At 41.5% G+C, this 72089-nt stretch overlaps 1 long non-coding RNA gene across 1 annotated transcript; it reads left to right on the top strand.

Annotated features, from left to right (window-relative positions):
• The first annotated feature begins 24482 nt into the window (after positions 1-24482).
• LOC117000350 lies at positions 24483-44030 on the top strand. Its single transcript, XR_004418751.1, has 3 exons — positions 24483-24577; positions 26031-26166; positions 43918-44030. It is a non-coding gene; the product is annotated as an uncharacterized LOC117000350 (long non-coding RNA).
• The last annotated feature ends 28059 nt before the right edge of the window (positions 44031-72089 follow it).

A 72089-nucleotide genomic window follows, 5' to 3' on the forward strand; every position in this document is an offset into this window, starting at 1 on the left:
GGTCTTTCCCCAGTGTTTAATTTAGGCAAAGACAATTCTCTGGATGTCCTTCTTCACATGTACAATGTATCTGTCTTGCCAATTTCTCACAGAGAGTTAGATACTGATTTTTAAACTTGACTGGATAAGGCAACTACCTAGAAGAAATGAGAGATCAGCTGAGGAGGTTTCTAAACTCGGTTTGCTGGGGAGCCTCAGGCTTATTCTGGCTTTTCAGGATGCAGCAGCAGCCAAGAACATTTATTCCCATTTCCACTTGGCAAAGAAGATTTTTTTTTCTTCTCTTTTCTTTCAGCTAGGAGCTTCCTTGCAATTACTTTTTTTCTGTCTTACCAAAATCCAATTACTGAAATGCTACTTTTTGGATGCCCTTAGTCAGTACCCTGAGTGCCCATTTAAAACAGGTAGACACATATATGATGTATAACAGCTTTTTGGTTCAGTGGCAAAACTGGATCCAACCCAGATGAACCTGAAAGTTCAGGTTAATGACTTTATTAAGTTTCTTACAAAGTTTAAAAAAAAAGTTACTTATATTATATTATATATCCAAAGAAAAAAAACTTAAATATTTGATGATTTCTTTCCCAGTCTTTTTAGTAGGTATTTTTTCAATCATAACACATTTTAATTTCTTAGTGGTAAAGCTATTTTTAGAAAAAAAAAAACAACCCTCACTTTGGAATCTCACTTTTAATATAGTAAAAACCGTTTCAACTTTTAACACATACACACACAAAAAAAAGTCCTTTCTAAGCTCAGTCCCGTACTGAGCACAGTGACAGGAATCCCATTGCTCTGTGCCTCAGTGAGTGAGTGAAGGCAGCCTGGGGCTGCAGAGCCCTGCTCGGGGATGGTGGCTGGAGCCAGACACTGCCCTGAGCAGCACCAGTGCTGCTGTGTCCTGCAGGAGTTCCTGCTGTGCTCCACACACCGCCTCAGTTGTGTTCTGACATTTTACAGGCTCACCTCAGTGTGCTGCATTGTATCCATGAACCTCTTGTGATTACAATCTAGGCAGGGCATGATTACAAAAGACCCAGCCTTCCTGTTGCCCAGCTAAGTTTCATGAACTTTTTGGTAAATTCATAGCCTGGTTATTTTTTTAGTGTGTCTGCTGGGGAGATGGCTTCCTGACACATTTGAGGTCTTTTGTCACTTGGAAAGATTGAGCCAATTTAGTTAACGTTTTAATTTATGTTGGGTTTATAATTGTGGTCATGTGTCAAGAGGTCAGTTTAGACAGCTTGGTAAGCTGGAAAAGCTAGCAACAAATCGAATCAAGTGAATATCCTTTCATTTCAGCGTCTTTTTCTCTCCTTGTTTCAAGCCCAGAAGGAGGCCTTAAAGTTGATGAGAAGATAAATTCAATTATACTTAAAGCTAACTTTGGCTTTTAGCTCTCATACTACCTTTCCCCATCTTTGCCATCCATCCTATTGCAATCGTTTAGATTTGCCCCAATAGTAGTTTGCCTATTAGCTTTGCTAATGAATTTACTACTGCAGAAGACCACTTGCAAGGCTGTCCTAAACATAATGAATGTAATTATTTAGCACAAAACCAGGGCAGCATCTTTTTCTCTCTTGACAAGAATAATTCTTTATTCTCTCATTAGCTATGTGCTTTGGTCTCAGTAAACTAGTTATTGACCTGCTCATTTAAGGAGCTTCACTCTAAATGCTTCTTCCCTTATTTAACTCAGACAAGTTCCTCTAATTTCCCCTCACCACGCAATGCTAGCCTGTAAAATGTAACCATTGTTCATTTGTTGTGAAGAGAGCTGGAAGACAGGAAGCTATTCTTAGATGGATGCTCAGCCTCCTGAGCCCTGCTTGCTTGTCCCTGGTTATAATGGATACAAAACTGTATGGGGCTTAGTAGACATCATGTAAACTCTATAGGAAATCTGAGCCAATGAATCATGGAGACAGACCCCCACTGAGCATTGTGTGTCTGAATAGACTGCAAATAGATAGAAAAGCAGCTTAAGCAAGTGGCTTTCATATGACAAGAATGCATAAATTAGAAATTAATTGGGAGTATCTGTTGTTTTAAGGCAGTTGGATTTTTACTTTCTTTATCATTTTCCTCTTGTAAGAAACCACTAATTACTCAGACTACACTGAAGACTGATGCAGAGATTTTCCATGTGTGTGGGTTTTGTTGCTCTTTAAGCCTTCTCCGCTGGATTGTGCAGGCTCAGCCTGGCAGTGCCACCCCTTGCTGCCTCCCCAGCACCTGTACAGCTATCCCATCCCACCTAGCAGTGTCTGTTGGGGCATCTTGGGAGACTGCCACCTGGAGCATGGCATAGATCCGTGTGGAAATCAGGAATCCAGTGTTGTCAGGTCTACAGAGGTGCGGATCCCCAGCCAGGAGCACAGCACCAGCTGAACTGGGGTTATCCCTTGGCAGAGGTGGCAGCGTCTCATCCCAGCACTGAGCAGCAGTCAGTTACTTCCTGTTCTCCTTGGGCCATTAAGTACTGAGAATTCCCATCAGGTGGGCCCTGACCATCAGTGAATGGAAGCACATGGCATTTCCAGGCAGGTTTCTCCTGAAATCAGCCATTGCCTAACCAATGGGGACATCCCAGGGGCACCAAGCACAGAGCTTGCTTGGTCTGAGTCCTGTCTGGCTATGTCAGAGTGTGGGCTGCAGGTGGAGAGGCTCAGATCCAAGGGGCCTTGTGTGAATGACATGTAAGGAAGGCAAGGATGAGGAGAGTGACCCACCTGCCATCTGGGAAAGGGACATGTCACTTAGAGATAGTGCCACGTGGACTATGGCTGCTCTCACCTCCTGCATGCGGGGAGCTGGTCTCACAGACAGGGTTATGGTGCTCTCAGGTCTCAGAGAGCAGGGCCAGGTGTTTGCAGGAGGAGTGCTGCTGCTGGCACCCACCATGGCCTCAGCAGCAGTAGCAGAAGTCATGTCTCCTCTGAGACAGCTGATGTGCTCCAGGAGCTGGGGGGTTCAAGGGCTGGCAAATGGAGCTCCGTGCAGTGGCTGACTGCAGTTTCGTTGCTTGCTTTTTGATTGTTTTCTGGCTTTTTTCTGTGCCTTTTTGTTAACTTTGCTATTTTCTAAAATGAAATATCCTGTCTCTAATTGTTCACAGATTGTGATAATATACTGCAGGCAGATGGCCTGTAGTTTGTGGTCCAGCAATCATATGAGAGAGACAGCAGCCCTCAGTTGTGTTTATAAATACTGGTGCTGAAGCATGGCTGTTTCTCGTGGCCCAGTGTGGGCTGCATTCCCTCCTGCTGTAATGTTCTGGGTTTCTCACTGTGTCCCTTATGCCAGAAGCCCACACGAGGTCCCTGGCTATCTATAATGTCTGTGGCCTCTGATGGGTCTCCAGATGGGCCCTGGGGGTAGCACCACTTTGTCTAGGGAAGCAAAGAGGTGGGAGGAAGGTGACACCTGAGGGAGCTGACTAAAAACAGAGGGGAGGAGAACAGACAGAACTGCTGAGAGACCCCGCTTGGGGGGCTGACACCCTGCAGCGAGGGCAGGCTGAAACAAAGGGGCTGTGCCTGTGGGCAACCTCTCAGACTCTGTCCCAGGGACACATCTCCTCATCCAGTGCCTTTGCTGACAGTATTCCAAAAGCCAGTGCCAGGAGTGCCCCATCTGAAAGGCAGTTCAGCTTTTTGTGAGGCAGTTGTCCCTGGTGGGCTGGGGCATGAACCACCCTGTGTGTACATTTGGGGCTGTGGTGTGTCCGTGTTGTGACAAATGCAACAAATCTATGGAAATGTGGCTTGCACAGCATAACGCAAAGAAACATCAGATTTTTTTATTAAAAGTGAATATAAATTGCAGCTCACACACTGCAGAAAGTCAGTGCAAGATATTTTACAAGAACATGTAGTGATAGGACAAGGTCTAATTGCTTTAAACTGAAAGAAAGAAGGTTTAGATCAGGTATTGGGAGGAAATTTGTTACTGTGGGGCTGGTGAGACACTGGAACAGGTTGCCCAGAGAAGCTGTGGATGCCTCACCCACGGAAGTGTTCAAGGCCGTGTTGAACAGGACTTTGAGCAATCCAGTCTAGTGCAAGGTTCTCTGCCCATGGCAGGGGCTTTGGAACTTAAAGATCCTTTCCAACTCAAGCCAGTCTATGATTCTATGGTTTATATTTACGAAGGGAAGATTAGGCACTGTGTTTTAGCTGCCTGCCTTTCTCAAAGTTATCCTTAAAATTCTAGTATTTTTAATAATAATGATTTTAGTAAGTATTTGATATGAGGCAGCTTACTTTCAAGATGTTTTTCCATTTCTCCTACATAGATTTAAAAAAAAAGAGAAAGCTTTATTTTAATCCAGCATTTGTCTGTTTGGATGTAATTGTGCTGCAAAAACTTAGCAATAAACACCTTCACCTTAGGGAAAGGTTAACAGTTTCATTGCATTTTTATGTTTAAATAATGATGCTTTAATATATCTTTTTCTTGACTGTAATTCCAGCTGTCTTTATAAGAGTAACTTGTCAGTGCATGAATTCTCAGATAAAAATTAGACAAATTATAAAGAAATCTACTGTCAGTAGAGAGCAGGCAACAGGACAAGGTGGCATGACTAAAAAGTGTTGCTCAGAACAGTCTTAAGCCTGAGATTTAGAAGGCTGTATATCCTAATTCTGTTCAAAACCGTTTAATTAGAGGTTCTGTGGGGCTTACTGGTGTGTATGATTGCAGGACCAGGTCTCAGTTCCCTAGTCATGACTCATGGAGCTGCCCACCCTTGTGTGGCTCTGCAAAAGACAGGAGATGTGCAAATGTAAAAACGGTGTCTGAGGAACTAACTGGTCCCTGATGCCCTGCAGTACCTGAAAAGACTTTTCTTTGGGTCTTGTTGGGGACATTGCAGGGAGTTCTCTTTTTTTCTTGACTTCCTGCACCCTGAAAGGCAGAATTAGTTTTGAACGGCTGAATTTTTCTTTAGACTCCAAGTGTCCCTTGTAATGGCAATAGCTGGCAGGAATGTGAGGTGTATGGAACATGAACCCTTCCCAGTCCTTGGCAGAGGGAGGCATCATGTTTTTCTAACTGGTCAGTACATTCCTAGTTCGGATAGCTGTTCTTTGCAAATCCTCATTAGTTATTTCATGCGAAACATCAGTAAGGAAAAAAACCCAGCATGACTGTAGTCACTTAATTCTACAAAGCTCTTTCTATTTCGTAACAGTCACTGCTTTTCTATGAAAAATGGTTTGGCACTGAAATATTAGACTGTAAATTGCAAGAGGAAGATTAATATATCTTTATCTTGGCAAGTTTTCCCATTATATCACTAGCACTGAGACCTAAAATTTAGCTTGTTTTTAGAGATTTGATATAACTCACAGGAACTTTGATTTGATGCACACAATCCTATTGTCTCTGTTCTACTTCTCAACTGGTCTTTAGTGCAGGCTTGGTTAGATTTATTTAACTGCCTTTTAGCAGAATCAACTGTGTATCAAGTGATTACCTATAATATAGTTACAGCACTTCCACAATTAAGTAATTGCTAAAATAAGCAGGGCAAAACATGATGAGCATGCGTTAGGAAACAGTGCTGTTATGAGTTCTGCCTGTGAAGACAGCAATGCATAAAGGGATTCCCCAAGATTTATATTTGAAAATGTGAACACAAAAGATGAAGGGTTTAGTATCATTTTTACTTTTAGAGGGAATGTCCTTTTGAGGGTTAAGGTGCAAGCTGTTTCTTCATCTCTAGCAGTGGGCTTTGCCTCCCACCCACTAAGAGAAGAAAGTGCCCTACGACACTGTGTGGACCTTTGGTGAAGTTACCTTTTTTAGTTGCTCTTCAGGAAGCCTTTTCTTGTTCCAGCTTGTGAGACTCTCAGGTAGTCTTGTCAGAGCTGTTATTTCCAGCCTCATTGTCCACTTGTGGTGTGTTACCTGAGTTCAGGACCCTCCTGTACCGTGGGGAACACAGGGACACGTGTCCCCCATCACAGACACCTTACTGTTTCACAGAAAGTGGAAGAGGAGACAAAAAGCCCTGTCATCACAAAGCCTTGTGCTGTGTGTGATAACCTTGAATCCATGATTTATTTTTCTACTCTGCAAATACATATTTGTAGCTAAAACCATCCTTTCAGGCTTCTCTCATGGGACTGATAATTTCTTGGCATTCCAAGAGAAGGGGGTCACTAGTGTTCAGAGGAGCAGCTGAAGTAGCAGCATTATACAAAGCATAAACACTTTCAGAGTCAGTAAATGAAAGCGATGTACTTTGCTCCAATACTCATCAAACAGAAAGAAGAATCTGTCTCAGCATGCTGTAGGATGATCATTAATTTTTAATAGTGTTAATGTTTATTAGTGACAGATGATTGACTTTAAGTGCCTTATGAATAATAAATAAATGATGTGGATTTTGGGCATCTGCCTTAGATTTGTATGCAAAGCCAGTGGGACTAACCTTCACAGTTTGAGGGAAGTGTAGCTTCAATTCCTCAATGTATGCTGTAACACAGCCTGTAAGACTTCTTGGGCTTTAGCTCTGATAAACCTGGAAGGCCTTTCTGTCCCCTTTCTTAGGGCACATTGACTGCTTAGCGGCTTCAGGGTGAGAGGGGAGCTCACCACAGCTCTTTTGGCTAGGGCAGAACTGCTGGAAGGTGCATTATTCACTCTGAGGCTCTGCTGGATTTCATAACACTTAAACACCTGTGTCCATCAAACAGAACGCACAGAATCACAGCTAGAGCTGCTCTTGACTTTGTAATTTCATTGACTGACAGTTTAATATCTATTTATTTTCACATCTGACTCTGGTATAGACAGGCTGGCATCCTGAATGTCAGGATATTATGCTGACAACTGTGTTTTTTCATTACTACAGAAAAAAAGGGATTCTTCATAAGTAAAGAGGTTCTTTTCAGGCTCAGCAACTGTAATAAAGACCAAATTATACTTCATATAAATTTGGTAGTAACGAGTGATAGGTTATGTGTACATATTTATATAGGAGCAAGGGCACACAGTTTTCAACTTTCTGGTAATCTGTCTCTTCCATCCTGTGAAATGCCATGTAATCATATTGTTTAAATAGCTGGAACAACTACCTTTACCACAGACTCTCATAAGCAGCACCATCTTTGCTTAAATTAGATATTTTAAATTGCTCTCTTATTTTGATTCAATTTTGTTTGCTTTCTAAACAGAAGGAAGTGGCTTATCCCATCTAAATTCTACAATATTTGAAATTATTTAAGAGAATGTTTTGAGAAAAGAGAAATATGTGTGTTTTGGTGAGGCTATGCTGATGTTTAGAGAAAAAAGGGTACAATTGCTTTCATATTGGGCACTGGCCAAATGGCTGATGACTCTGTAATAATGTTCTCCAGATGTTAGGCAGTTGAACCAGACCAAAATGCTGTTTCTAACTTATTGTTATTCAGCATTTACTATATAAACAGAAAATTTGTATTTAATTCCACTTTAGTTCAATGGATTGTGATTAATATTGTAATTACCCCAATTCAGAGAACTTTTTAGACCAGACTCTTCTGGGTTTTCCCAGAGCATAGTATACTGTACATCAGCCTTAATTATATGGTGTATCTGACTGGGATCTGCCCTGTAATCACATGCCCTAGTGTTCCCTGAACTACTGGGTGTTGTGTCAGCAAGGAGGAGACACAGCAGCATTCTGTAAAACATTTCAAGACACTGAAATTAAATTGCATCTTATCTGGGAAATAGAAAGAATTGCTCTCAATATTCACAGCCATTAACTGGTCATCAGGTGACAGGAAATCATCTGAACTTGTCTGATTTTTCAGCAGTCATGGCATTAATTACTTCCATTAACAAAACACCTTGCTTATGATTTTTGAAGATTTTATATTCTGCCTAAGTGCCTTATCTCTGTTTCAGGGTGTAGTCAGAGCATCAGTATTGCACACGTGTGGCCAGTGGATGTGGCACTCTGCTGACAGGATACTGTGCATCCCAGTCTGGTTTGGGTGTGCAGATACTCCCACAGTAGTGACTCTTACTCCACCACATCTGGCCTCCCTTGCCCAGCCCCAGCTTGCTCCATGCACCCATCTTCAGCCTGGCCTGCTCCCTTGAGCAGGGGTAGAAGTCTAGGCTGGGTTGTCTTTAAGGGTGGAAATCCAGGCTACTCCTGTTGCTGGAGAGGCACATCGGTGCCCACAGTGAGTTGCTGCATTGCACTTCCAGAAACCATAGCGCAGCTTGCACACTCAGAGAGCCTTGGGTGTCACACATCCCTCCAGGAACCCGCTGGAGGTGACAGCACGCCTCGCTTTCCCCCACTCTGCACCTGGGACTGGTCACCTCCCTGCTCTTAGACACTTCAAAATCCTCAAAATCAGTCCTCTGGCACGTGCTGGGTGCTTTGCTGTTGCCACACTGTACAAATACAGATGCACAGAGACCCACCCTGGTGGTCAAAGGTAAAGAGAAAAGAGTGTTTGTACCTTTTGGAGTATATAACCATCAGGGTCACATTTTGCATGACAAAAGCAAAACTGATTTCTGTGCAGCCAATCAAAGGGGCAATATTTTAAGCCCTGGTAAGGGCTTTGTGTTCTGCTTCCATTTACAGCAATGTCAAGAGTATAGCAAGGACAAATGGGAATCATGCATGATCATAATGTTCCTATTTATATACACATAAAATAGAACAGGCTTTTAAAAGCTAATACAATTTTCTATTATAATGATAACCTTAATAACAATATGGTTTCACTGCAAAGGTATAAACAAATATATTAGAAATTGAGATAATGCCATAAAATGGATGTATTATTTTTGGAATTTGAAGGACACCTGCCAGAAAACATTTACCAACTTGTGCAATCCACAGCAAATGAAATACTAACTTACCTTCTGCTGTTGCCTGGTTATAACATATTTACCGTGCAGTTTTCTTATCACTGTGGATTTCTAGATAATTAGTTGTTGTTGTTTAGTGCATAATATCTGACCTAGAATATACCAGGACTCACTAAACAAATACTGAAATAAGAAAAGAGGTAATACTCTTTTTTTAATTCATTGGAAGATGCAAAACTGATAAATAACATGTGTTTCCACAGCAGAGCCCTACATGAGCTAGATATGCTATGATTATCTCAAGCATTTTGTTGAAGTCTTCTGTTGAAATTTTGCACGTACTTTGCTGCTAGCTCAATTGAAATGAACTGCAGTATCAGAGTAAAAATTAGGCTTGTCTCCTTTAATTGCTAATATTAAAAATATTGGGAATGAAGGAAGAGCTCACCAAAATATATCCTATGAATATTGTATCTATGTATCTAGAATGTGCTTTTAGAAAATATTACAGATTTTATTTATGAAATTAGCCTTCTTCCTCTTATGTTGTAATTTGTCCCTTCTATCTTTGCTTCTTTTGCTGAAATCACAGAATGCTAAAATTTCATAAGAGAATTTTTTTTGTAGCTTCCATTTCAGTTCTTTGCTGATAGTGTATGTGTTCCTTTTAATCATTTAGCAGTGTTTTGTCACATTAATGACCAGTCCTTCCTCTTGCATTATGAAATACCATAACCAAGAATGCAAAGTGGATTACTGGATGGTGCTTACTATTGTGTGTTACTTTACCATGTCTTTATTTATCCACATTGTTGGAACACTGGCCATCTGCTGATTTTCCCTCCTCTTGGGCGCTGAAGGATGTCCAGGGGTTAAAGGGCCCATCTTCCACCAGATCCTGAGGTGGCTGAGCTATAGTAGCCAGAGGAAGAAGGTCCCTGGAGTGAAAAATGCAGGTAAAAAAATTGACTAATTTAAAACAAACAAGGATGGTTTATGTCCTTGCTGTTGCTGGGTGACTCCTGCTTTCTGACCAGTTTAAGGGTGTCAAAACTTGAACTTCCTCTTATGGGTGACAGGAGCAAGAAGGAATGAGAAATGTTTGTTGTTTTCTCAAGCATGGTTTATGATGCCCGATATATTTGGAGGTGGGCTTGGAGTATGTGGCAGTGGAGGGAGGACATGAAGGCCAGAACTGTCTCATTGTGTAGGAAAATTGGGAGCAAGTCTCTGTGAAGAGGTGGAAGGGCAGGAGTGCTGAGCTGCTGTGTCTGCTGGGGGTCTGGGGCAGCAGGTGGAGCGTCAGGGCACAAGGCTGCACACGCAGCCCTGGGGCAGCAGCCAGGGCTCCAGCACACCTGGACACAGTGCTGTCCTAAGAAGTGACCTGTGTGTGCAGGACTGTGTCTGAAATGGACCCTGGGAAATGGTTGTAACATAGGCAGAATCAATTCATCTACCTTTACTCGAGTCCACTGCCTTTCCCTCCCAACAAAGTGTGGGTCTCTCTCTGGTGCTCCCAGTTGTCTTGATTTCACAGATTACCAGGGCAATATACCATAGATGCTTTCTTTATTATAGAAAATGCAGTTAGGTATGTAAAATTTCAGTCTGAATGCTTATTTTGCTCATGTGATGGAGGTTTAAATCTTGAGCAGGGCATATGATTTCAACTTGCCTTGAGCGGAATAAGGAAGTAATTAATCAGCTATTGAGAAAGGTCCTAATATCATTACAGATAGCCTGAACGCCTTGGCAATATCTGCCTATTATTTGAAATGGTTTCAAAATACTTGGGAAAAAACCAAAAATCCCCAAACCCTCACATTCAAGTCACATGGGAAGAATACGAGTTATCATAAAAAAGTGTTATGAGATAATTCTAAATGTCAGTTTAGCATATTTTAGCCTATTGGATCTTTATACAGAGTTGAATAACATCTTTCATGAAGTAAATGTCTTTTTGGTAAACTGAAAGGGACAATAATATTTAAAGGTCAGTTAACATGGAGAGTTGGTTCTAGTTATTATTACTAAAGATCCAGCTGTATTACCTTTACACAACATTACCCCACAAATCCTTATTAAAACTGCAAAAGCAAACCACATCTTTCCTTTTTTTCCTCCCCGCCCCTCCTTCCTGCCACGATCCTGAGATCCTTGATTCTGCCTTCTCTTTGTGTGTAACAATTTCTCTAGTGAATAGCACTGGATGATCCTCACCCTGCTTCTGCCACGCTGCATCCGAAAGAGTCATACATTATAGTTGCTGTCAGTGCTGCCAACCAGAAAAAACCCTCTCATTTCTACATTACATTTCAGCCTCCCACGTATGACATGAGCTACCCTGCAAACAGTTGTTTAATAGTTTTCAGCTGCTTAGGAAATGGTAGTTGATTTCAAAGGGGTTTTTATTTGAGAAGAAGTTGCAGTAGTGTGTTGTGTGACTGCTACTGCGTTTAATTGGAAGCAGGCAGGCTGTCTGCCCATCGCACTGCCCACCCAGCCGTGACCAGCTGGTATTAATAGGCTGCACAATGAGATGGTTCGTTTATGCACGAGCACCCCTCCCCAGAAAACTCTCCTGGGAGGGAATCTGTCACAGGGTGCATGTCTCAGGGCTTGGGGGCTGTGCTGCAGGCTGGCAGCACGGGGTGGGCACAGGGCTCTGTGTCCCTGTGTGCCATGGGGTGACTGCCCTGGGGGTGAGGCTGGGGGCTCCTCCCAGCCCTCTGCCTGTGCTCAAGCTGTGCTCTGCTCGGGTAGGTCGGCTCTTGTCTCTGAGCCACTACTCACAGTGGAGAGCTTGGAGGCAGCTCTGGTACCTGGGATGGCAGAGTTTGCTCTGTGTTGGTGTCTGCATCTGGGTGCTTTCCTGGGCTGTGCTCGCAGCCCTTTTGTTACAAGATGACCTTGAACAAAGAGGCAATTAGTTGGTTTTGCTGAGGATCCCCGAGGGGAAGTTGCTGCCAGGGTTTGGTGCTGCAGAGGAGGGTGTTGGCATGAGTGAGGTAGTTGGCCAGAAAGTGAAACAGAAGTGGAAAAGCAATGACCAAAATAAGGAGATAGGAGCATGTTTTCTTTCTTCACAGTGCTGGGTATAGAGAAACCCAAGTGGTTTGAGAGCCCTTTCAGTCAAGGTGGACATAAAGCAGGGCTGTGGCAGGCTGTTACCCTGCTCCTGGGCACACAGAGGATGAGCAGGGACAGATGTGCCAGACTCTGTTCCTGATGGGCAATTCAGATGTAAGCCTCATATTTTAAAATAGAGAGAGAATTTAGGTAAAGACATGTGAAGTGTGCTGTGTCTGATGGTGGCAGTGTGTGGGACAGCCTGGCAGCCCTTTCCTTCAGTAGTGGAGATGTGTGTGCCCAGAAACAACACAGGACAATTGCACAATGTTCAGTTCAGAGTATTTCTCTGTGCTGAACAACTCTACTAAATGCAATATGCAGTTTGTAAAATGGCCTCCATAGAGAGACTGCAAAAGCTGAGTGTCAGATTTTTTTATCCTAAGAAACCTCAGGAAAAAAGCACCACAGTTTCTAATTTGTCAGAAGCAGAAATGTGGTGTTGTGCAACCAGAATGGTTTGCTGCAAGCTGTGGCTTTGAAGAGGCAAACCCAAACCCAGTGCACCCATGACCAGAGACTCCAGGGAGAGCTCTTGGTGAAGGCATGTCATCACTTTGCCTGTAAAAAGTTTGTCCAGAATCAAGACAGGTCCTTGGGTACAAGTTAGTTACCCAAATTATCTGATGATGACAATCAGGAAAATCACCTGCTTGGAAGAGGACTCTGTAGACCTAGTGTGACTGCTTTCTTACTATGTTGTCCAGGACCTGATTGTGGCTTTGGGAGAGGGAGGAGGACTTGAGGGCTTCCGGGGATCTCCTCTACTCCATCGGGTGCCTTGCTTCCCCAAGAGCTGCCTTCACATCAGAGAGCAGTCTGGAAGGCTTGGTCTCCTGGACATATCAGCTTTTGAGTATCAGATGAGCACACACAAAGCTCAGCCACAGGCAGGCCACTATCTGGGCCACACAGGACGTTCAGTGCTTGAGTTGCTAATGCCTGTGCTGTGCCATCTCCAGCCAGCTCTGCTCCTCTCAGCACTGCACAGAGCCAGCTCCAGCCTGAGCACCTGCTGCTGCTAAGGCAGCCAGGTTAGCCACAGCATGCAGGTAACAACAGCACAGCTGGGCAGGGTGGAGGGCAGCTCTGTTGGGAACTTATTCACCCTTGATTACATTTGCAACCCATTATGCTTGAGGCTGCAGAGATCCAGAGCTAGCTCTAGTGGGACACTGCACAAATATCCCCTTTCCATTGCCGTGGGAAGCTCTAGAGTGACAAACTTTGTGTTTACTCTAGTAAACAGTAAAAACATAGGGAAGCATCCAGCCTTTTGTTTTTCAGTGTTCTGGGCTCCTTCATGACCTCTGCCTCCATAGTTACACGCTTGTAAGAAAATGTACCTTCCTGTTTGTGTTTTGTTTCCAGAGCATCCTAACTTCCTTTCTTTCCTTGTTTCATTTCTGGATGAAAATCCAAACCCACACAAGCACTTAGCTTTCCCTGCATCTGGTGTCCTTGGTTCCCTCTAAGTGAAAGACTTTAAAAGGCTATTTTCCCAGCTTAGTGTCCTCTCCCCCCTTGTGCTGGTTCACTGATGACCTCACTGGTCTAAATATAGGCTCACCTCCCTCAGGAGCAGGAGAGCCGGACCACGCTGCAGCCTTGGAGGTGATGGAAGTGTTGCCTTTCCTTTTAGCAGCTATTTTGGCTTCCATGTAGAAGCCTCACTTTCTCCAAGCCTGCTGCAGCCTGTGCAGCCAAGGTTTGGTGCTGCAGAGCAGGGTGTTCTTCAGAAGTGCTCCTGCCCCACTTTAGTGCCCTCGCTCGGGGCGTGTGGCAGGCGGTAAGAGATGGATTGGGTGGGAAGGCAGGGCTGGGGGTGGGATGTGTCTGCCTGCTGGGGAGGAAGGCTGGCCACTGCACTGGTCCCCAGGAGGAGGTTTGTGGTGGGGACAGCATCTCTGGGGCCTTGGAGGGCACTTCTTCCTTAGGAAACACAGAAAGCTCAAACACGCTCCACCTGTCCTTTACCCCTCCAATAAATATTCTGCCCTGTGCCCTCTAGATGTGGGAAAGAAAATGTGATTAAAAAGGTAAAATGCTTTTATTTGTGAAATATTAGTTTTGTGTAATATGTATTCAAATGCAGATACTCATTTAAAGGTTATATTTAATATAGCTCTGCTCCAGTTTTTCTTTTTTATTATTTTCTTATACATCTTTTCACTTTCTAAGGCAATGCTCCAGTGACTACTGCAATATAATAGCTGCTTTCTCTCTCAGTACACAATTTGACAGCATTTATTCTTTCCTTCAGTGAACATAATTACTTCACATATGGAACCTGTGATAGCCTACAGGCATCTGAGAGAAACCAGAATCATACAATCTGTCCCCTTTGTGAGCTTAATTTACATTCACAAGTGTCATTTTAATAGTGCTGGCAACATGTAGGATAAAAATTACAGGTCAGCTGCAGCATGTCACAGGGAACTGTGCTTAAGTCAATAACATGGTATTATTACATTCTGGATAATTTTACAAGGTAGATCTCACAGAAGGAATTTGACCCCTATTTCTTTAGTTTTCTGCCTTTTGGTTTCCTTCATAAGGTAATTCATTTAGAAATGGATGTTGCAAAACTGCAAACATGTTGACAAAGAGGTTAGACTGTAGTAAGCATTTCCAAATCTGAAACCAACACCTTTCCCTTGCTGAAACTTGTAATAGTGCTTAGAATTACCATGCTCTGGCATATTTAAAAATTTGCACCAATAATTCTTGAAATTTGTTTTCCTGATCCATGTAATCAAAATACTGAGGGGCATAGCCTTCTGCCTTCTCATTTCAAACAGTTGACAGAAGTTTGAGCTTTCTGCAACTGATTATTTTTTAGCTAGAAAAAGCAGTCTCAGGCTAGGCATTTTACAGACATTTTGTACAAGAAAAATGGTGAGTGTCACAGAGACATGCTGCATACAGACCTATGTACAATTCATGATTTAATTTATATATTTATAAGACTCAAAAATAATAGCTCATTTTTTATATGGGTGTCTGTAATACAGATAAAGGTGCAATAAATAAGCTAGTAAACATCAGGTGATTTGTTTTAGTGAAAACTTGTTTTGAGGTAGAGCACTCAAATTCAAATATAAAATTGATCTTAGTTACCATTACTGATTATTTTTTGTTTTTACAAACCCCATAATTTATTGCATTTTAAGCTTTCAAAGTTTGTTTAGGGTTTGTACAGTTTGCCCATAGTACTGTGACATTCAAAAAGTCCATGTATGCACAGACAAGGCAAATACACCCCCAGGTGCTCCCCCTGCACACATCCATTCCCTGGACCACGCAGCCATTTACTCCTCCTGAAATTTGCATCCTTCTCTCGCTGTAAGCATTTTTACTCATTTGAGAAACACATGGGGGAAAACATCTTTTATCTAACGATTCATTTTCATATCACTGACAGTGCTGGAGTTTGAGTGAGTTTCTTAACTAAGCCCACACACCAGCCGCACCCTCCCAGAAAAGAAAAAAAAAAAAGGCATATTTTCCCTCTGAGGAGGCTAGATAGAACATACTTGAATCTACAGTAAAAAGTGTGATAAACTAACAGCAAGGAACTGGATGCATAAATACCTAGATACAGTGAAGATACCATTACCTGAAGACTTGTAACATGGCTGAGGATGAAGCAAAAATGCGCATAAACACCCCAAATAATTGAGATTAAAATCAGGAAAATTAAAACTTGAGTACATCACACATTTTTGAGAGTGAAAGTGGTTAGGCACTAGAAAGGACTCCTTTTGGGACTGGTTGAATGCCTATCAAAACACTGTGTTTTTCTAAAGGGTGTGTCCCACTCAACTGGTGGTCTGATGTGAGAAGTCAGTCAGTTTTGTTCCATTGTCCATGTTTAAGTCCATCCAGGCCTTAAATCTCTTAAAGCACACAGCCAACCTCTGAAGTCTAGTATCAGCCTTTACTTGGGAAAATATGTATTTGGGGCACTGGGAAATGTTTTTGTGTAAGGAAAGTGCCTGTTAGTCGTGTTTCTCAGAGTCTGGCATAGGAAAGTGTTTGCATTTCAGTCTTTACCCTAGTGGGAGGCTCTGGTTTTGTTTCAAGCTCTCAGTTGCTGCAGGGGTGTAGGCTGGGAAGCAAGAACCACAATGGGCAAGCTGGAGGTGTTCATTCCACCTCTGGAGCTCTCCCACACACCCATCTTAGCATAAAAACTTCTACCACTTGTTACACGTGACAACATATGTGCAAATATTAATATTTTATGTGCCTGATGACCTGTTGATCAAACTCCAGTGGAGTATTTGAAACATGATGATTTTCATTCTTTGTGAGGATCTTGTATGAGCTACGGTTCAGTTGCAGAAAAGTCTCATTTATTCCACAGGAGATGTGCTGGAGTGTCTTGTCTGCCTCTCCTCAGCGTCTGTCTTCACCATTGGCTGCTATTATGCTTATTATTTGCTTGATCAATGTTTGCCATATCTGGTTTTTCTATTTTAGAGAAGGAAAAATAAAAGAAGAAAAAAAAAATGCTTCTGGGGGAGACTTTGCAGACAGAAGCAAGCTGGGTGCAAGGTCCTGCCTATGAATGGGGATTATTTCTGCTTCTTAAAAGGTAAGGGACACAATCAAGTTTTTGGCCTGACATCCTTTTTTCACCAGCAGAACATAATTATGTGGATAACTTTTGCAAGAATAGGCTGAACATGCTGTAGATGAATTCTGTTCTTGGGCCTAGAACTTGAGCCTTGGAGCGCTCTTTGTCAGCTTGTGATGCTGGGCTCTAGAAGTTCTTTTTTTGTTGCCTCCTATTAAGCAGATGTTTATTGGTGAGAAAACTTATCCTAAGTGATGTTAAGGTTTCATCAACGTAGTTTGGAAAAAGGTTTTGTGTTTCATCACCAATGCTTTTGAACAAAAGTAAAGTCTTTGTGGGCTGGTTTCAGGGAAGTTGCCAGGCAACTGGGAGGTTATAGCTTGTAGTCATAGCTGGTGGCTTGTGGACATATTCAGTTGGTTTTGCTTTGCAAAGTGAAATTAGAAATTACTCTGGTGAGATTTCCCAAAATGGAGTTTTTCCCATGTTAGGGAGGAGTTCTGTGCTTGGCTGGGATGACGGTGCGTGGCTGTGTTTGCCTGGTGGCACGTGGGGCTCCCTCAGGGTGCTGCAGGCAGCACAGTGCCCCAGTCCAGCCCCTCTGCCCCAGTGTGCAGCATCAGGACAGATGCTGGAGCCTGGATTAGTGCAGACAGTCGTTCATATTATATTTTCTGAGTGATGGGTGAAGGAGCAAATCTACAGGTTATGTATGTGCTGTTTTAATTTACCGCTTAGAGGATGAAACAGGACAGAGTCTGTGGTTAATAGGAATTTTCCTCCCAAGCTGGCATACAATCTTACTTTCTTTACTCCTCCTCCTCCTCCAAAAAAAAAAACCCTACGAAGCTCTTGTCTCTGATTTGTTCATAAATACAATATCAAACACCTCCTCTGTGCCTCTGATGTACGCTCGAAGCCGTGTGCCACTGTGTTGATTCATCTGGAGGATGCCTGGCGTGTGAGCGGTTTGGCACAGTGTGGTACAGGAGAGGAATCTGATAGTGAGAAAGGCAGAGGCAACGGCATAATTATGAAGGATTTCTTCCCCTCATACTGCTTCTTGTTATTTATTCTTCTCTCCATGTTTCCCCTGGTTATTTCTCTTCCTGAAATGAAAATAACCTGGCAAGAAAACAATGTTTCCACTCCCATCATTTTTAGGCAAGGAACACCAGGCATGTTTTTTTTAGCGTTGCTAACTGACGGATGATTATTCACCAATATTTTTTGTTAAAGCAAGCAGGCTTGTTAACTGTGGTGACATTTTTAGTGATGCTATGATATCCCAGTGTCATTGTTGCTTGATTTATCAGTGTCTAAAGGATTATTTTGTTGAAAAACTTACCATGGATCTTGTGTTTAAGGCTGACTTTATATGCGTATGACTACAAGTGTGTGAATTTGTATGAAAATAAGGAGCAGAACTGTTAAGATGCATCTTCTGTTTTGGGCTTTTGGCTCTGTGTCATAAAATACAAACTGGAGCCTTGAATTTCCATGCTTTAAAATGGCATACTTAAACTGAGAAATACTGTAATTGAGATCAGCTCAGCCACAGCCATCCTACAGTTTGCATCTATTTACTCCCCATCTTCTCCAAATTCCTGACTCACCTTCTCTTGTTCCTATACTCCTACAGGACTATTACTTGCAACCTCAGCCCCTCCAGCTACAGACACAGGCTCTCCTTGCCCTCCCCATCTTGTTCAGCACCACCTGCTCACCAGGCACGCCTGGATCCACTGCTGAGCCTCTGGAATTTGCACATGGCTGCTGTGGGTCTTTGGAGGGTTAGGGCAGCCTGGCTGGAGGAGTGGGGTGGCAGTCGTCTTGGGGAGTCTGTGGGGTCCCCCTGACTAGGGAGGGGTGAGGAGAAGTAGGGAGACAAGTGGTTCTCTTCTTCCCTTGAAGAGAGAACACTTGGTGAGAAATCCCTTGGAGCAAACCATCGCTGAAGGGCTGGGGATGAGAATCCTAGGAGCACTTCCCTGCTACAAGCTTTTCTTGCACAGGACTGCAAGGGTGCAAGTCTTTGGCACAGCTTGGTGCAGCCCTGGCAGCTGGAGTCTGGAGCAGTGGCTAGGATAATGTGAGCACTGGGTATCTGCTTAGAGGCTCAGCAACCACAGACAGTTTGAAAAAAAACAAAAATTCAAAATTGAAAAGATGTGACCTTGATGCTTTTTAAACTCAGTGAATGTGCTTAGATTTCCTGGGAAAAAATTGGAAATTCTGTGTAAGTGTAAATATATGAAAGCCAAAGGAGGTAAAATTTTTTCCTAATTAGGATAATTAAAAAGAAAATCAGTCTGCAAGTGGAATGCCAGACAGAGCACCACAGCTCCTTTTCTATAGCAGGAGCAGATTTACTTATGGAGTGATGTGTCCTGCTCCTTTTCTTTCCTCTGGCACCCTGGTTGCCATGCCTGGGTGAAACCTCTTCACTCCAGGCTGTGTAGTCCAGCTTGGGTTGTACAGCATTGCTGGTCAAGATTATGACATTTCCCCTTCTTCCTCCCTCTCTCCTAATTTTGAAGCCACAAAAACATGTGATTCTGTCAGTCTTGCTGTGGCTCAGCTCACCCATCATCTCCAGTTCCCCCAAAACTCTCTGGGAAATTCAGGTGCTTTCCAGCTCTCTGAAGCAGGTCCAAAGGGTCGCAATGTTAAAGTTACATAGATAGAAGGGACAAATACGTCTATTCTGGATTAGCCTGCAAAATCAGATCAACTGTCAAAGAATTGTTTTGTCCGGAAGAGAGGTGGCAGAAAGGAAAGGCAGAGCACATTTTAGGGCCAGTTGGGAGCCCTTTATGTGGGTTCTGGCCATTTAGTCTTCAATAAAACATGAATGCTTGCCATAGCAACCACATCAGCCCCCTTTGAGAGAGCCACTGCTTGAATTAATATTGGGGTTCACTGAAGGAAGTCTAACATACACATGCAGACCTTTTACAGTGCTGTACAAGAAAGCAATCGCACTTGAAGAAGCAGACAGGAGAGTGTAAGGGGTAATGCAATCTGCTGGCTTTCCCTGCCCTGCTGCGTGCCTGCTCCTGGGAATTGCTGTTATTTCGGTGGGCAACCCCCACGGCCCTGCTACCTGCACTGCTGGGAGGGCTTGCTGCCCTGAATATTTTGGATCCTTGCCCATTAAAGCTTCTCCCAAAGTCCACACATGCACATTGAGTGAGTGTTTTCCTGAAATCTTATGCCTGGTAGGTATTTTCCTGAAGTGCACCCTTTTGCTTCAATCCCTGCTTATTCTTAGAGAAAGATGCAAACACTTTTGTAACATTTATGCCTTGGGGAGTCTCAGGGATATTCAACAAACTCTTCTGTGGCTCTTTATTCATGTGCCCCAAGAGCAGACTGGGGTCTCCTCCAGTCTGCAGGTTTGGATATAAAATACTACTAGATCAACCTTCTGGGAAGAGGATGCTTTGGTTTGTAAAACTGGAGAGGAAATGTTTATCTGGGCAGAATTAGATTAGTCACAGATTAATTACAATTGTCAAGTATTATTCATCTGTAATAAGAGTGAATTCTTCACTCAAGATTCATAGCAAAATAACATTATTTTTCAAATAGAAGTAATTTAAATGGAAGTAAGACCTTCTAATACCACCATCTGTACAAGTAAATTACTTTCAGAGTAATTAAATATGCATATCTGGGCTGTGTACTGTACTGATGAACCAAGTTTTATGGAAGCAATATGCTTAAAAATCCCTTAGGTATTAAAGATGAAGAACCCATGGCATTTTGCATTAATATAACCATGAATAAGAAAAATATTTTTTCTGCTGCATAATTTTGGGGAATATATTTTTATTAACTTTTCCAGGTTAATTAATACTTTTGCCAAATAACAAATACGATCATCGTATTTATTAGTCTGACATTTCACAGGGACTTACGGCTCTATAAGAAGTTTCAGCATTGTGTGTGTCTGAATTTATGATTGTGACACAGTCACTCATCTTCTGCAGATTCCCAGGAAGCAGAGCAGTGCAGTGAAACCGAAATCATTATGTTGACTGAATTCATTACTGCCGGACTTGTCCCTCCATGAAATAGCACTGCTCAGCCAATTGGGATTCATGGTCACAGCCCTTCATGGGATCATCAGGGTTTATAGTCCATAACAAATACAAATACAGACAGGAACAATAACAGTCTGATACACCTGATCTATTACCCCACCTTGTGAGACTGTCACGAGTGCCAGAGGAGGGACTGGCCACGTGTTTTCCTTTCTGTTGTGCAGTGTTGAATTCTGTTGTTCTGTGTTGAATGGCACAGTCTTACAGGAAGCAGAGGCTGTGCCTCAGAACACAGCACTGACAGCATGGTCTTCAGTGACTAAAACCCATCTTATGCTGGCAACACAATGTTCATGTCTGGTGTGTAGGGGAGCTTTGGACATTTGCCGGAAGCATCTGAACACTGCAGAAATTCTTGGTTAAAGAAATACCTGAAGTCAGTTCTTTGGAGCACTTCAGAAGAAGTCTGAAATCCCAGCTCAAACCTTTCAAAGGAGCAAATAGAGCTGTCTACATGCTACCAAAATGCAAGAGCAAATTCAAGCATAAAGACACACAGTCAGCACAATCTCTGCGCGTCAGCCACTGCATGCTGCATGTGATAGGTGTTTTATGTCCATGTAACATCACTTATGAAACATGCAGAGGTCCCCTGACTCCAAGAGATTTAGTCTACCTGCAGCACTTTCACAGTTATCTCCTCAGATTAATTGCAGGAGACTGACAACAGATGGAGGACAATAGATCAACTCTTCCTGCACACCAAATGTGAAATAAGAAATGGTGGCCTGAAACACAGAGAAGAAATTATGAAAGCTTCATTCTCTTCTCTCAGCCCTCTGCTAACACATGTGAACCAGTATGTTGTGTCAACCCTTTGGGACCTGCTTATGTGTGTTTTAGATCATACTTTGTCATAGATGGAGGTGGAGTTTATGTAGCCAAGAGGAGAACCATTAGAAATGCTCTAATCCGAGAGGTATTGAAGTTTGGCTGGCATAAGTTCTGACCTAGTATAAGTCAGTAGTTTGGTGGCAGGTTGAGCTGCATCCAATCTAATCATGCACATATATAATGCTGGAGGTAGCCTGCATGAGTTTTTCTTAAATTCTCTTTTGTGTGTCTTGTCACCTTTGTCTCTTTTCCATTCCTGAACCTCAGCTCATGCCCAGTCTGTGAACCCCAGCATCTGCAACATGCTCTGCTTTGAGCAGTTCATTTCCTGTGGCTGCCACTGGAAGACAACACTTTTTTAGCAGATTTTCTGTGAGGGTTGGGGTTGAAAGAGAACAAAAGTGGGAATTTAGGTGTGAATGTGCCGAGTGAATCCTTGACAAAAGGGCTTTTGGCTCTGTGGGATGGCTCCTATTAGGGCTGCATATGAAAGACTGTTATAGTACTCCTGAGAAGACCTGATTTTCAGGTCAAGGTTTGACCTGTAATAGACAATATATGCATAATGCTTATTGCTTTTGGACAGCAAATTGCTTTAGGGAATTTAGGAATTATAACAATAACGCAAAAGAAACTACATAGTCAAAAAGAAACAATTGAAATGGGACTCAGTTCAGCTTCTGAATGTGGCCACTTTACCAAGTCTAAGTCCATGTTTATGGTAAAACATTCTTCGACAAGCATTATTAGCATAATGTACCACATTTCCCAGTAATTTGAAAGTGGATCTTCCGTCTGTTTGAAAATGACAAGGTAGGACAAGGACATTAAAATCATCTTTTCTTGCTGTGTAACAGTGAGTTGTGTTCAGTATGTCTCTGATTCTCACAGAGGCTGGAGCATTATTTTCCATACCCTTTTCCCCCCATTTAGCTTCAAGTTACCTAGACAAAATTGAGGGAACTTTTTTACTTGCCTTGCTTTTAAAGCTTTAAAAGCTTTTGCTGAAAAGGTACCTATTTTCTTATCACTTTTTTTTTCTTTCTCTAGAAAAGGGCTTAATTTGAAGTTCTTTTTTGGCAGCTGTATTTCATTGTGATACATTATGTCAGGGCACATCAGTCACATGAAGTTTTATGGAAAAAAACATACCCTTTTTAAATGTCCCTCTCTGCAGTCCTCTTCAAAACACAGTATTTTTTTTCAAGAAACTCAACAGAAACTATCAACAGTGTTATGGTTCTCAAAACATCGTGGGTGTAATGGCTTCATCTCAATTATATAAATGTTATTTAAAGAAGGAATATAAAATTTAATGTGGTGAACTTAGTAATTCTAAAAAAAAAAATTGACCATTTTCACCTACTAGTGATGTTTACTTTTTAGTGTTGAGCAAGGGCTTCTCTTCTTTGTAACCAAGATAATCCTATGCTGTTCCTTATTTTACCATTAAATGAGATACGTTGTGAATTCAGATGAAAATGAGGTACCTTGATGAAAGTGGGCTTCAGGTGTCGCACACTAAGCATTGTACATTTCTCTTTGCTCTGATCCTCCAGCACACATAAGATTTCACCTCTTCACCTTTGAACAAGATTGCACTAACTTTGATCTTTTCAATTTTGTTCAACTCCAGGGAAGGAGCAGCTACTTGAAACATGTTATCATTTAGACTTTCAGAGGTTCTTTAAAAAAATAAAAAAAAGGAAAAAAAAAGGAGGGGAAAGAAAAAAAAACTTGAAAGCATGAACTGAAAGCTGTAGATTTTTATCTTGAGTATTAGCTTTTGTAGCTAGTGCGTAATGTTTTAATATCAAAAATGGTCTCCACATAGAACAAACCAAAATACAGGCTTTAAAAGCACACAGAATTATTAAATATAAATTTTATTTTAAGTAAGCATTTTTCTGCAGTAGTGATGTGTGTATCCTTTCCCAGGTCAAAGCATAAGCTTTGTGTTCTTGCTCCTTCGCTTATGGCCTAAACCTATTATTTGAGCCTCTGTACTTGTGTGATATTAATTCATGATACTGACAGTTAATCTATTTTTATAACTGTTATTATCCGAGCAAAACAAGGTTCTTCATTTTCTCTTCAAGTCTGAGAGCATGTAACAGTGGGGAGCAAAGTTAAAAGTATATCTTTAAGATCTTACATGGTTTAGCAATATTCTTAAAATTACTATCACCATATGCCAATATTGTAGTTATTTTTATATTGTCCCAGTATTATTTTGGGTTTATTTATGGTGAGGTTGTTAGTCTGTTCTGTTTTTTGGGTTTTTTTGCTGTTACAGGACAGATTTTTACCTAAATACATAAGAATTTTAAATCACAGAGCTCTAGCGTACCAGCCCCAATGTGGCTTTAAAGTCCTAGGAAGTTTAATCAAAATTTTTAATGATTACTAAAAGCTTACATTTTTTCCCATTGGCTCCTCTTTGTTCTTGCCTAGTTTACTCAGATGTGCATTATTTCATCCCTGTCTTCTCTGCTGAGACTGCAGTTGTTTAGGGAGGCTTATAATAAGTAGCTCTTTGTGTCCATCCTCTTGCTTTATTTTGAGGTTTGCTTTGCACAACAGTGCAAATGGGGACAGTTTCTCCCTTCTTGGATGTGATGCTTATTGAATTTGTTTCCATTAACAAGCTGTTGGAAGCAAGTAAATGCCACATTAATTTACTCTTACTTCTGATTTTTCCTGCCTATTCTAAGGGTTGCTTAGACAACAGATCATCTAAATATCTCATAAAAGGCCTGAATTCCACTCCCTGCAAAAGTGGAATTATGATTAATAATTCAAAAGAATAATTTATATCATACTAAAACATTAAGGAGAAAGAAATAAAGAGGATGTTTGCATACAGGTGAAATTATTGGCAGAGCTAATCTCTACAGCGATCCTTGACTTGGAGGGGCTAAGTAATATATTACTATTCATCAGCTGTTTATCCATTTTCCTTTTCCTTCACAGTTTTCTGGGGGTCACACAATCCTGGGACCAAGAACCTCCAATCACATTTCATCCCCTGTTTTCCCTGAAACTTTTCGTTACACATTGAAGTTACTGGATACAAGTTCTGTTCAAGGTATTTGCCTGCACACTCCTCTCCAAGAGCCTTTGATGTATTGTGAACTGAAGGTTCATTGAGAGTTTCATTTGTTATTTTCATAACTCCTTTTGGCCTGATTTTTTGAGATTAGCCAGATAACTTATTTTGAGATGTACTTGATTTTCTAGACTTACCTTCACATATGCCTTTTGCAGGTGAGCCCCACTTCTAATCAACTTCTATAGTAGCCATGCTTCATGTCACCACTTGACTGCCACCTCCTCAAACATCTCTGTGGGAGGGTTGTGGTAAAGCCACATGGACTCTGTGGTCATACAGGACATTGGCACTTGTAGCAGAAAACTTCAGGTCCTCTAATGACAATGGGGTCAGTGCCAGTGTAAAATCAAAGTGGGAATGTCCTAAAGCAGAAGTACTGAAAGAGAGATTACTCACTGCCATTTCTGGGAAAAAAACATGACACCCTGTGAGAGCTGATCATTTTTGTGTTGGCCAGGTACCCAGCACTGCAGTGTGTGGTGAGAAATTACCTGTGAGTGAGACACAGCCTATTCAGCTCATATCCCAGTGTCTGCTGGCTGTAGTTCCAGGCTCTGCCAGTGTCACAGGAGCAACCTGGCTGTAGTTTCCTTCTCCAGACAGTTTGCTGCTGCCAGGAAGCACTGACGTTTCCAAAGCATCCAAACAATGAGCATGGCTGACAAATTCATAGATTTGTGAGGGTTTGAGGTAATGTCCCCATCAGGTTGAATCATTCTGTTGCACTTAAATGCTTCCATTTTTCTAATTGTTCCAGGTAAAAAGGACAAACCCAGATTTTCAATCTGCAAATCAAAGATTTCTTATTGGAGAACAACACAAAATTTTTTAAGCAATACATTTTAATTTTCCTGAGTATATGCAAAACAATATGATTGTAGTATATAGGACAATACCTATCTTAAAGAAACTTGTCTAGATAGATTTTCTTTTAGAGTAGCTGGTAGTTAAAAGCTGTCCTTATTGCACCGAGGGAGTAAAATCCACACTTGTTAGGCTCTTATTTCATCCTCTTTCCTATGGTCTCACCTTTTTGGCCCTGCTAACTTTCATGTCCATAATGAACTCCATTTAGCTTCCCTGCAGCAGGACCTTGTCTTTGTTAATCACTGACCCAGCGGCGTGAAGCTGCATAGGAGAGCAGGTTTTTTTTTTTTTTCCTGGATTTTCTCTACTTCCTTCAGCAGTTGTAAATTCTAAGAAACTGCAGAACAAACAAGTATAAAAGATCAGGAAGATGGCCTGAAAAAATAATGTTTAAAAAATATTTGATTGTACTCAGTTCTCCCGTAGATGCCAGCTACAGACTGATGGCTGAACTCTTAGAAGAAGTTAATGAGATTAGGCCTTTGGAAACTGATTCCTTAATGCTGTCTTCTCATTGAGTGGTGTCATGTTTGGGGTTTTTTTACTTTTTTCTTTTTTTCAGTAACCATATATAAACTTGACATGGAGATCAGCTGAGACCTCATGGCAGAAATCTCATTTGAAACAACTGGAAATTACTTCACCTTGGCTCAAGCCACAGCATGACAGAAACCTTCTCCTCTTTCTCCAGCCCTGCTGTGAGTCAAAGGCATTTTCTGGGCTGCTACTTTCCTGTGCTGAACGACCTTGAGCCTCTTCCTGTTGCCCTGTCTTTGCTTGGCTCAGCATGTGCATCCCTTGCTCTTTACAAATACGCCTGCGTGCTTGCCTTTGCTGTCTTCCTTTTTCTCCATAGCTGAAGGTACTGGTCCTTTGTCAGGCTTTGAGACTCACATGCTTTAGTTCATAAATGCCTATAGCAACTCTCTATGCTTTTGATAGTGAGGATTTTTTTCACCTTATTAAAAGAATGTTGGTATTGTCAAATGCATAGTACTTGCCTACTAGTATGTTTCCTTTCTGCCTGTGCTTGCAGAGCTAGGGAAAATTAGGTGAAAAAGCAGAGTAGTAGCATTTTATACTTGTTTTGCTGGGACATAAATTTGCAGATTTGTGAAGCGGGGGAGAATCAGCCCAGCGTGACTCACAGCACACAGCACAGTCGGAAGAGCCCAGCTTGGGTTGTGTGTATCCGTCCTAACAGGGAAAGCTGAAATGCTAATTGACGTTGCAATCTGCTTCAGGTCAGGTAAAGGTCATCAGACCCCTGCAAACGCTTAATCCTTCCCATGGAAGCTTTGTGGGATTCCCAAGGATCCTACAAAAATAACCTTTATGTTTGTTTACGTGGAGAATCCCTGCAGGAAGCAGAGCTAGCAGAGTGGTGGTAGAGCGGCATGGGGATGGCAGTGGTGTCAGAGGGATGGTGAGGCTGGGCAGAGTCATCACCCTTTGCTCTTTTTTTCATGTTAAACACCATGTAAATACTCCTGTAAAACAAAGCTGCCATTCTTTGCTACCAACCATCTCTCAGATCTTCCTTTCCTCGTAAAAGGCTGCATCAGCTTTTTCCAGAGATGAGCTCTAGGAGGGATTCCAGCACAAGCTGAACCTAATGGGATGTAAGATGGGGTAGACACAATACTGAACACTGTGCAACTTCCAAACAATGCAACTTCCAAACCCAGTCCACACCTTCAGCAAGGTACTCGAGCACATGCATGAACTGAAAGCAAGTCTTGCTGAAATACAGGGGCTGTGCATACACATCCGTGTGCGTGCTGAAGCGTTCTGCTGGGTCGAGGCCAGGATGTTCAGCACTGTGCAGGCTTAGCCCTTCCAGATGTCTCCAAAGATAAAATGGAAAGAAAGTGACAGTCAGTCCCAGTTATATGGAACACAACCCAGCTTTTAAAAGGCTACTTTTGATAATTAGGTATTTTGTGTACTGTGGCAAGATGTGAATTACAAAACCCCTAATAATAATGCAGTTCAGTCAGGGTAGCCTTGAAATTAGACCCCTAGCAGAGAGGTTGCACTGCATAATGATAGTACAGTACCATTTGTTTCAACACATTTAGCACTCCAGAATGGGATTTTTTTGTTAAACACCAGATGTTCTAGTGACCCGAGTGCTGACTCTAAAAGAATACACAATAGAATAGTGCGTCAAGGTCAATGGCACAAATTAATCTGTATTATCATGCTGTCATATTCTGCTGTATGCCCCATATGAGAAAGATCTATGGCTAGTTCCTTCTTTACATGCAACTGTATGGGGTGTTGCAGTACACAGATTTTGAGTTTCCCAAGCCCTCAAACCCCCCTGATGGAAGTCTGATTCTTGCTTTGATAGTTTAAATTGTAAATGTGACATTCTTACAGCGGGTGAGGGCTGTGTGGGTATGTGACTGTAATCTCCCAGAACCAGAGAGACACGCAGCAGCACAGTGAGAATTATGTCTGTTAATTGTAAATTCTGCCTTTAAGGACTTCAAAATAATAACCTGGGTAGCTTGGTTGTCTGCATTTTTCCTTTGACTTAAAAATGTGGTAAGGCGCAAATGAATAATTGTTTACAAATTTTTAAATGATAGCTTATCTGCAGTAGATACTTTTGTCTCCATGAGTCCCCCATATCCCTTCTCCCTGCCCTGTGACTTCTAAGCTATTGCTGCAAGATGGCAGGATGTCAATGCCCCCCAAATTGAACCTGTGATTTGTTTTTCTTTGATTTATGGGCTTGTAGTCAATAAACTTTATAAAGGAAAGTATCAGACTGAGCAATCAATCAAAGATAAGCAGATTCTTGTCCTTTAAAAGCATTTCACCCCAGTAAGCAAGGGCCTCATTCATCTTTTACAACCACTCTTGCAGCTTTCAGCTGAGAAAGGACTTGCTGCTGACTACATTTCCTTCTGCTGAAAACTCCCCTGTTCTGAGCTGAGATTTTTAAAATTCATTGCAGCAGTACATTTCCTTCCCATGTTATTTGCTATCTCTAAAAGGGCAAACTGTTTGCATGTTGTTACTAAAGGTAAATCTCCTTGCTGTGTAGAGAAGGCTTATGTTTTAAAGCGTCAGAGGCATGGACTGTTGTTTTACAGAAACAGTATTCATTTTCTTTGTTATTTTACAAAACAAAACAGACCATAAAAAAGGTTCCCATTTGTTTTTTAGTAGTATCTGAATTTCCTTTTGAGTAAGGCAAATGTTATCCTGCATGTTTTGCTTCTCTGAAGCACAGATGGTGTGCATATGCAGATTGGTGATTTTTTAATCAAAACAGTGACACTTGGGAATATATGTAAGTATTGTAATAATGCATTAGTCAGGAGTGATGTTGTAACACACTGAGATCATACACATAAATCTAAGACACCATGTCTAGACACCCCAGGGAAGATGGCATGCCATGGGTTAGAGCAAGCATTAAGGAAGTGCAATATTTCAAATATGATGGGAAAATAATGCAATTTGCAGACTTTAATAAAACCATTGGGGAATTAATTTCACTAAGGATGCACTCTGTCTGAAAACATCTATGTTTCTACATTTGCTTCGTAGATAATCAGAAGGCGAGACACTGTACCTGCTATCCCAGGCACAAGCACAGTACGATATCTATGAATTGTGCTGCATCTTTAATATGCTGAATATGAAAATAATCCCTTTATAGTGCTTTAGTAGTACAAAACTGCATTATGCAAACAATGCACAGACAGCATAAACCTTGGAGAATCAGAATTTGAAGAGCTTTTAAATTAATCTCGTAAGTGTTGATTTGGGCATGCTCAGGGAGTGCGCTCAGCTGTAAAACTTGTCTGACCTAACCCTCCTGGTTTTAATTATTAGCTTTTTGATTATCAAATATTAAATGAAGAGGTGCAATTTATGACTTTTGCATGTATCATTCTCTTTTCTCTGTAAAGGTTGTCTAATTTTTTTTAAAAGAATCCTTGCTTCTTTGGCTGCTTTTTGTTATTTGTTGTCTTGTATAGCTCTTGGCATATAATTTTAATCAGCCAACCACTTTCCAAATTTTTGCCAGCTGATAACTACTCACAAGCAAGTAACTTGCAGTACTATGCCAGGAATGTTGTGATAAAAATGTCAATTTAAACCTGGCCAAGGATGACAATCATAACTATTTCCGAGCAACTTGAACAGAATACATAATACAATAGCACTTTTTATACATAGAAATACAAACTTTTAAGGTTCCCATAATGATAACCCTCACAGTCAAAACCCCATTTAAAAATTGGCTGCATTGGTAACTCCATCAGCCTCATCATCTCTTGTCATCTGAAAGGTTAATAGTAAAAAGTCTTCAATACAACTGAATATTTTCAATTAAAATATCATCAACTCAAATGCTGGCTGTAATCAGTAATGTAAATTGTGCAAGTATAGAAATCAGTGAATGAGGGAACTCAGGTTTTGCCAATAGTGACAATGGTTTATATCCTGACCAACTGAATTCTGTTTCAGAAAACTAGGTGCATATGTTAGCATGGGCTAAACCCAAGCAATTCAGTATTTGCCTTACCCTCATGTGTCTTTTCCTCTCTGGGCTCAGACAGTCATCCAGAATCCTTTATTAGGACAATAATCCAGTGGGAAGATACTTTGAAATCAAAACCTGAAACATGATGGTTTGGAACATAAGCGATACTTTGAAGTTTTCAGGAGATTCTTGGAAAATCTGAGTTCACAAAGCTGGGAACAACATAGCATGGTTACTGTGTTGTGAGGCCCCTGCATACAGCCCTCCTTCTTCAGAAAATTGTAAACCACCGTATTTAACTCTTCCCATTTCAAAGTTAGATTTCATTTTCCAGGACGTTCAGGAAATGTGAATGGGCCTCAGGGCTTGTGCAGGGGTAGAAATATGTCTGCAAAGTAATAATAATGAGCAGCTTTCATGAATCTCCATGGAGATTCCTTCCCTCTGAGCATCTTCCAAGGTCTTTGCCACAGTGAGGGCAGAATGTCTCTGGTTTCACACCAGTCTGCCTGTTGCCCTTTGCTCTTCCCATTCAGCTGGTGCTACACGATTATTACTAGCGTATATTATATTTATAATATTTATTTACACAGTCTTCATTTTTCTTTCTCTTTCCTTCATATTCTCTTACTCTGGAACTTGGTCTTTGTTGAATTGCTGCTATGTTTCCACCAGCATTTTGTCTGTGTTAATTATTGTCATCCTTCATATTACAGTATTACATCCTTAATTCCTCATGTTATAGTTTACCCAAAGTCTACCCACTTTATTCCATAAAAATGTACTGATGTTTTAATTTCAAGATGGTTTTGCTAATATCAGTTCTTGTGAATGAAATATATTACAGCCAGGTGCAATAAATATAATCTTTACTGTTTGCTAGAACCGAACCCAAATCCTGGATTCTTCTATTCTGTGGCAGTTATAGCAGTTTACTTTTAGCATTTCCCCCCCTGTTAGATGGATCTTTGCTCTATTTATTTCTTGGTGCATATGAAGAGGTTCCATTCAGCAGCTCTGTGTCACGTACATATTTTTTTTTTGTAATGTCTGGCTGCATCCCACTGTGGCTGATCCTCAGGAGCACACTTGTACTGCTCCTCCTGCTCATGGAGATCCACAGCAGAGGGAGTGGGGTGAGGAAGGTGGCCTTGCCTTCTCTCCTGGTGCATATCCATGTGTGGTTTGGATCAAAACATGCTATAGATCCAACTCTCCAGCCGTGGGGGTGTAAACGATGGCACTGTGGTCAGACCGGGCTCAGCAGAGGATCAGCCCTGGCTGGGGATGGGGTGTGATGGGGGCGGTGGCTCCCGGTGCCTCCCTCTGCAGCTCTGAGTGCACAGCCTTCACTGGACAGGCAGAGATGGCCATTAAACCGTGCACAACAGCTTGTCATCCTGCAGAGCATCACATGCTAGACAGACCACTTTAACCTTGCTTAACCTTTCGCTGTGCTCCTCAGCTAATGAGATGAATGAGAGTTTTATTGGGGTTTCTTGACCTAGATCTTTTACATGGCAGTTCCATGTATCTGAGCAGCCTAATGCCTTATGTTTTGTAAATCAATATAGCTATAGCTATCTTTTAAAAGCCAGAAGTGGTTTTTTTTAGGCCTAGTATCATATCCTATAAATAATATTGATTTTGTTTAGCCTGAAAATCTATTTAATTTTGAATTGGCACACCTTGTTAGTCAAATACAGTTCTTGGGTAAGTCCAAGCATGATTCTCATGCATCCCATTACTTTTATCCCTATGGTGTTTGTAAACCTGGTGTCAATAAAATGAGAATGAGCTCTCCTGCATGTAAACCACATCTAAGTTTTCAATTTATGGAAGTTTTTCAGACTCTGGCATTTAATGGGCAAACACAAGAAAGCAGTTATAGCAGATTGCAGAGCTTCATGTTACCTCAAATAATGCAAATGTTATAGAACAGTGATGGGAATGTGCAACATTAAGCCAGCCTTTCATAGTGTTATGTGAATTGCACTGGCTCAGCTAAAAAGGAAAACTTAAAAATTGATTTTATATTTACGTCTTCAACACACACACTTTTACTGGCTATTATTTTACTTCTATCCTTCCATCCTTGCCATCCCTCCATTGATTGAAGTACAAATACTCTCATTGCCATTTGCAATGTTGTGAAATGAAGATTTCAAGACACGAGAACAAAACACTGGTATTCAGGGTTAGGGTCGTTGCTCCATCTGTTGTCTGCTGTGTTTGGCACAAGCAGTTTTGTACTGCATGTACAACTAGAAAGGACCAGTACTGTGGTGTTTCTTACAGGTGCTTCAGGTACTTCTAAAGGCATTTGTGAATATAACTTCTGACATTTCCTTCCCATGTGTTCAAGACTCCTGTACCAGTATATTCTCAGTTTCTACTCTGAAATAAAGTTCTGTCTATTTACATGCTTGATGTAAGTAAATCACATTTTCAAGACTGGGTCAAATGAGACAGTATATTAAAATGCATTTCTCATTGTCCAACTCTGTGATAAGATTTTTATACAAGCTTTTGGACTGTGTGGTAAATAGATACCCATTTGATCTGTTCCCTTAGAAGACAAAATCTGATTCAATTATTCTTTCATAGCAAATGGTCGACACTTTAGGTACCAAATAGATGATACAAAGGTTGACTCTGAAAGTACAGGCTGAATTCGTATACAAATGCATGCTTGATAATGATTTTCAGGCTCATTTTTTTATGTTAGCATTACACAAATGCAACCAAGGAAGTGATTAGTACATTTCTCTGTTGAACTTCTGAGAGATTAGTTTGTATATTATTACTTGCAACTAGCATTTCAATTTTTCTATTATTTGCCTTTCTCACTTGGTCAGGACAAAATATCAGATTGATGATTTACATTTTATGTGGGAAAAAATAGGAACTGCATGAAGGTTGGTCTGTGAATTTTTATAGAAACATCAGAGAAGCTAAACAGCTTCAGCTCTTTAGCTCCAGAAATTAATATATAATATTGTTTTCCAAAAACACAGCATTATCTCATGGCTTTAAAAATTACTGTGGGAAAAGCACATAAGTCTATTTTGTATAAAAATGAAAGAGAAAGTATTAATTTCTGCTTGCCAAGGGGATGCCCATATGAATTTGTGATAGGTGCCTAAATGTGGAGGTAAGTAATAAGCAGGTATTGACTTCTATTGAGATCAGTATAGAGATTTGTTGACCCAAAGAGGTTACAATTGACTGAAGAGTGGGGCAGTAAATCTTGTTATTGAACAAAAAGCTAAAGTCAATATATGTATTATTATAAACATTTTTCTTTTGGAAGAGATAATAAGGGTGGAGTGGTTTAAGACTTTAGATTTATATGGCCATGATAGCATACAGTTCTTTTATTTAGTCAAAGGAGAAGAACAGAAGAATGCCTTGGGGGATGTTGTGGGATTTTTTTGGAGTTTGTTTTGTTGTTAGATTTTTTAGATTTTTTGTTGTTGTTGTTAGATTTTTTTTTAGGTTTTTTTTTTCTTTTTTTTGTTTATTTTTTTCATTTTTAATACAGCTTCACCAATCATGCCAAAGCAGTAAAGCCTGCATCAACTTTCACATCATAAACCCTTATTCTCATTGTTTTATAACTCAGCCATAAAGGTTATTTTCAGATTGAAATTTGGCCTGCAAGCTCTTTGCCTAAGAATAATTTTTTCCCCAGAAGGGCAAAAGGAATAAAGATGATCTATTGAACTATTTATTGAATTTTAGAGGAGCACAGAAAATACGTGTTGTGATTTTTATAAAAATCAGGGTTTAGATTGTATTCCTTATTGAATATTATTCTCTACATAAAGCTAAGATTTACTTGATCATAAAGGTGGGGGCTGAAAATGTTCTTTCACTGCTTTCAAACACTTGCTAATATTAATCCATGCCTTGTATTGTAAACAAGTATGATTTTATGGTTCTTATATTTTAGTCCATTCTATTATGCTCTGGTCAGTACATTATTTTTTAGATTATTGCTTGAAAACATAAAGAGGAGACAGTGCAGAAGAAAATAGAAATTCATCCATCTGAAGACAGTGAACTTATTAATTAAAATCAACTACATCCTATAGTGAGAGACTGAAGAAATAGCTGTTGAATTGCAATTTTATAGCATTTATATCTGTTAGTGTCTTGGCTGCCAGTAGAAATGAATCTTCAGTAACTCAAAAATCCTCTAACAAAAATAATTTGTTGCTTTCCATTGCAGAAACCATCTGCCTCCTTCCTTAGTTCACAAGACCCTCTTATGTTTCTCTAGGATTCAGGAACTTGTACTAATTTAGGAGACTCACTGAATCTCTTTAGCAGCACAGGCTACGATAAATGCATCAAACACCTTCTCTGCTCTTTGCACTGGCTTGCTGTGAGTTTAAAAACAAGTCCCTTTGGAGCAGGAGGGAAGCTTCCTTCTGCAGAGGGCAGACAGGAATAACCGTCCCAGGACCATCCCATCGCATCCCATCGCATGCCATCCCATCGCATGCCATCGCATCGCATGCCATCCCATCCCATGCCATCCCATCCCATCGCATGCCATCCCATGCCATCCCATGCCATCCCATCCCATCCCATCCCATCCCATCCCATCCCATCCCATCCCATGCCATGCCATGCCATGCCATGCCATGCCATGCCATGCCATGCCATGCCATGCCATGCCATGCCATGCCATGCCATGCCATGCCATCCCATCCCATCCCATCCCATCCCATCCCATCCCATCCCATCCCATCCCATCCCATCCCATCCCATCCCATCCCATCCCATCCCATCCCATCCCATCCCATCCCATCCCATCCCATCCCATCCCATCCCATCCCATCCCATCCCATCCCATCCCATGCCATCCCATCCCATCCCATCCCATCCCATCCCATCCCATCCCATCCCATCCCATCCCATCCCTGCTGAGGTGCTCTCTGATGCTGGCACTTGATCCAGTTCTCTTCTGTGCTCCCACCCTGGTGGCATCACTTGCAGTGGCATTCTGAGCTGGGGATTTCTGCACTGTGGCTGATGGCCAGGACCTTTCCCCTCCTTGGACCATTGTCCTGCTATCTCTCTATAACCTCATGGACATATCATCATGGACATTATCTGCTTTTCTGTCAGACTTCAGTATGATGAAAGAGACCTCGAGAAGGGTACCTCCCACAAGAGCAATATTTCCAAATGACCTGCAAAAAAAAGCCAGACTTATTTTGACTTGAATGCTATTTCCGCTCTCTGTTTATGCAGTTTCTGTTCTGGAGGTGTGTGGGAGGGAAGGATAATTGTCTCATCCTCAGTTTTGCCCCATTTAAAACATGCATGCAGATAAGCACGCTTTCTGTAACTAGAACTATGTGACCTGAGGGAGGCCTTAACTTTCCACAAGGCTGACCATTGCTTCGGGTCCTTTGACTTTTGCCCTTTAAGCAACAAACAGTGAAAACACAGAAAAAACATTTTGTAATCCTTAAATATCTCATAGCTGCATTTTCCTCTGTATTACAGAGTGATCATTGTACTTACAGTGCATCAGTAGTGTGTCTGGCTGGGGATGCTGGTGCCGGCAGACAGTGCAGTGGCCTTTCTCCCAAATACGAATGAGAAGCTCAGCTTGCACTCATACCCAATATGGACAAGCAGACTGGGACATTTTTTGCTTATTTCACCACAATTAGATAAATTACTCTGTTTGAGTTTAGCTAGAGAAGGTTGCTATGAAGAAGTTTGGCTTAGAGTACCTAGGGCTTCAGTCGCCATCAACTAAATCTATGGATTTTTATGCTTTGTTTGAGGCTTTTCATTCACTACTAGATAATGTACTTCAACTTTGTCTGCTGCAGTATATGAAGGAATAGTTTCTTTTTAAAAACATATCTGTCCCTGGAAGCATGCTTTGAAAAACCACAGCATCTGGCTGTTCTTTGCCCACCTTATTGCATTATTTCTGTCTGTAGATACTGGTGCATTTAAATTAGTTGTCATTTCCAAGCTATTACAAAGGCTATAGATGAAAATCTTCTATAGCTACAAAGTGCCCACAGATTTATTCAAACCTACTGAAACTTCATTCATTTCCATTCCCAAGACAGTTTCCAGCCTTCCCCTATGGATATGCATGCTGTTTAATGGCACTTGAATTAGCATGTCTGCTTGTTGGCACCAGTGTGGTAATGGTGGCAGTTGCTGATAAAGCTCATTAGATGGAAATAAAGGATCTCAAGTAAGTTAATGGTGAAAAACATCTGAATTTAGTAGGAGCAGATCTGTGAACATAAAATGAATGTGTAATATATTGAGCTTCAGCATAGTCTGGCTCTGGCTTATTGCTTCTTCTTGTGGGGAGATTTTTAAAAATTCTGGTTTTATGTAATTTTATTTTGAAAAATCACCTGCTTTTTAGTGTATGAGCTATCTAAACAACTTTGTCTGCTGGTCTCTATTTCAAATGTGCTTATAGCAAGTGAATTGGAAGCTGGATTTGTAAAGTAGAAGGGAAAATCAACTTATGATGACATCCTTTTCCTGAAGCTTATGCTGGCCAACTCTGTTGCTTCTGAATGAGATACACCTCTTTGAATATATACAATTCAAGCACAGTATTGCCAGATAATGCAAACATACATATTCAATAAATAAATGTTGGGCTGAATGTTCCATCTGAAAATGACAGCTTCTTTTCCAGTTTGCAAACAGTGCTTCTGCACTCATTTTCCCATAAACACACCTTTGCCTTCTTTGGTCATACTGAACTAATTTTTATTTACAATACACAGTAAAATGGTGTCAGAATAGTGCCATGCCTATCTATAATGTGGTTTTTAGAAGAAATATGCTAAGGTGATTTAAATGGGGCTTATTAGTGTTCACAAAGACAGCCAGATCATGATTAATTCGATCATAATTTGCTCTTTCTAAATTTCCACGCTTCAAAAATGACTGTGTTTAAGCTAGAGATGTGCTGCTCTCACCACTGTTTGCCAGAGTGGGATTAATAGTAGAATAATGTTGAGCTAGACAAACTTAAACTGGCAAAGTTACTTACTTTTTAAAAAGAGATGGAATTAGTGGGTTATGTGGGTGAAAATCTTTCCAGTATCACAAACCTTGTAAGCCCAAAGAACGTTTTTATTATAGTCAGTGGGGGATGTTCAAACAATGAGAAGTTGAAGAGCAAAAATGTGATTCTAGCTGATTCTTGATCTTGCTGGGGGAGGCTCTACTTTGATTTCTTTCAGGAAAGCACAGTGCACACCTGTGGTATTATATAAAACATTACATAATTATGAGAAGAACACCCAGAATTTTCTCCCTCCAGCTCTGGCCTAGTCCACCTCTAATGAAGCAGCAAGTGTGTGGTGACTTTCGTTCAGGTCTGTCTTTGTGGCTTAGCTTGCAAAGTGTGTGAATTTATACATCGCCCTTGGCATTTATTTTCTGGTGTTGCTTTTGCTTATTTCAGGGAGAAAGCTTACTAATGTTCCCTTAAAATAAGTTTACTATTCAGGCCAGATTGTTGCCTTTTCTTTCCTGCCATGCTTGCAGCCTAATTGTATTTAATATCACAGTTCAGGGCTTTCCTCTCTCTGCTCCTTGTCACTCAGAGGTATTTAAAAGAGGATTTAAACCAGCTATTTTTTGTACTTAATCCTTGATCCCTTCTGCCCGCCCCCTGCCCAAGCTTGCTCATTCACTGGAAATAGCAACCTATGTCCACATTTTACTGCTCTAGTTTATAGTAATTTTGTCTTATGCCTTTGGAGTACAAATGATTGTTCAATTCAGACATTCAAAATGAAAGTGAAGTTGCCAGTGGAAACGGGTGACTCATTATACAATATGTGAGTACAAATAAAAAGGTGCCTGAGTATAATAATCAGAAGATATTGACTTTTGTTGAGGTCAGGATCACAATTTATTAACCCAAGAGGTAAATATTGACTGAAACTTTGGGCAGCTTTTTTTCCCCCTCTTTTCCTTATAGCTGAGAAAAGACTGTAGAGGATTTACTAAATAACTCCATCTGCCTGCACAGTGAGATGGAGACTTTTGCATTTTGCCTGCAGTTTTATGCTCGTCTTTTGTTCTGGCTCTCCCAAGGGCAAAACGATTTATAGCGTATTTTAGAGGAATATTTAAAATCATGCTAATTGCCATTTCTTTGTGATTAATTCTGCTCTTGACAAGCCAGAATCCTTTTCCTGAAACAGGTTTTGCTTCTGAGCACTTCTTCAGCTGATCCCAGCCCCAGGCAGGCTGTCTGCATTTTCTCTTCTGCCCTGGCCGTTGCCCTCTCTGATATCTCAGGGATCATTTTGTGTGTGCGCATCTAAAAACACCAGGGTATTGAAGCAGCCATCAGAAAGATGCCCTTGGGAATGGTGACTCCTTGTGTTGCTGACATTCTGTTCACTCTGTAAGGGGCTGTACAATCAAATTATTTACCAGAGCAGATGCAGCTCCCTCATTTGGCTAAAACGAGCACCCTGAAACCACCGTTCTGCTGTCTTACTTGGAAAACCAGGCTTTTCCAGGTTTCCTCCATCTCTGACTGCTCTGTGCTTCCTTGGGGCTGCATGCTTTGTGCTGAAGGATATGTTTGGGATTCCTGGGGCAGTTATGAGCCTTTTCTGAGCAGGGCAATTATCTGCTTTAAACTGAGTCACATTTTTTGTTTGTGCTTACTTGTTGGGGTTTTTTTTACCAGTCATGTGACTGGCATTTTGCATGGGTCTGGTCCCTGCCTTGGGAACCACACAGGTGCAGAGCTCCTCCAGGGGTGTTGGCTGCCAGATGCCACCTCACAGCTGCTGCCACCACACCTGGGCAATGTTTGGAGCCCTTGTCCTTGCTGTTTTCCAAGCTAAAAGAGATGGTGTAGAGAGAATTAATGTGACTTTAAACTCTGACAGGCTAATTTCTAGATTTGCTTCGTTTCTGTCCTACCTTTCCTCCCTCTCCTTCTCCTTCCCCAGTCTTTGTCAAATAATCTGCTTATTTTTCAGTGTTCTTATTGCCCATTGTTTTGTATTTTTGTTCCTGCATCCTCCTCAGAGTAAGATCTTTCTCTGTTTAGGGTCTGATTTACCCGAGTAATGCCTCAGGATAATCAGGCAGGATTGAATTTTCACACAATTTTAAATATTACAAAATAACTCTGGTGAGCTTTTAGCAGGAGAAGGCTGCTTAAGTGAGCATTGGAAAAGTGTTCTGAACCTGTTGATAAAATTTATCTGTGGAAAAGGGACTGAAAAGTATTAGTATCAAATTGTTATATATGGGAGCAAAGTCTTAAATCAGACTTTGTAATCTGTGGATTTTGGTGGAGGTGTGGGTATCTTCATAGCAAACATAAGCCCTCTGAAAATACCTCACTACCTCTACAGAGCCTTCAGAATGGATCCACAGATTCCTGAGCATTCATGGACCCCAGACTGGAAACCACAGCCGAAAATCAGGGTAATGTTCTGGGAGGATTTTCCCTGCTGAAGCTCAGCTTTGCTGAGCTGAGGAACCTGCCCCAAGTGGTGACACAGGCTGATTTAAACAGTGCTTAAGTCACTCTGTAGTGTTAGAGACTCTGGTGCTTCTGCTGCATCGTGGAGACTCTGAGTCTGTTCTGCACATCTGCGTGTCTGACTTGTGTCTGCTGTAATGCAGCCTGCGTGACCTGATCCACAGACTCCCATTACCTCGACCAGTGAGGCCCATAAAACACTTTTGGGCTCAGACCAAAGTAAAAGGGCCAGAGGAAATGAGTTTAAAAGCCTGAGCACATCTCCCAATGGGCATCACAAAATTTATATACATAATTTAAAATCGGCAACTTTAGGAAGCAAAGCAAAGAGCAAAACTGAGCTACTTTAGCTGATTATTTATGATGACCTTTTGTCTCAGATGTTTCTGTAAGGAAAATCTTGCCTATTTGGTAGTTCAAATCACTAATGCTGAACCTGAACTACTCTGCTCTAAATGAGAATCACACATTCACTGTCTATTTAGCTAGTGCATTTCCTGTATTTTTAAATTTAAATGATTTGTCTCCCTTTATTTCCCAATGCTTAGGTGAAGACTCTCTCCCCAGACTCTGCTACCTCTCTGTTGCCCTCTAAGTACCTCGTATGAAAGGTCACAGGCTCACAGTACTGACTCCTTGCAAAGTTCAACTGGCTCTCTTTTGTAGGCTAAAGCCATTCCCCATCTCCGTAGCAAGGGAGGTCCCCTGGCAGCAAAACAAATGTGGTTAGTTATGTGTGGCATGAACCTCAGCTGCACTGGGAGCTGAGCTCCGGAAAACATGTAATGGTAATGTATCGAGAATTACAAGGCTAACCCATCAGCCTCTCTCAAGAAATTTAACTCTGAAATGTTTTATTTTGCCTAGGGAAAGTCTATTTGGGTCTATCATCTGATTTCCAGGAAGGTCCAGCACTCCTCCCTCCCTTGCTCCTTAGCAGGACGGATGGCATATAAAGAGGTCAAAGAGACTACCAGTGTCATGCCATAAATCAGTGGTTCAGGTTAGAGGAGAGCCCAAAAGGCTTCTGCTCATCTGGTGTAAACTGACTCATTCTGCTGCAGTCAACAGAGGATCTGACAGCAGCAGATTTGCCTCAAGAGCTTCAGAATTCCCACTTTAGATTTATCTGACTGATATTTCAGACATTCTTTCTCCATTGTCAATGATTTTATTAATATCATATTAATAAATATATTTCAACTACAGCTTCATAGAATATCCATACTTCCCTCCCTGCCCACAAATAAGATGTTACATATATGTGATTATAAAATTACCAGTAGCCAATTTAGTTTAATTTAAATTTAGATTTTACCCTAAACAAATACTGATGTGCCCTGTGTATTTTTACTGCCAGATCATGATTTACTAACTCCGTTTTGGGGGTTAAAGAGAGCATGACCTTGCCCCATATTAATATTTAAAGATTACTGCGCACATGAAATCGGATGCTGACACAAGTCTCAAAGGACTAAGAGGTTTTTAATCTTTTGAAGAAGCAGTGCCACACTGAAATATGTATTACTATTCAAAACAGAGCATGTAACAAATGTCCCACTAGCAGGCATCAGAGACTGCAAATTTCATTCAGTGTAATATGGTCCACAAATACCAACTTGTTTCCAGAAGGGAAATTGCAATGCCACTGAGGCTGACGCTTGACACCATAGCAAAGGCCAGCAGTGGCATCTCAGACACTGCAGTAAAAGAGTTTGCCATCCAGTTCTAAATGCAGGAGCCATTTAGTGCCCTTTTCAAGGCAATACATGGATTTTACTCTTTCATAAAGGTGAAAGTTTATGTACATTTCTGTTCAAATGCAATTTAGAACAGTTTTGGAACTGTGTGATTCTTTGTTTTTACAACAGCACAAGCCTAAAATATTAAAACCTCCCGATTTTCTTCTAATACAGAAAAAAGAAAGTCAGAGCTGTTTTAATAGAAAACAGAAACAGCTGATATTTAACATAAAGTAATAATTTTATACCTTTTTTAGAGCACAATTATTTTCTTAAAAAAAATCAAGCTTAGCCTATCAGCATTTCTAACACATGTCTTTCCACTACACCTAAGCTTCAAATGAAAATGTGAACTAGCAAGCTGTAGAAGAGTCTAAGCAGTTTCTCTGTGTGTTTTGGGTGTACTCAGTTTGTATGAAAATGCTGCAGGTGACATCACTGATTACACTAGTTCCTGTGTTTGGATAACATCATGCAGGTGTTACAGGACTTGAAAAAGCATGACTGGATGGCTGTATCCAGTCTCCTTTTTTGGTGAGTGACAGAGATGGCAGCCTGCCATTCCTGGTCTCTTGTGTCGTATTTCTGACAGGTAATTGCAAACTGGTGCCTCTGGGAGCTTGCTATGGGGGCTGCCAGAAAGCACTGGGCTGGTTTGGAGATAGTTCAACCAGATGTTGGACAGATGTAGAAGAAGTTGGGTACTAGAGGTTTCCAGCCCTGAGGAATTAGGACCCTGTGAACATTTGTGTTCATTTTCAAATCATCAGCTGAGGGTAACCGCTATGTTTGCTGGTGGATGATGTCCACACCTCCACCAGTGGCAGTAGTTATTAAAACGAAAAGGAACTGGACCTGTTGTTTGGAAGTTATGGAGGCAGTGCTGGAAAATTTGATGCAAGGAGAGCAAGAGCATCCCTCCCTGGAGAGGCAGCTCTCCTTGCCATGGGGCTTTGAAGGCTGACCATTCTCTTGGCGTTGGCTGTGCTGTTGATGCAGCACTGTTGTAACCTAACCCTCACCTGGCCATTTCACAAACAGGGTACACTTGCTTTGCTCCCTTTACAACCACGAAGGCCTTTTAACCTTCCTTTTGCATTATCATGTCTGCCCCAGACCCATCCTTCTTCTTTTTGTGCCCTCCCTCAGCAAGCTTGTGAGTAACGGGAGCAGATGCCAGAGAAATGTGCACCTTCTGAGTGAGTGAGTGAGTGCAAAAAGGGGACAGGAAAATCTGCATGGAGACACTTGCTTTCAGTGCTTCCCAAACATGTGGTCTCAGTTCAATACATTTGCTAGTCAGCTAATCTATTTCCCTCTAAATTTGGTTGTCTTGTCAGATTTTGTGGGGGCAATATTTATTGGAAGATTTTTGGTCACTGTAAACACAGTTTGATCTATTTTATACAAAATGAGTGTTTTTCTCTGCATGACTTACTTAGAACTTCATACTGCTAAGTCTCAAAAAATGAATTTCAGTGAGTCACAAGTGCTGCAGGATGGCATGATGCCCTTCACAGAAATAACAACTGCAGATGCATAAAAAAAATAAATTAGAATTTGTGAATCTGAAGTTCTTTGAAAAATCTGCAACACTTATTATCAGTATTGCTGATAGTACAAATGGGACTGAAGCAACAGATAAGAGTTCTGGTCCAATGAATCCACCTACTGCTTATGATCCTTCCAGTCGTATTTTTAACTGTTTTGGCATTCCCCATTAAATCTCCCTAAACAGTCTTCTTGCTGGTTCAGTGCTCTCGACCAGGAAGCTTGTGAGTTTGTGAGGATTTGTACTTGATCATGAATGATTCATGAAATGAGCTTAGAAAACTAACTTTAACATCTTATTCAATGCCGAGGAAAAAAAAGAGCATCTTCTCCCATACTCGTAACAACTTGGCTAAAAAGGAAGAGTCTCAATGTCTCATTTTAAACACTGAAATTCAGAGCATCTGTTGCCTTTCCAGCTAAACCTCAGCTCTACTAAGAAGCAAGAGGAAGCATTTTAATTTACTACTGTAGCTGGTTTTGTTTTTCGCTCTGCTCATACGTTTGACCACATCCCAGCAGCACACACACATCGCACTGCCAGCTGTTGGGGCACAGCTGGCAGCCAGAACTGCCCATGGCGCCATTTCTCGCTCCTGTTCAACCATGTGTCAGATTTTTCTCTAAAAGCTGTGCCTGAAATCGGTTGATCTTGTTTTTATTTGTTTATGACTGATTCTATATGTTCCTTAGGACAACAGAAAGCTTTAACCCTGGGGTGTTATATTCTAGTGCCTCTCTTTCCTTCTCCTCTCCCTTGACCTCTCTGTGCATGGCAGATGAAGTGCCCCATTTCTGGTGGATATGGATGGCATTCATAGCCTGGGAACACACAGCACTACTTCCCCACCATGCATGTTTCATACAGACCATGTTTGAGTCTTGGTTTTTGCACCAGTGAAATGGGGATAATTGTATTGCTTTGATGTGCTGATAGAAGTGCCTTGTGAGAGCAAAATATTTCTTTGTGGAACAGGCCATAGTGTGTTTGGAAGCTCTGTATAGAAAAGGGTAGGAAGACAGCAGAGACATGGATCTGATGCAAAAAAAAAAGGGACAAAGCAGAGAAGAGGTCCATGGTTATTCCCTTGCTGTCCTTTGTCTCCTATTCTAGATCTGCAAGAGGATAAGGATTTTTTCCACTTCCTTTGCCGAATGAAAAGATGACAACACAGCATACATCTAGGGACACCTGCTGAGAGAATAAAACACAATAAACATGAGTATGCTATGGTGAGAGATATATTTGGTTTGTACAATAGACATTTTGATCCAGAGTTACAGAAAGTTTAAAACCAGTAAATTAAGATCAATTCCAATGCTTTTGTTATTCAACCTGAGGGTTTTTTTTGTTGTGCTTTTCAGTTTTTTAAGCTGGATGAATTTTGATCTCATGGTTAATAGAATTATGAAAAAGAAGAAAGTACTTCTAAACAAGGTTTTCTAAGGTGTCCCCTGGGACTATGATTTTAAACTGGTCTTGCATTAATTGCAGTTTCTCTGGCTGTTTGTTAGGCCATTGCCATGCTGCGTTAAGGTCTCAATGCTTTTATCTAGCCCTCCCCTATTCCCCGTTTGTTCTTCAGCAAGGATGAGAGGAACCCTTACAGTATGCAAATACATAATGCTTTCTATGCTTCTTTCTTTAGAGACATAAAAGGATTTTTAAAAAAAGGCAAGTTGAATACATGGCAATAAAGACATAAATCTTCAGAAGCAGGCAAGCTACACTCCCTCTGCACTTCACAAATGAAGCATGGTTTTTGCAAAGAAGGAGTTTGTTAGGAGAACCAGAGGAAGCAGGATTTCCATAATGATTTGCAAGAAAAAATTCTGTAACACATGGCACCGTATTTCCTTCAGAACTGCAATCCCCTTGGGACAAAATTCTTTACTACTTAATCACTGTAGTAATTAGAGATGATGTTGGCAAGTGTTCATTGAACGTTGTGTCATTTTACATCTTAAAACATTTTGGCGTTATTTTCCATTTCCTTTATTCGGTGTGTTCTGGTCCATCCCCTGGATGATTGGACACAGCTGGCCTTTGCTTTGGGACCAGGTCAGTTTTGCAATTAAGAGCTGTGTTGGTCTGCACTGATAAAAACAGGGACTAAATAGTTCTATTTATAGTTTATAAATTACTTTTCTACCAAACATTTTTTATAATGACTTGTACACAAGAGACTTGATGTGAAACAAATCTGAGTGAAACAGAGGATTCCAGCCACAAAAAATGGCTCTGTCCTACAGTGAGCCTGCAAATGTGGAAAACTGCAATAACAAAGTATGAATGAAGATCAGACTGCATGAAGCAGAGCTCTGAGGTGGAGAATAATGTTGCAGCCCCTAACCTGTGTGCAGAATGTGGCCGTGATTATGAGGAGTGCCCTGGGGATCTTGGGCGGCAAGTGACAGCCACCAGCAGCATCTGCCTAATGCTGCTCCTTCCCTCTCTGCTCTCTGTGAAAGCTGGCCATTGTGATGTCAGATGAGGAGAAAGAGAAAAGTGAAAGGGCTCTTCAACCCCTAAATCTGTCAGTTGAAACTTCTGTGGGTAAGGTTGGGGGGACTGCACTTGAGGTGTTAATAATACATCTGGAAATAGTGCAGCCTGACTTCTCTGCATTTCAGGTCTGTGCTTGTAGCTGTCACTTCAGAAAAGTAGGAAAGGTTCTTCTTACAAGATACCACAATAGCTGAAAACTGCAGGTGTACCTTTCAGTTTTCTAAAATTCAAGAATCATTAACTATGTTGAGTGGCATATCAAGGCAACAGTGCACAATGGAAGGTCCCTGCACTACTCTTGCAGACTTAGATTGTCCTTTTACACTCTAGATCTTAATCTTCATTTTTCAAAATGTTCATGTGTCTGTTACTTTTTAAATAGGTTTTGATGAGGCACTGGAACCTTTCAAAGGCTAAATGTGGAAGGTGCAGCAATGGACTGACTGTGATGCACACTTCTCCCTGAATCCATGTGTTTGAACATCCTTTCAGCTAGGCAGTCATTGCAGTGTCCCTCATAATTTGCCTTAGTCTTGGATAAAGACTGTTTCTGCTTTTAGTCCCATTTCTTACAGGCTGAAACAGAAAATTCATCAAATGTAAAGTTCAGCTTAAATGACAATTTGTGTGACTAATGACCTTCTAAAAGACAAGGCGGTAGATTATAATGTCCTTTGAAATGTTTTCTGAGGAAAAATACACATAGAAAAAATTATATGACAAATATCAAAAAGGGAAAAGAAAACAAAGTTAGTAACATAAGCAAGCACTAGCAGCCATTATGCTTTTGAATTATCTCTCCACACCCTACAAATCTTTGCTTTGACTCACGCACACCATACATCTAGCAAAGAGAGAAATAATATTTTTTATTGCCACTCAATTATAATTGATATACTACTGTATCATTTTAAAATGTGTGAAAGCTGAAAAGTACACAGAATTTCTTTTTTAAATGGCAGGCAAGGAACAGCTTATAAAAAGTGATAGAACTTTCTAAGCTAGTTTTATATACATCCCCTTCTCCCCTTATATGTATGTTCCAGGCAGATAAAAAGTACCAATGAAAATTGGTAATGCATAATAGCTCAAAAATTATTAAAGAAAATTACCTCTCCTTTTAATTCTGCTTACAAGCCTTTTCTACAATATTGATTATTTTTCAGAGGTAAGTGATAGTATCTATTCTTTCTGTAATTAATCCATATGTTCATTTTCCATGGTGGTTTTAAAAATCCTCTGAGGTACAGAATTAGGATACTGGTTACTCTAGAATAAAGCTAATTCTGTGACAGTTTCTAAGAAAAAATCTGGCGAAAGGCTGATTGTGTTGCTGCTGTTAAAGATATCTATTAGTGTATTAGTTGTCTGATATACTAGAGGACAGGTTCTGGAATAATTTGAAACTAGAATTCAGAGTGCACCTGGCCAATTGCTTCCTTTCTCCAACACTAGCACTTAAAATTCCAGAGCTGTGGCTATATAGCAAATGCATGACAAAACCACTATTTATGATTTTGTTTGCTACTCTTAAATAATTTTGATGTTCCTTTTTTTGCTTCCATTTCAGAGTCTGTCACTAATGTATATCTTCCAAGAGATGATGCTAGTTTTGTGCTGAAAGTTGTACCTCTCAGTCTTTGTTACATTCATCACATATGCCAAAGTGATACCAAAAGGGAGTATATTTTTAAGCATTTTTATATAGACAATTCAAGCACTACTTTCTTTCCTATTTTTTCAGTGCAAATGCTCCTAAATCACCCTGAGGCAGAAGGTATTATGGGATGCACCTTAAACAAAGTGCTGAGCACAGACTGAGTGGCTGCAAGGCCAGGTACCTTGATAGTGTGAATGGAAGTGTGAGAGCACTAGAGTTCCCAAATCTGGTGGAAATGGTACAATACAGACATGTTTCTGTATCTTACTTCACCTGGGTTTCCCTTCCTTTTAGTGCATTTAATGGATTAATAACAACAGGATGTGCCAATCCCTGCTGTTCAGTCTGTCCGATGTGACCAATCCTCCTTTTGTTTTAAAAAAAAACCTGAAAGCTGTAAACATTTGTGCTTACACCTGGCTCTGTCCTACAGCCCCTCTTACTGGGCAAATTGTACATTAAGCAGCCTTTTGCAACCTTGAGGGCACAGGATTTCTCCCAAGCTTGCTCCCTCATGATTTCCCCAGGCACCAGGATCCAGATTAATCCAGAGGCAGCATAGCATGGGCCACAGCCCAGTCCTTACCTCTAGGAAGAAGGGCAGACTCTGCTTTGTCCAGTGCTCTGCCGTACTTTGTGCTATTTATATACAGTAATTTCACGACTATAAGGCACACTGGATTATAAGGCGCACTTCCGGGTGTCGGCAAATTTCCGAACTTTAGCCGATATATAAGGCGCACCGGACTATAAGGCGCACTTTTTTTTTTCAGCGAGGATCTGCCATCGGCTCCCCTCCGTGGTTGCTGCCTGCGGCCCCGCCTCCACCCAGCAACCACAGCACCGCGGGCCCCCGGGCCCCCTGCACCTGGCAGGAGTGGCCCCACGGCCCCGCCTCCACCCGGCAGCCGTGGCGCTGCTGGCTCCCCCCGCGGCTCACGCTTCCAGGTTAGCAAATTTCCGAACTTTTGCCCACATATAAGGCGCACCGGACTATAAGGCGCACTTCCGGGTTCGGGCCAAAATTTTAGTCAAAAGGGTGCGCCTTATAGTCCTGAAATTACTGTATATCTATCTATAATTTTTAAATTTTTTTTTTTTTTGGTGACAATAAGAATCTCCTTGTAACACTTTAAGGCTGAGTTTAAAATCAGCCTGGAAAGACAAATGGCAAAAATACAGCTGACCTCACCAGGTTTTCTGCTTTTAAGCTCAGAGTGCAGGTTGTAACTAGGTGTGGGAAAACAAAGCAAGCCAAGATGCATCCTTTTCTCATTGACACAAATGACCTGTTTTCTCTTCTGAGGCTCAAGACACCCTGCTCCAGGCCTCCCCAAAAGAATTTGTGTTCTACAGCAATGATAATTATAAACCAGCCTCTGCTTTTGGTCACATTAAATCCACATGGTATTTCACACACTATTCTTTGTGCTGTCAGGCATACTGGAATTCTACCATGCTGCATAAACCCCCTATACACTGTAAAAATGAGCTTCACTTTTTAAGTCATGTCACAGTAAATTGCTTTGAGTGCATTGTAAAAAAACTGTTATACTTCCTAGGAGAAAAGTTTAATATACTATATTTTAAATTTCTATCTGTTTCTTCAGAAGCTAGAAAATCTGCAAAAATTAAAATTATGTTTGTCTATAAAAGCAGTATATTCAGAAATGTTCTTTTAAATGTATTTTACATGAAGTTATAAATTGCAACAGTGGCACAATTTTCAGATGTGTTTTATATAAATATGGATTAAGATAAATGTAGCAGGTTGAGCTAAAATTAACAATCTGAATTCCAATGCTTTTGATTATTCAGTTTCTGAATAAGACCTTAAGTATGTATCCTTTTCAGAGGTAGACCCTGAAATGAGGGATGCACATGCCTTCCAACCAGGACACCAAGCACAGCACGAGTGAAAATCAGCAGCAGTTGTGCAGTGGGTTGTGTCTATGTAAGAGTTATTTATATCCCCATCATGCTGTCACAAGGAGTGCCCCTCTGGTTGGGAGCCTCAGCAGAGAGGTCACCAGCTCTAGGCAGAGGTAGACTGAGTTTCCTTCCCAGGCTTTGATGGACTTTATCAGGGCTGTCTCTGTTACCATAGTTTCCATTTTGTTCTCTAGATAAGAAATTGAAGTGTATAGTTCACAGGGGCCTTGATCAGTCAGTTGACATAGGGTTCCTGCCTGTGGTGAGGTTTAAGGGAATGAGAAGTAACTATGCAGAATCCTGTTGTGTGTAGGTAAAAATCATTCTTTTCTTTCCTCCTTTTTTTTTTTCTTTCGTTGTTTGCTTGCTTTTAGCCATCTCTCTGTTCACAGGAACTTGGTGGGACATCTGAATCACCAGGTAAAAGGATATCTTCACTCAGTTTTATAAGAAATATTGTCTAATGATTGTGCATTTCAGAAACTCAGCTGTTGTGTGCCCTTTAGTGAGGTTGTTCAGCTCCACCCCTTTTGGCTATGGACATTTTACTGGGAGTCCTGGTCACATCACTCATTTTGCACTACTGTTCCCTTTCTGTTCTTGGGCTTCTTCCACTTGCATGTCCAGTCTGAAATTTCAGAGCAACAAGGACAGTGTCAGTACCAAAGCACTAAGAAGTTATAAAAGCAGTGGCTGCAGTTAACCACCACTAATAATACCTCTCTCACAGAAACAGTAATTTCCTTCAAATATCCTCTCCCTCCCTAAAATCGCAGGGAGGAATTGCTGTTCCTTCCAGCACAAGAAAAGCTACATGAAGGTTAGGGACAAGCCTCCACTGGCCATTACTCTCCCTATTTTACTGTCAGTGGAAATTTCAGATCACTTTATTCCCATGCCAGTATCATTCCCCCTACTTTCTTTATCTCTGGGCAGTGGCCAGGACTTTGGAGTTAATGCAAGTATTGTTGTGCAGAAGCAGTATTCTCTGTCACTCTTCCTTTTACCTTAATAAATAGATACTATCTGCAAGTGAAGGAAGGCAGTATGTGTTTTCTTTTAATTTATTTTGCAGGCACTGTTAAAAGGTAGGGAACTCATTATGTTCCAGCCAGACAGGAAGTTTTATTTACAATTTCTTACCTCAGTGCAGCTGTGGCAAATTATATCAGCCCTTCAATTCGTGCATTATCATTACTTCCTCACTTTCATACCCTTTCCAGAATTACACTACCACTGACCTGATGAACCCATTTTCTTTTAAAATCACTCCTATTTTATGTTTAGAGATTGCTTGGGAAAACTCAACAGCAGCAGCTAAAAGAGCAGGCAAGTTGGCTGTGTATAATCAAAAGGTCAGTCTATTTTCAGGTACTTCTTTTGGGCTACTGCTGAAGAAAGCATGGAGCCATCTGTACCCATACAGTGTCAAAAGTTTGTTCTTGCTCACAGCACGAAGGGCAAAGGCAGGGAAAACAGCTGACTGCCCTGATACCTCCTGTTTGATCCTGGAGGCTGCAGGGTGTCTGAGAAGATCCTCATCCCAGCATGACTCATGGATGGAGCTGAAGTGGATGGGTGAGAGCATGATAGGGATCCATGACTCTTTGAGGGTTACTCACCTCTTCTGCAGACATCAAAACTTTTGCAGTTTACACATCTGTTCAACTATCCCTGCTAACTACATTATCATGGAACTATAATCCCAACCTCCAATTCTGTATTTGTGAGCTACATCTATAGACTTGAGCTTCAGCAACACAGGATCCCTTTCCTTTTCGTGTGGCTCCTTAGCCCACTTCTGCCTCTACCCAAAAAACATGCTTTAACCCCACAGATACTAAACCTTCGATTCTTCAGCTAAGCAAGGCAGCATAGCAGGAAAAGAGCTTTGTCTTCTCTTGAGTTTGCAGTAGCTTTCTCTTCCAGCCCAAGTCCCTCTTTGGCTCCCTACATCTCATCTCCGTTGTACATTTTGTGCTCCTATTACACAGTAACTATATGTTGAAATAGTAGAGAATATACTAGAGAAATGTACTCTTTTATTGAGTAAAGTCTGAATTGCTGCTTCTCAGTTTGCTATGAGTTGTGAATTTGCTCTGAGTTATTTTTACCATTGAGAATTGCCAGGCTTTATACCTTGTTTTCCACAGGAACTCAGCTGCTCTTTCACTGTTGTGTTTGTAGTTCCCATTCCAAGGAAGCTGCCTGCTGTTCCCAGGTTTCTCTTTCTTTTTCCCTCTCAGTATCCTGTTTAAATACAAGAAATGCAAATAAATGATTTGAATTCTGTATTTTGCAGGGAAACTTCCTGCTGAGACTGCAGTTAGGCCAACTGATATATTCTCCCTGCCTGGAGAAAACCTTTGTCCTCCAGACTGAAGACAGGCACTTAAAAGTAAACCTGTTTGGTCTGCCCTTATTAACCAGCAGTGCTGACAGAGAAAATCACCTTCCCCCATGTTCAGCACTTGAGAACTACAGGACTGAGACTGTTTATTCAGACTGCTTTATTCTTTGGTATCATCCAACAGAACAGGCTGAGTCATTGCATTTCTCTTCACATGAAGGTTTCAGCTCCCTTGGACTGCCATGAATCCCAGGCAATGATTCTGGTTTTGTCTTGACACCAACCCCCATGTTTCCATTGGACTTCCTGAACTGGCAGCAGAGAGACTGTTCCCCTGGGCTCTGAGCTCCTCCTCTGCTTGGGATGATGGGGAAGGCATCAGCACAGGCTGCCATGGCACCACATGGGAGATTTTCTGTTGCTTTTTGTGCTGCCCTTCTCTCAACAGGGGAAGCCCTTGGGGCAGATAAGGATGTATTAGGTGACTGAAAGACATGCATTGTCTCCCAAAAGGTGTCAGGTCAGTGTTGCTGCAGATGAGAGGCAACTGTTCTATTTCTATCCTTAGTCTGAAATAATTTTCACTGGGATTGCTGGAGGTCCTTCTTAGCCGAATCGGACCTCTGCATAATGCTAAAAAGAATACTCTGTTTAATGTTCTGTTTCCCAACCCTTTGTCTTTCCTTCACCCAGGATAACTGCCAGCATGTTCATGAGTTTTTCATTTGAATGAAGTTTTGATCTAGCTGAGGGCAGAATATAGAAAAAAATCAATAGCTATTAAGATACGTGATACTGCAGGATATGGGATCCTACTGGTAGAAAAAGCAAGAACCATTTATTTATTCACATACCCGAGTGCTTGCATTCACAGTCTGACCTCACTGCCCAGGTCCTGCTCTTCCCCCAGGTTTTAGTGGGGTGTTTTGTTGCCAAAGCTGAGCAGAGGATGTTTTGCCCGTTGCATTCTGCTATGTTCTGTGCTGGTTTCTTGTGAAAGTGCCTTCAGGTATTTTCCCAGGGCTCACATTTATTTGTTCAAGAACAAGTTAAGAAAGAAGAGTGACTGGAGGTTTTAAAACCCATTTTCTTTTTATCTAGTGTTCTGTTAAAGCTTTCCTCCTAAGCAGCTTACAATAATATAAACAACCTGCAGAAAAAACTTCCTGTCAATCTACTGCTATAAATTCCTACAAGTCCAGGGGCTTCAGGAGCTGTATATTGCACCGAGAGCCCTTGGAGTCAGAGATAACTATCAGATAATTCACTCCTCTAGAAACACTCCCCTATATTCAGAGTGAGCAGGGAGCAGGAGGGGGGAAGAGAAGATGGGAGGAGGTGTGCTCAGAGCAGGGGCAGCAGTGGGTGCCTGGTGTGGGACGGACACCGAGGGACACTGGGGTGCAGCAGCTGGGCAAGTGCTTGCCTCTCCCGGCGCCCCGGCTGTGGCTTTACCCGGCTCCTTGGCTGCACAGCTTCTCGCTGCCCTAAAACACACATTTGTTTCTTCCAGCTCGTGTGGGTGCAGCTCAGGATTCAGCCCCTGGGGCTGCTTTAGCACGGAGAGCAGCCCTGGCTCTGTGCTGCTTCGGCTTTGGAGGGGCTCAGGAATAACGAGCGGAATGTAATCAAGAAGAGTGAAATACAGTAGGGTAAGTCAGCTGCACTGGAGTGTGAAATGGAGCCATTATAAAACAAAACACTGTGGAGCAGCCACTCTGCAGCTCCACAGGCTTGCAGGGTGCTGAGACTTCCCCGGCAGCAGGGCAGGAATGCAGGGGTGACAGCGGGTCGGAGTGTCGTGGGCAGGGATGGAAGGGATGGCAGGGACAGCAGGGATGGCAGGGCTCTGCAGGGCAGGGACAGCAAGGATGGCAGGGCAGGGACAGCAGGGATGGCAGGGCTCTGCAGGGCAGGGACAGCAGGGATGGCAGGACAGGGACAGCAGGGATGGCAGGGCTGGACAGCAGGGATGGCAGGGCTCTGCTGGGCAGGGCAGGGACAGCAGGGATGGCAGGGCAGGGACAGCAGGGATGGCAGGGCTCTGCTGGGCAGGGCAGGGACAGCAGGGATGGCAGGGCGGGGACAGCAGGGATGGCAGGGCAGGGACAGCAGGGATGGCAGGGCTCGGCTGGGCTGGGCTGGGCAGCACAGCTCCCACTGATGGAGCATCCCAGAGCAGCACATCCCATGGACCGCACATCCCACGGACAGCAGGGATGGGAATGGGCGCTGCGAGAAAGCACCAGTACAACCCAAAAAGGATGGAAAGGGAAAAAAGTGAGCATGAAGGGCAGGTGTGGGGCAAGGCTAGGCCTTTGCCCCAGAAAAGGAAAAACTCTGCAGCTGCTAGAGCATGGGTTTCCCATGGAATCCCCTGGTAATGGCAGAGCTGCCATCTCTCAGGGTGCCATGCTGAGCACGGGCATGTGCTCTGCGAGGGACTCAGCAGCTCCATGTGTGTGCAAATTCTTCAGTGGCAACTGTTTTTGGAAAAAAACTCCAAAACAACACCCTTCGCCCCCCCACCAATTCATTTTTGAGTTGGCAGTCTTCTGAGATCAACCAGTAAACCTTTAAAATATAAAAGTTGTATTTATTCTTCATGATGCTAGAATTTATTAAATAATATAATTGGTTCCATTATTTGAATATAAGTTTTTTTTTAAAAATTAAAAATCATTTGATCTTGCTGGAAAAACATCTTTTGAAACAGGAATTAGTGGTTTCAATACCCTTAAAATATTTTTAATAGTAATTGCTTGCAGTTGCTTCTCTCTAAAAGTTGGAGAAAGGGCATCTTGAATGCATTGCAGTAAGTTCAACCCAAGTGAATCTGCTTTCAAGTATGCTAGAAAGGATATCCACAGTAATAGGATTAGTACAAAGAGAACTTGTTGTCTTTGTATTTAAAATCATAAGGTTAATTTGCCTTGGTTCCACCCCTACAAAAACTTTTGTAACAAATTTCTATTGCCAGTCATTACTTAATGATGCTTCACTGTTAAATGCTCACAAGAAATATCTAACACCTGCTGGGAAAAATTATCCATAAAGGTTATCTCAGTAAGGCGTGGATGTAAAATGTCAAAGGACAACTTCATCTCTTTCTAGTTCTTCATCCCCCACCCCACCAGAGGCAGGAAAACCAGGGGAATGTTTGCAAAGCTGTCAGGCACAACCTGCTTCCCTCTGGCCTCTCTCTGCTCTCAAGAGAGCCTTGGGATGTCCTTATTTAAGCTATCTGGGTGTCTGAGGGTAGAAAACTGAAGGCAGAGGAAATGAATAATTTACTAAAGCTTTGCTGTAGAACAGCTCACCACAACACCTGCCCCTGTCACCCGAAGGACAACTGAACAAAAAGGCCAAGAGGCACCTCCTGCCTGTGTGCAGGGGAGCAGCAGCCAGGGACCCTGCTGCCACAGGGCACAGGAACACAGGTGGATTACCCCTGGCTTCAGGATAACCAACTTGTTGGCTCCAATCCCCTTTTCTTTTGGATTCAGAACTCTGCTATTCCCCTGTCTAGAAAAAACACTTCCTTTAAACACTTCCTTTTGTGACCTCAGAAACCCCAGTGTATTTAATGCACCAACTTCAGTCTTAGTGGTATGTAGTGGGCATTGTGATCCTGCCCCCCAAAACCAAGACACTGCAGACCAACTGAAAGATTCAGACTCAAATAGTGATTTTTTTTCTTGCTACATTTAGATGTTTTGAGTTTATTTGTGTTTGATAGCTGCTAGTATTTGTGAATTCACTTGTTAATGTAGGTGGTAGACCTATCCAGGAGATAAAAGCTGCTCACAGAAAAGTCTTTGCAGGACCAGTTTTATGTTATACCCCACATTTCCCTGAAGCAGCAAGGAAGAAAGTCTTTGTGCTTCTGAGATCAGGATTCATTCCCAGAATAGTCTAGGTGTTTGTTATTAATCATCTATGTTACTAACCACCTTGGTCTGTTTGTAGGATGGAGAACCAGCAGCAGCAATTATGATCAAGCCTGGCTCCAGTCTTTGGCCTTGTGTGTTGGTTTTGGCTGGGGTATAGAAAACCTTCTTCATCTTACTTCCGTAAAGCCAGCAGTGCAAAGCTTGACACATTCTGTACTTTGCAGCGCTCTTTTTGACCTGTGTCCATCTTGCACCTTGGATGAGGACCTCCTGAAAGCTGGGAGTGCTTTTGTTGCTCCTGCTCAGTGGCTTTGTGCAATGGTAGAGTCCCTTCACAGGGCTGATCATTCTGCCACCTTGTTGTGGGTGCTAGCAAGGGCTCACAACTGCCCTTGGAGCTTTGCAGTGCAAACTGATTAAAGCAACAATGTCCTGGAAACCAGAGAATCTGAGTCTGATGAAGCTCTGGGATTTGTGACTGCAGAGATTTTTCACTCTGTAAATGCAGCCCATGGCAGGAGACACACTGGTTACGGTCAGAACTTCAATGTTTTTGTCTTCTCTGTTCCTGACATTTCTCATATTGGTTTTACCTTTTCTGTTATTTGGGTTTCAAGTATTTTTTTACTTTGTCTCCTGTAGCCAATGAACAGAACAGAGGTCTGATTGCATTCAGTGGGTGAGTGTTACAGTCAATGCTCTCTGCTCTTCCTCTTGAGTATGCTGTGCTGTGTATTGATGGAACTGGGTAAAATACCTCTTGTGTATCTCCTGGAATCAGCCCAAAATAGTTTTGCCAATGCAGTGTCTCTGTCAGTACCATCTTTCCTATATTGATGTTTCTGTGACAAGATTTTTTTTTTGCCTACACAATATCTTGATAATGAGGTCTATTGACTCTACTTGATAGAGGTATTTTGCACCTATACCAAAGAATTCTGAGGAAAGAAAGTCTTTACAAGCCCCCAGAAAACCTGTCCAGGTAGTCTGATGGGTGACATATATGCATGTTCCCATTCATTGTGGTTTTAGTTAAGTGTGTTCATGGTGGGTAACAAAAGCATAGAAATACCTTGGGAGTATGAAGGGACTGTTTCTGTTCCTTGAGCTTTGATAAAACGTTGACATCCTTAGTGAAACTACAGAAAGGGTCAATATCCTTTGCTGTCTTTTCCAGTGACATGTTTTGGAATATTTCTCTTTTTGTTCACATGCCCTCTCTGTTCTCAGGTGAATACAGTTGTAGCTCTCTCTTCTGGACAGCTCTTCTCTATTTTGTGCTGTGTCATAGAGATACAGATATCTGACAGCTGCAAAACATGCCTCAGATAATTCACTGAATCCTGGTGGTGTGACAAGCAAAACCCTTCAAAATCCCTACTGCTTTTGTAACTGCATAACAGGAAACCCCTGATGTTGGGTTCATAAAGGATGGCTTTGCAGGACTATGAGAAAATCCTCACTGTGGTTTTGGAGGTTTAAAAAAAAAATCTCCGCTATCATTTTGTAACAAAGTTTGCATCTCTTTTCAAGTTCATGACCTTGACAACATAAATGCATTCCAAACTTCATCACTGGGATACATTTTTTGTATCCTTTTTTCTTAAACAGTCATTTTCCCCTGCAGATATTTCTTGTCCCTTATGCCAGTCTCCCCTGCTTCTTTTTTTTGCAATATGTGAAAGCATTGTCTCCAGCTGTTCTGTTGTTTGGAAAGACCTCAACACAGCTGGTGCTTGTAGAGAGAAATGCTGTTTGATGGGCTCAGAAGGACCTGCTGGCTGCCAGCAGGTTCCTGGTGGGTGGCAGTGCTGCTGCTGGGACAGGCCAGGTGCCAGGGCCCTGCCTGGGTGTGCTGCAGGGCACAGCCCTGGCACTGTGGCACTGATAGCTGCTGCCACCCCTCAGCTCCCAGACACCAGCTCTTCCCAGCTCAGTAAGTCCCTCACTCTTCTAGTCCATGTGTTTCCCTGGGTCTACAAACCTACCAAGAAAAGCAGATGTTAATTCTGGACCCACTTTTTCAGTGTGAGTGTTGAGAAGGGAGAGTAAGGTGTAAGCATGGGCTGTCCCCTGCTGGGATCACACTGAGCACTGTTACTGTGGTTTCTGGCATGGCACAGTTTCCCTTTCCTGGGTTAATCCCAAAAATATAGAAAGGTTTCTAATAAGGCTGGTTGTGTTATCAAGTATCTTTATAATTACAGGAACATGAGCTGTGGCATGCACATCTGTATCCCCCCAAATGACACTACTGCAAAGAAAGTTTCTTATTATATTCTTAAGTAATAAATCTTTTGCAGCCACCCCCATATTGCTAATATTCATTGGGGAAGGCTAGACAGTCAACAGCAGGTTCCACAGAAGGGTTGCCTGTATGGTCACAGAGAAGAAGGGTTGTCTCTTAGAGCTGGAGCACTCTCTGTGTCCCACAAATGTCTCCTGAATCTGTGTGTGCATCATGGCCATCCCTGAAAGCTGGGGGTATTAGCAGCAGTTCCTGTGCACCAAGTGATCTCACCTGTGGCTTCTCTGCTGCTCACCCACTGCTTTCAGGTGCTCATTCCCTTTTTTGCTCTTGATCTGCATGTATTTGGACCTACTGACTTGGAGGGGAAAGGCTTGTGTGTGGATGTGGCTTGCCAAGGAGCCAGCTTGCAGCATGCTCTCACAATGCAAAAACTCTTTCTGAGAGTTTTCTGCAAGAATAGCTGAGATAATCAAGCCTTCAAAGCAAATGGAGGGACAAAAAACAACCCTCAAACCAAACTTCAGAATTTTAGCCAGGGTTATTTCCAAGCTCTGTCAGCGATGGCTAAGTGAGCTGGGACTTCTCTGAGAGCAGAAGATGTAGGTGGAAAAATTTCACACACACACACAAAAAAAAAAGAAAAGAAAAAGCATATGCACAGCAGGCCTGTGAAACAGCAGTGCTAGAAGACAATTTTTAAAGGTCAGAATTATTATAGGACATTAATTAGCAGACTGATAATGCTCAAATTGCCTTAGCAAATTTAGACACTGTGTAAGGCCACATGCTGGAAGGGGTGCAGCCACCTGAAAAGAATTTGGACACTTTAACAGAAAATATGTCCTGCTCAGAACAGAGCTAGAAGAGCAAAATGACAAAACAATATGACTTCCCTGAAGTAATTAGGAGGTGGTAGTGAGAGTAAATAAGCTTTTGCAGAACATAGTGAACCAAATGAGAGCAAATAAACTGTGTGTCAGTGCAGGAAAGAGAAGTTAGCTAATCCTGGATTGGAACAGTGGTACTTGAGCTTCTGGCAAAAAGCAAAAGTGTGTTTGCAAAGTGGGGGAATTAAAAAACAAATTGAATAAATTTACCAATTCCTGCTCCCAAAGGTTCTCCAGTCATCCAAAGTCTTTGATGCATCAGTGAGGTCTTCATTTGGCTCCTAGAGAGCTTGGGTAGGTTACATAGATGTCAGGAGCAGTAGTTTCCATGCATTTGCATTCCTAAGAGAAATGAATTAAAAGTAAATCTAAAATATATTTATTTTTTCTTGCTCTTAAATTCAAAGTAGATCATGGCTGGACATGTATTCCTTGCAATTCAGGAGTTATTTAACCACTTCTTTTTTCATAGTATCATTTTGGCTAAAGAAATACGTAGATACTTATTTAGGGGACTTATCTGTTTATCTGGACTTATCTGTTTATCTGGTAGTTTTGTGCATATTTTAACAAGATAGTAGCTGTTGGAAGGGACTAAGAATCAACTTTTAAGTTTTCTTCCTTTTTATGGGATGCTGAAATGCAGAATTAAAACTGAATTTTGAAGATGGTTATATTTAGGGAATTGGCTTCATTAATTGTAGACAGAGTATTTCTGAAACTTGGAGTACATTTGGCTTGCATCTCTAGCCTTTCAGCTTGTAAAAGTGCACAATGCAGGGTAGGTGTGTGGATATATTTTTACTTAACTTATCTATAAATATAAAGGCTTTATAGGCTTTGTATATAATACATACATATGGAGGACATGTATGTGCATGAGATATATATATATATGTTTGAGTCTGTGTATATTCTTAGCAGCATTTGCCAAGAACTGGTTCTAGTACTGCAACATTATCTTAAATTACCTGTTCAAAAACTATAAAAAAATCACCTGCTATGAAAACTATATCTAATTTGTCTTCTCAACTGCATGAAGAAAATTCTAGTTAATACCAGTTCTACTGTGGGTTCTATGATAGAGTATAAAGTGACTTGGAAAGAGAACCATGTCTAATATTTTTCCATTTTGAATTTCCATTGAATTGGCTCAACAGCCCAAGATAAAGTCAGCTGAAGATTTCTTTTTTTTTTTTTCTTCATTTTTGATGGGGACATGTAGATTGAGGTTAGAACTCTCCAAAGATTATCCTCTGAGTGCCAGCTTTTAATGAATCCCATTTGTTTTCTTGATTAAGTCTGCTATTACCCCTGTTTAGTCTTGTCACGAGTCCATTAGCCAGAATTTTCATATCATGGTTTAGAAGAGAAATTAGCCTAGAAGAGCAGCAGTTAATTTTCAGTGTATTTAATACAGTTTGCAATTTATGAATTCAGGAACCTGTAGCCTCATACATATCTATTAAAATAAAAACAACCCAAACAACTGTTCTGTGTGGTGAAATTCAGAGGCCAGTAAGGGCTGCAGTCAAATACCAAACTGTGGTGATAACAGTGTGTATCACCAGTGCACACAACAGCCACGAGGGCTGTTTGGTAAACCTGCATCTGTCAGGCTATGTCAGGTCCCTGATTTGTGCAGCAGAAGCTTCTTTAGGAAGAATCAACTCTCAAAAGGTTTGACCTCTTATTTTCAAAAGATAAGTATACAGGAGGCTTAGGGAGCCTTGTGGTCAGTCACAAAGTACTCAAGAGCTTTGGAAGTGCTTAAAAGCCATGGGTACAGTGAAAAGTGTACACAGGCATAACAGGATTTTTGAAATTCTTGACTTTCTTGGAAATGTTGTGAGAACAACCCTTTAGGAATTTAAATATCTCCATCCCTTTTCAGATACTCTAAATGAAAAGAGCAGCACAGTGTGAGGTGTACTTTTCAAATGACATTTTGTAAACCTCAAGGGATGCCATTTCAGCTTCTCCTGGAAGTGTGAAAACTTGGACAGTGGAATTTGCAGAACTGCCACTGAAATATTTCAGTGGTGAAAAGAGCCAGAATGAACTGCAGCTGAATCAAGGGGTTGTGCCCTGCCATTATTCTGTAATGGGAAACATGACTTGGCCATGTGCATGGGAGCCAACATTGAAATATTTGGACATCATGCCATTATTTAATATTACCCATTCAATGCCCTCTTTCTCTTTTCTTGTTTTCTTTGTGCCACTCTAAATGACTAGGCTGGCCTGCTGGCATTTCCCTTTCTCTGTCTGCTTTTTCTGTTTTCTACCTCCTTTTCTGTAATTTCTGAACAGAGTGGGATCCTGATGCTTAGAGCTTAGAGCTCCCACATCACTTTGTATTGGATGAACAGTGTGAGAAACATCCAGTAATCAAAGTGAAAACAATTCCAATCATATCGCTGTTCCACAGGAGCTCCTGAAGATACCTGGAAGAATTTGCTGCATTTCTGGCCCCAGAGGCTGTTATGGAGAGCACCAGTTGGTAATCACAGCTTTTTTTTTTTTTTTTTTAACCTATGGGAATTACTGGAGGAAAATCTTTTCCCATATCCTTACCAGAGTTGCACTGAAACAGAAGGACACATTTCATCGCTAACCATGTCTAAATTACTTAATTTCTTGTCTGGATGGCAGAGAAATATCTTTACAGAACTGGTAAATGGCCATGACTACCCCTCCAAAAAATTATCTCGTAAGAATAATTCAGATGCTGTAAGAGAAATGTACTCTCACAAAAAGCAGCTTTTCCAAACCCCTGTAGTTTCCCTGCACACTATTCTCTCCAGCTACAAGCCTCTCTTCCTTTAGTAAATGTATTATAACCCTTTCAGTCTGTTCTGCTTTACATACTCAGCACCATGAATCTCTAACAAGGTTATGGGTGAGTAACAGTTTAAATTACTTTCAAATACAGCTGAAAAGCCTATTATAGATGCAACCTTGAACTTTAATTGTATAAAGACAGCTACTTCCTTAGCATTCACACTAGTGATAAGAGTTTCTTGCTTGTAAGTCTGCCGGGACTTTCTGGCTGTGTTGGCAGCTATTTATTCTGCCTCTAGACTCTGAAAAAAGAAATGCATACATTTAAACACTGTAGCATCACAATATCTATTGAAATTTGCAATGATGAAGGTTGTAACATATTTGAGTCGGAGAAGTCAGTCTGTTTAATTGTATGTTATTCTTCCTGCTATTTTACCAGGCTACACAAGAGGTTGCTGAAATCCAGCGTTTGTTTTCAGCTATACATTCATGCTTTTTAAGGAAATGATTGTAAAGAGCCAGAGAACCTTTGAAATGATGTTGCTCAAAGATTTCCCAGCATTGGCACAAACTAAGCAAATAAGGGTAAGCTCAAAGGATCCATGAAAGGTAAACAAAGAATCTCCTTAAGGCTGGCTTACAGCTGGTAATGGAAAAATCTGGAAGTGCTTTTGTGGTCTCATAAGTGCTTTTGTGGTCTCATAGTTTCAGAGCTTTTTGGTGCTTCCATTGAAAAAACCACTACCAAAACAAAACAAGCAAGACCCAAACAAACCACCCGACACCACCCCTACCCCTCCCCAAAAATCAGTGTATTGGACTGAAGCATCTGTGGACTGAAAGCTCTCTTAGCAGCAATGGTGCCTCTCCCATGGCCATAGGCATGGACTTGATGGGAGGGATTATTTCCAGAGCTGAAAGTTTGTACTTCATACCTAAGAAATTTCCATTAAACTTCACAATGAGGGTAGCTGCAGCAAAGGTGTTAACATCTTGATTGAGGTGGAAATGAGTTTGCTGCTCATGCAGTTCCAACAGCTTACAAACACATCTCAGACACTGTATCAGCCAGGGGTCTGCTCGGCCCTGGAGCAGCTGTGTAAAATACCAAGTGAAGTTTTCTTTGTTTTGTTTTTATCAACAATGAGCTATGCTATCTCATGTTTGTTAAGCAAAGGTATAAAAATTTTGCCTTGGATCTATTTGATCAAATAATTCACATCTTCAGTAGATTAAAATACATTTATCAAACTAATTCACCTTCATTAAATCAAGGATAATGGGGTATGAGTATAGCTCCCAGAGAGCTACAAGATGGAGAGCCCTGTAATCCTTCCACTGCCTGCAGTATTCCTTGAGCCTCCAAGACACAAAGCAATGCTCTTAGCCACTGATCCCTCTGAGGGAGCACATTTGCTCTCCCTTAGTTGAAACTTTTAAAGACATTTTTATGCCTTAGAGTTTGATTCTAACAGTCAGACTTATTAGAACACAAAGAGTAGCACATGGAAAAAGAAAATTGGATTCAGAGTTGCACTGAAATTTTGTGATCCCTAGACAGAGATTTGAGATCTCTGTATTTCCTCTTCATTCAGAAAATGAGACGTGAATTTAAAAAATGAGGCACATTTTGGAAGATTATTTTCTAATTTTATAATTCAGCTAATGAAATGGAGCTAAGTGAACACAGCACATGATATTAATTAACAGGAAGATGCATGTCCTCTTTAGGATACTTATCAACAGCACTGGTGAAGAGATGTCAGCAGGAGCACTGTGGTGATAGCACTGGGATATTATCTAATGTTGCATGGACCAATCCTGAGTAATATTGACTTATGCCAACTCCTGAATCAGCTCAGCCCCTTTCTCTTACCCAAAGCCTTCCCATCTGGAAAACAGATTCATTTCTAGGAAGAATGCAATGAGACAGTCCTCATGGCTTTTTTTAAACAGTCATATGCCAAGTGCCTTTATGGTGCCACAGAAGGAAGAAAAACTAGTGAAAAAATAGAATTAATATACTACATTCAATAACAAACAGTGTAGCTTTCCTGCTATATAGTAAGCTACTAGAAACATCTAAAAATGCAAAGAAACACTCTACTACCTTAAATGTTTTTTTCTTTTGAGTATTGAGCAATTATGCATCTTAGAGGTGGTTAATTTTGTGAGCAGAATATTAATAATTTATGAGTGTGTTAAAGGTATTGATCATACAAGGGTAGAAGCATTATGCTTGAGCTCCTTCTGTAATCCATTAAAAAGGAAGTAAATTGCTTGAGTTTCCTATTAAAATACAAGGCTAGCAGGCTGTAGTTTAAAACATGTGTACAGCTGTTTTCCTGTTTAAACTGCAGTCATCCATCACTGGTGTGGTGGTAACACAGCAGGATTTGCTGGGACTCAGCCACAGACATTCAACCCAGAGGCTCTTTCTCCTCCCCCAGTGCCCTGCCCATGCCCCTCCAGCCCTGCCTGCCTGGCCCATGAGCCCACTCCTTGCTCTGGGCACCTTCAGGGTCTGATCTCTGCAGCTGAGCTCCATTTCCCCTGTCTGTGGCCTTGGGACACTACACTCACAGGTCAACAGGAGTTATGGACATTCTCCTGAGGAAATGGTGGGGAGATACCAACTCTGGAACCAGATCTATAGCTTGTCCTTTTTGGGTTTTACCAGCCCTGACCATTTTCTCATGGTTGAGCACAAATACCATAAACATTGTATTTATGCAAGGTAAGTACTTGCAGCAAAGTCCATAAGGCTACTATGGACCCAGGAATTTACCTGAATGTGGCTGCTTCAGAGACTTAGTATGGCTTTGAATTGTTCCCCATTTTATCATGGTTGCATGAATAAAGCTTTAATCCTCAGGCTCAGGACTGTAGGGTGTTTCTGACAGGAAGGAACATAGGCATTGAAACCAGTGAGTGCAATCCCTCTCCTATTTCTGTTCTAAGGAAGAAGAAAGAACGATATAAATGAGAGGAAATAAATAACTGGTGAATAATTTTATTAATCAAATTCCTTCTGGACCACCAATCTCATTATTTGTTTATCAGCCAGGCTTCTATTAAATCTATTCACAATTAAAAAAAAAATTACCAAGTGAACAGTATTGAACCAATCCTTAATTAGGGCAGCTTAGATGTCTTGTATAATTAACTGGACTTTGTTCATAATTATTTCCTGATAGTTGGAATTGTTTTCCACGAGTAACAGAGCAATAGTAATGGTAACACCATGAAATCTTTGATTTTTCAGAATAGAATAATAGCCAGGCTTATTGTGCGTAAGTTGCATAAGACCTATTTGTTCCCACTGATAGCTAAAAGTAATCACATCAATTTGTCTGGGAGGTTTTACAAAATCAGTTCTTCGAGTGTAGAAATAAATATGCATCCAAATCTTTGAAATGTCTTTTCTCTAATGTGTGTTTTATGATGTCCAGCCCGAGGTGACTCCTCACACAACTGCATGTGAATGTTGGTCCTTAACCAGAGAGAGATTAGAGAGAGAAATGCCCACTATGGCCATGCTGGGTCCTGCTCAGTGAAATAAATAACCAAAATCAGCTATTGCTGATACTACAGAGATTAAAAAGCTGCAACTCAACAAAGATCTTCCTGGCAATGCCACAGAGTGCCCCTGCACTCTGCACGGAGGCACAGCACGGAGCGCACCTTGCTGGGTGGCTCTAGAAACTTCTGAGTTTAACAAGACCTCACCAAAGTAAGTGAATCTTTGTGGGAAGCTGGAAACAAGGTGAACAGTGTTTATTCACAGTTTATCACCACTCCTTCAGTTCTCCCTTTTGAAGCTGGCTTAGGGCACGGTGTCAGAAAGCTGGAAGAAAGCTGCAGGTACACACCCATCCCGCTGTGGGGAAGCTTCAGCAGCCTCCCATCTATGGGCTCCTTGGAAAGAGGTGTTTGCTAGACCACTGCCTCTGATTTCCAGAGAATGAGTATCTGCTCTAATATGAGAAAATAGTAGTCATGTTACAACTCAGGGTTGTTTGGAATTCATTATGAAGCTGCATGAAAGTGCATGTGGGTTAAACAGGTTCACTGCTAATTAATACCTTTACTCCTAACGAAGTAGCTCCTTGCTCCTGGGGTTAGGCAGAGTGTGAGAAGAAAAACAAGCAGGCAGTTGTCTGCAGGCTCTTCCAGGACTGAAACAGCAAATGAGTATGTGTAAAGTTTAGGGAGACAAGCACCAGCACAAGGTGTAACTCATTGCCACCCAACTTATAACAGCTCTAAAGCAGCAGGGCTGAATGTGTATGATCAAAATAAGACTTTGGTTCTAAAACTCCAAAGTTCAGAAAACCAGCATGAGTTTTCTCTGTATAATTTTCTGCGAGATTTGCTCAATGAGTAGTCTTTCTGCGAGAGGCCTCGGATGGTGCTATGTTGTGTTCAGGCTAGAAAATGCAGAATGAGTTATGAGAATTGTTCATCAGCCCCTGTCCTTTCTTCCTGGCAAAGATTCCTCTGATCTGCTCATCTATAAGGAACCTGGTGAATTTGTGTCATTATTTCAGATCTCCCTGTTGCCAACAGTGTAGCCCAAATCCATAAGCAGTTGAACACTTTCAGGCTGAAGGGATGTGAGCAGTGTGACTCCTGGAGGGTGGAAAAGCATGATGGGCTGTGTTGCCCTGACAGCCATTCCTTTCTGTCCTGTTCATGAATCAATTTACCCATTGCTTATGCATTTTATGTTACTAACTAACGTCTAATTATTTTTTTCACTGTTGAATTCCTTGCAGCTCTCTTTAAAGTTTAGTAGGTAAGAAGATTAAAACATAAATGCCATTAAATATGCTTTAAATATCAGACCTATTGAAATACTTCCAGGTTCTGTATCCTCTTAAAAAATAATCCCTGCTCAAAACAGAGAGGAAATGTCATCTGCATGAGTGTCTTCTGAGTTTAAGATTGGATTATACAGGGAATTATGTAAAATAGCTTTAAAAATCTGATAATTAAAAAAAACTTTGGATGCTTTTATTTCTGACATTTTAAACCTCTGTAACATTTGGGGAAGTTTTCTGTGTCGTACATGTGCTGTTAACCTCGTGTGTAAAATTTTCTTGTATAACTTCATATGAATTAATGCTCATAGAGTCTGAATTCAGATTCAGTCAAGCTGAATGTGCTGGGATTTGAAGGCAATTACTGGATCTACAGGAAGTTAAAGCTGGGGTGTGGGCAGATCAGGATGTTGTTGTCAGCCACCATGTGGAATGTCCTCTGTCTCCACAGGGAAGTCAGGAAGAAAATAACCAGATACTAATGTTAGCTGAATTACTTTGGAATGTCCTCCCATATCATCCCCAAATAGAAGTCCTCAAAATTTCAGTGCCCATTTATTAATGAGCATAGTTACTCCAGTGATTCTCTCTGAAAAGGGTGAAAGGAAGTCCCCTTACAGCCATTCCAGTTTGCACATTTAAGTGTTGTAGCACAAAAGACAAACAGGACAGGGCTTCTTGGCTGCTGCAAGCCCTGCAGGTTGTGTCCAGCACAGAATGCCAAAGCATCTGTAGGATGCTTTCCATGGATCTGCTATCAGATCTGGGAAACGAAGGGGTCCTTACATCAGTGTGATGTGCCAGGGAACAGAGCTCATTTCTGGGGAGGACAGACAGGATTTCTCTCCAAGGCTGGTAGATATTCTGCTCTGTGGGGAGGCAAGAAAAACCCTTGTACCAGCTTAGTTTTTTGGATCAATGAATACCCAGCACAGGCTTTGGCAAAATGTCACAAGACCTGGAGGAGAGTGCTGTGATGAGCCCTGGAGCCTGGGTGTGGCCTTGCCATCTCTCTCTTGCCAGCACACCCCAGTGCTGGGCCACACAAACCATGATGGCTCTGTCTCCGTGGTCCCCTCCCCAGGTGCTGGAGTGTGACTCCCACTTATATAAAAGTGCTCCTGATAAATATTGACCAGAGAATTTAGCACAAATACGCAATGAATCCACGAGCTATTGGGGAATGTTAAAGCAAACATATTTGGGACAGAGGCTTTCAAAACAGGCCAGGAAAATTCTTATTCCAGCAAGAGGTGACATGCGCCTGTTCTTTCTTCAGCTGGCTAAGCAACAGCGGGAGTGTTTCCTACTAAACAGCCTCATTAGCATAAGAATAACTACAGGGTAAATTTTCAAGCTCATTCCAAGTGAATTCAAAGGGAGGGGGGAATATTCTTTTAATATGCGCAACTCATGCAAACAATGATATGAAACTAATTCATTTCATCATATTATCACCATATCATATTAACTTAAAAGAAATAATAATGCAACATGAAAATGTTTGCATATTAGAGAGAACTCTCATTGTACCCTATTAGCACCATATCGTATTAGTATTAGTATTAGTATTGCATTAGGCTATTATGCTACAGTGCTAAAATGATGAAATCCCACTGTGAAAACTGATATTGAATTCTTGTAATGTTTCGGAACCATTTTTAGCACTGAATATAAATAATTCATGGGAGCAGATCTAATGAATTGATGAAAACCCCCTATCCCTTGACATTGTGAGAGTATTTATGAATGTAAAGTCATGAACAGATTTTTTTTAATGGAGATAGGCTGGGACTGAAATGTCTGGCTTATCATTTGACCCAGTGTGCTTATGTCACACAGAGCATCAGGCTGAGTAGCCACATTTCTCAGTTAACATGGCAAAGGTGGTGTCTAAAAGGTGGCCTGTTCCAGGATCAGGGGTGCACTGCTCACTTTCCAAATGGGCTGTCTCAGGGAGCTCTGAGACCCCCGAGCAATGAGACCTTTCCCAGCACAGGGTCACTGCACTAATGCCACTCTGGTCCATCTGCACTGGCTTCTTGAGTTGTTAAGATCTGAGACTAATAGCTAAATGCTAATGAGAAAATATGTATTTAACTTGCAGGCTTTTATGGAATTATCCTTTCACTTATCCAGCATTTAGCGCTATGGTGTGATTGCAAGGGTAGTTATTACCACAAGCAGTGCTGAACTTTGTCTTATGCAGATATATTGCCGGCAAAGCGGATCCCATGACTCTTTAGGAAAGTAGAGAGCTGTATGATGAACTAGTGAGAATTAACTCAGCCTCCAAGGGCCCCATGAGGAACAGCTGAAGCAGACAGCATTGCCCGTCCTTGTGCCTGGGAGAAGAGGGAGCGGCTGTGCTGGCACAGGAAGCAGGTGAACTGTGCTGAGTTAGTCACTGATTTACAGCCTAAATTACCATCACCTCCTTCCTTTCTTGCTGCTCTCCAGCATCTCTTGGCTTATGCTGCAGGTCTCTCCTCTCCTCTGGCATCCTGCATTTGTGCCTGATCTCATGCAGCACTGGTATCCCTCAATCCAAACTGTGCTGCTGCATGACCTATAGGAGAAATGGTAACAGGGGACCCCTTCACAAATCCATTAGTTTCCTTCTCACTGAGGTGTAAATTCAGAACAGGAGATGCAGGGAGAGCAAAGCAAAACTGGATTACCATTTCCTTTGCTTTCCAAAAGGACGTGAGGATGCTGGCATGCTGTGTACCCTGCCTGCCAGGCTCAAAGAGAAGAGCCCTTCTGAGCCAATGCATGACATGTCTTAAAAGTTTATTGTGCTGTTCAGGCTTGTCATTTCTTCAGCAGTCTGGGATGCATCTGCTGTGCTTGCAGTGGGAAACATCAATCAGGTGGGAGGAATGACTCTGGTTTCAGTGTAAGAGGCTGCAATGTGGGGGAAGTTTCTCTAAAGGTCATCAGGAGTCACACACTCTCAATACTTTTACCTAGTCTGGAGATTTCAAGGGAAAAAAATCCAGCAGCAAGCTAGGGGATGTTTTTTGTTTTGCAGGATACAAGGTCAGTGCATTATGACCTTGCTCAGAGCAGAGAAGGGGCTGACGGGGAGAGAGATCCCAGGAACAGCATTATGCAGAGTAAGGGTAGTGAAGAAATATGAACTGTATCCTGTAACCCTTGACAGATGTGTTATGCACATTGCTGTTTCCTTCACGACTGGCTTGAGCAATGGATCCATTCAGGAGAAGTTTGATGGTCGGGTAGTGGGGGAGTGTTTGTTTTCTCTCTGTTCATTTTTTTCCCACGCGCAGTTTTGGTTTTCTGTACTTTCCTCCAGAAAATACTGCTGTAATCACTGCAGAGATGAAGAGAGAGTTCTGCTTAGCTCCCATTTTTTAGTTGAAAACTGGAAAAATTACAAGTGCTTGAAGTTTATCCTGGGCAGTTCAGCTCCTAGTTTTCACTGGTGATATTAAATTACACATATGTTGCTAGTGAAGATAATTTCAGTTTTTCCTGTAGTCAGTATATGAAGTGTATAAATAACATTAGAGAGCTGCTTTTTCTTTTCCTTGTGCTGTATTTTTCTGCTAAGTTGAATAGTGGACTTTATATTTATTTGTAAGGTAGGTAGAAGAGAATTTTCCTCTAAGAGCACAGAGACACTTCAGTATTCACTTAATTCATACTAAAAGCAATGGACTTTTTTGTGGATGGATCACAATAGCAACATGCCATCTCTATACCAGCAAATAAAAACGTGTGCTTATTTCACCAGAATACTTTTTACATAGATAAAGATAGATAGGAAATGGACCCTGAGTTAACTAAACAGTCAGTATCTTTTTGCTGTGCTTCCAAAGCAGTATTTTAAAATAGATTCAAGCAGCTTGTTGTGGCTTACTGAATTTGTTTATATGGGTCAGCATGGCCTAATTTTTCATGTGGAAGCTCTTCAGCAGTTATAACCGTGAATCATTTAAGGTGAATGTGACAATTTAAGAATTTTTCCAGAGCTCTAAATATTGGACATTTAGAAAATGCACCTTAACCTCCAAACGTTTAATCCTACAATTACCATCAAACATTGTGGTAAGCTGGAAACAGCTGTTGCTAGTGAAGATCACTATATTTTGTTGGGAAAAGTGAGTGAGATGGTGGCTGAGATGCTCCCTTTCCCCAGAAAGGAAAAATTTGTGCTCCTGCACATAGAGAAGGCAGGTCCTGGTCTTGGGGCACAAACAATCCCCAGGGATGGAGCCCACGGGGTGGTTTGCAGTCACTGCCACTGGGGCTTGGTCTGAGTGTCACGGAGGGTACAGCCCTGGCTGATGTTCCACCTGTCCTTGCTGGTGGCACCTGCCAGGCTGCAGGAGGGGGAGCTCCCATTCTGGAGAGACGCAATTTCCTCTGCCCTTGAGGTAAACTGCCTCCTGTGAGCTGTTTGCCAGTCAACAGGTATGGTGTATCCCAACTTTAGGAAATGCCTTTTCCATTATTAACTAAAAATTGCCATATGCTTTATTGAGATTCTGGCTGTTGCAGTGAAATATCTAATAGAAAATATTTTTGCAGATTGGACTGTTTCAGTGCTGGCATTATTTTTGACATTCATGAACAGCTCTTCCAGTGGCATATTGGATCTCCCACAGAGACTGGTATTGAAACAGCCTACTGTTTTCTGGGCACAACTCTTCATGTCTACTTGCCACTCTAAAACCCTATTTTAATCCTTTTGAAGCTTAGATTTTGCTTCTGCTCCCTGAGAATGAATAAGACTGGTGAGATTCAGCTTTTGCACTTGCTTGCATTTGGCTGCTGTGGGGATGGGGATGGTTGCTGTATAAGTTAGCAGCTCCCAAACACGTTTCACTATTTCAGAATTCCACAGCTCTGTGCTTCCTATCATCCCCCACAGCTGAGGACTGCAGATTCCTCCTTGCTGCTGCAATTTTTGGTCCTGATGCAGGTGAGGGAGACACATCTGCATGGCACATTGCAGTAGGAAATCGGGAATAGCCCAGTGGGGCTGTGAAAGAGCCATCAGATCTACAGATTTCCCTTCATTTTAGGTAGCCTGAATCTCTGTACATTTCCCTGGGATGCAGACACACTCCAGTAATAACTGAGTTGTATTGCTCTAGGAAAAACTCCTCTTGTGTGTGCTGTACTCCTTCATCTTGCCAGGGATCACTGAGAGACAAGGGCAAGGGCCAATGTCCCAGACTGTTCCCCTGGATATCTGCCCAACCTTTTTTCTTCCATACCTCTGATACATCTCTACCATACATCTCCTATAGTCTTTGTTTCCCTGTTCATTCATGTTTCTGATGCCAAAAATCTAAAGCCAGACCCCCAGTAGTATTGACCTCCTTGTGCCTGTGTCTGTTTCTAAATAGCAGGGGGGGAGAATTTCTATCAGAATCAGAAAGTACATGGGTTGAAGATGTCTGTAGCTGTGTGTGAGCTGGATTGAAAGCAGCTCAGCTCCTTAAATATTCAGTTTGGCTTATCATGGTGAATACAGCAAACTTGTCTTGTTTTCCAGCGTATCTCTCAAGCAAGTGTGTGCTCAGCCACCAAGGCAGGCCTCCACCTGAGCTTTTAGGCTGGGACCATGAGCTGAGGTCTCCAGGAGCTGCTGGAGAAGCCTGGATCCAGTGTGATATTAGTGCCTCTATCCAAGGTGCAGCAGGAGGGAGGTGGGGCAGTGCTGAGGTGGGAGACAGCCTCTCTCCAGCACCCACCAGGATGGTAAGAGGCAGCCCTGCCACCCCAGGCAGGCAAATGTGACAGTGCTGTCATGAGGGGTAAAAATGGCGAGTCTCCAGAAGTTACCTTTAGTTTTTTGAAAACAAAAGCCATAATCTTAGGAGGCTTTAGGAATCTGAGCAATTTTTCAGAGCATTTGGTTTATATAAGTAGAAGTCATCAGTATCATCTATTTTTTGTGGTAAGTATTATGAGTGCTCATCTGATGAAATGCTAAATGAGCTATGCCCTGTCACTGCTGGAAAGATTTCATTACATGGAGGAAGTTCTGGGTGCTCATTTTCTGAGAAATCAAAATTTCTCAGAACAGTGACTCTCCAGCAGCTCTGTTATTTGAAAGGAACACCAAGATTGGTGCAGTGATAAAACCGTAAACTTGTGAACAGTCATGGATGTGACAGTGAGGGGACAAAATCACGGCTATGACATGGGACTTAGGC

Source organism: Catharus ustulatus, chromosome 9 (genome assembly GCF_009819885.2).
Source record: "Catharus ustulatus isolate bCatUst1 chromosome 9, bCatUst1.pri.v2, whole genome shotgun sequence".
Classification (NCBI taxonomy): domain Eukaryota; kingdom Metazoa; phylum Chordata; class Aves; order Passeriformes; family Turdidae; genus Catharus; species Catharus ustulatus.